The sequence below is a fragment of the Primulina tabacum genome, chromosome 16 (genome assembly GCF_025594145.1).
Source record: "Primulina tabacum isolate GXHZ01 chromosome 16, ASM2559414v2, whole genome shotgun sequence".
NCBI classification, from domain to species: Eukaryota; Viridiplantae; Streptophyta; class Magnoliopsida; order Lamiales; family Gesneriaceae; genus Primulina; species Primulina tabacum.
This window is the reverse complement of record NC_134565.1, coordinates 32,632,431-32,693,378: the sequence shown is the minus strand read 5'-3', so window position 1 is coordinate 32,693,378 and position 60,948 is coordinate 32,632,431. Positions and strand designations below refer to the sequence as shown.

Sequence of the window (60,948 nt, the reverse complement as noted above, 5' to 3'; positions counted from 1 at the left end):
AAAGTGAGCCGGGGTGAGTCAAAATTTGACCAAACTCATCACATTCCCAACCTGTTGTGAATTTCGCGTAACTCCGAAAACAATCGAAATTTGTGTTAAATCCCATCCATTACAACCCTAACAACCGTATTCAGTGAATTAAGTTATTGGGTCGGGTCACTTCTTTTACTCAATCATCTGCGCCTAAAATGGCTCACATTCTAGGCCCGCTTATATGGTGGGCTTTTAATTCAGAGGCATTTAAACTGAATGGGCTTCAAAATATTTGGGTTTTAAATCAAACCCAGCCCATGCTTGACCTAGTAAAATCCTTTCTCAATCAGTATATCTCGGAATACCTTCCTACATTCTCTGTAAAAGTCGGGAAGAAGACGACTCGAAAAAATGGTGAAACCGAAATCTCAGTCGAAGAAGCCGCGAAAACGTGGGGTGGACTTCAAAGTAATATTCAATCTTTGTTTAGCTTTTGAAGTTCTAGTTCTTTGTTAAAAAAATTCTGTTTGGAGCATTGTGGTTGTTGAATTCTAATATTTATCATATTATTGCAGAAAATCAAGCGAAAAATTGGTAGGAAATTGCCGCCTCCGAATAACGCTACAAATACTGAAATAAAATCGAAATCCATTGTTCTTCCTGAGCAAAGTATAGCATCGGACAAGACCGGTTTAGCAGTCAGCAAGAAGGGGTTGACACTTAAAGAGCTCCTTCAGCAGACAAGCCATCACAATTCCAAAGTCCGAAAAGGTGGGTCTTTAATGTCTGAATTTGTGATTACTTTTGTTAGCAATGCAGTGGAATTAATTGTTAAATTTATTGGCGTGAAGAATATTAGAGCAATAAATTATTGATTGATCTGCCTATAAAAACTCGAGATATTGGGCCAAGCTTATCGAAATGATGTCAAATGTAGTTGGTCGATTATATTCGGCACCTTTGTTGTATAATGCCGTGCCAACTAGCATGACTATGATTTGGATGTTAATTTGGTATAGGTTCCCAATGTTTAGTTTACACAAGCAGGATGTGTGAAAACACTGAACTAATTGTGGTTCGCCACCTAAGACGACAACCATTGTTTACAAAATATCCTTTGGTTAGCGTGGTTCTATTCCCAGGGGGCTGAGGGTAGTGGGGTAGCAGGAAAATTTCAACTTTTGTATAGTTCTTTTGAAAAATTAAGTTTCATGAGGCTCTATTGGGTCGACCTGCCGCCCATCAATGAGATTTTGTTAATGAGTTGTTAAGGAATAGGGATCTTGCAAATGCATGCGTGTAAAATAGTTGTGGATATAAATATATAAAATCTTAATCAAGAAATTATATATTGACTGTATATTTGATGTGCGATCGAGCAACAGTTACTTATATTGACCAGCTATTTTTTTAAAAAAATTATTTAGGGAACCTTAACATTTGGAACTAGATAATTAGATTGTCTTATGAATTTTGAACTTGGTTTGGATGTTTTTGCACGTTGATATGACACTGTTACATAAAAACATAATAATGCCATAAATTTGTAGTGTTGTGTGAGTGTGTCTTATAAATGTAGATGAATGCATGCATAGAGCAGTTAGGTTTCAGGAGGAGCAGAATTGATCTCACTGAACCTTTTACTTGATTCCTAGAGAGGTTGGGTTTTATGGTTTATGCCCTCTAGTCTCAACAGAGGGATGGTTTCTTGAATGATCAAAAGGACTGAAGGACCTCATGTAGGGTTATTGCGATGATGCATTGCTTTGGTTTTTCTTCGTTCTCTTGCTATTTTAACATTGCGAAGCTGGTTAATTGAATCGGGTAAACCGTTGATTTAATAATGTTCTTTTGGTAGTTGATAAGGATGTGTCGTGTCCTGTATGATGTCTTGCTTCTCATTGTTGTACGATAAATTGTAATGGGAAGTGTTTATCCTTTCTTTAGATGCATTACTAGGATTAAGGAATATTTTGCTCACACACCCAGCTGAGCTGAAGCTGCATAAACTCGCTGTTATAGAGAAAATGCGAGAACGCATTGGTGATCACGATAAGTTGGTTCGCGAAAACCTGTATCAACTTTTTAAGTCAGTAATTTTCCCTGGATGCAAAGAGGTAACTGGAAATGCTAACTTTTCTTCCCACTTTCAAGAGCCAGAAGTTTAGTTGTTATAATGAAGTCTTGTTAGTTATGTATACACTCCTTATAATTGACAAATGAAAGCATCTCATAATACGTAATGATTTTGTAATGTTCATTGTGGAGAACTTGGATTGGTTTAAAGTGGAAAGGTAAAATTACAATTATTTTTCACTTGATTCTCTTTTTTCTTTTACAGGATAACCAAGGTCCAATTGTTTCCTTGATGATGCCGTATATTTTTAATGCCATGACGCATTTAGCAATTGAAGTGCGATTGATGGCTTTTAAATTTTTTGACCTCACTGTCGAGCACTACCCTTCTTCATTTTCCTTGTATGCTGAAAAGGTATGCTCAGTTTCTCCTTCAATATATAGATGCTTGTTGCTTTTATCTTTATTGTATGTGATGCAAATTATAATTCTATTGGGAGATGTTATTTACACTCCGAAATTGGTAAAACACTCAATCTTACTTATTAATTGAATTAACTGACAACATTATCCTTTATAATTTTCAGAAGATAAATACACTTTAATATGTTAATTTAAGAGTAAAATAGTTTTTCAAAACACGTGTTCACATTCCATTCAATTATTTCCAAATTACAAATATAAATATGAAGGTGGTAAATTTTTTCAATGAGAATTATACATGAAAAATATTTTTTAATACCAATTAAATGAATTATTTAAAAATTAAATGTTGTTATACCAAATAACATAGCTCTTGATCAATTTCACATCGAAATAATAGTAATGCTAATATTTTCTTAATTATGCCACATAGAAATGAAGAAAAAAATTATACCTTGTTATTTAGAAATAATTACTTTTTTTAAAAAATATTATCAAAATCTTATGAATTTCTAATATTTAGATAAACTATAATATTATTCAAAGGTATTGGAGTATGTAGTCCATCAATAATTTATTACCAAGGTAAAAATAGTGAAAATAATTTTAAATTTTTAGAATCGGTTGTTTATTGCATAAATAGTTAAATCCAATTAATTTAAATAACTAGATCAACAAATTAAAGTATGAATAACAAAGTATTTTTCTCAAACTTTTGATTTATCTAGCATAGGTTTAAGGGGAATAAATAAGAATCAAGATACATGGATAAAAAATCTTTAAAAATTTTCAATTTATCAAAACATAAAAACCAAACTATTAATTTAAATTGTTTCAATCGATTATTATTATTGTTATATATAAGAAAAAAATTCTGATTAACTTTTGAAATATATTTAATAACAGTTAATACGAAAGATATTTTATTATGGGTTTTGAAAATCAACTAAATTTTATATAAAAATTTAATGCAGGGGTAATATTGTCAATTGACCAAAAAGGTAAGATGGAGTGTTGATTAAAGTGTTAATAACACTTCCCAATTCCGTAAATTTTAATAGTTTGAAGCTCAATAAAACTAGTGCCTGAATTTATTTGCATATTTTGATAGCAGATAAGAACAGCCGTGACGTGATTGGGTTGATTCATCTGTTGTAGCCACATATATTAGCCATTGAAATGAGAAAGTTTATATCCTTGCTTCTCAAGTGTTGTAATATCATTATTTTTCCTTCTTGACGTAATGAATTTTTTTGCTTATGTCCCAACAACTTGCAGCCAATGCAATTCTGTTTTAGCTATTATTTATCTTCCTTTTGGTCATATTGTGTACTCGTATTGTTTCTCGAAGTTTTCTCATCCTTTTTATTGATCCATCTGCAGATTCTCTGTAATTATGAAGATATATTACGTAAGAATCAATTTTTAGATGATAAGGGAAAGTTAAAGAGCTTGCTGTCTGGATTGGCTCGCTGCTTATCGCTGTTGCCATGTGATGGAAGAGATCAATCACCATTTGATAATGTACTCTTTGGTATTTTTTATTTGGCGAAAAGATGTAATGGCGCTGCATGCTCAGTTTTGCATGAATTCTTATTATTTTATGTGTGTTAGGATGGCTGTGAGCTTCTTTAAGTGGAACCTGCACCTAGATATTTGACCTTCTCAGTTTTTTTTTGGGGGTGGGGGTGGATGTCTTCACAAAGTTACATCAAATGCCATTAGTGTACTACATAGGTGTTGAAGAATTATACAAGGGAAAATGTGGGTTCGTTGCGGACCTTTTTAGGATGTCTTCTCATTTTACCATTGTTATTCATGAAGGAGTCTATTACTTAGCCTGAGCTGATGAATTTCATGGTACCATGATGCATTAAGCTATCTTCAAAGCAATCTGTTTTACAAAGTTCTGTATTTGTCCCCTGCTGTCCAAAGATCTTCCTCGGTCTGTGCTGTGTATTTAATGCTAAATTTGTGTTTTACAGGATGTCCCTTCTCATAACATTTTTCATGCATTTGAGTCTGAAGCTACTCATGAGATTATCAGTGAGTGCGAAAATCTTTTTCAGTTCTAAATAGTGCATTATTTTATCGCATGTTGGTCGCGTGCCAAGCTTTGTGCATGACTACTTCCCCGTTCGTCTTCTTCAATTGCAATGCATTTGACATTTGTTTTTGTATATATCATTCATGTGGTGTGTAGATTCATGAGACCTTTTCCCTCTATTTTTTTAGTTATGCATGTTGATTGCCTTCACTATCTATACTTTATCTATACTATATTATTAAGTTTAAGATCATTAGAGTAACTAACTATTGATATCATAGTCTGTTTTAATAATTACATATATTAATTAAATGTTAAAACTTTAATGCAAGCCACATATTTTCAGTGGATAGAGTCTTTGTTTAGACATCAAGTTGTAGGTTCAATTTCTACTTGGTTTTATTTTATTTCTTTCTTTTTTCTATTTAGTTTTTAGTTCATATATCAAAATTACAGTGTAGTTTCTCACTATTTCTTATAATTACATTTTGATTCTCATTTAAATATAAACCAAATGAATTATAAAAAATATTGTACAAGCACGCAATGCGTGCGGTAGTGCACTAGTTTCCATGATTTATTTCTATTATTAGTTTGTGTTGATGCTTTTATTTTAACCTTAGTAGATAGAATTTTCCTTAAAGTCAATCATTAGATGCAATTTTGGCTGATTAAAACTCACAATTGCAATCGTCAAGCATATTTCCAGCAACGAGGTGACATTATCAAGAAAACGCACACACACTTGCAATCATCAAGCTTGACCATTCTTCACTTGCATTTCATGTTTTGCAGGGCTTGCTGACATTATGAAGAAACTGAAGGATCTGTTGCCGATCTTAGTTTCTTGTTTCCTCGATTTCGTGCCATTGGTGCACAACATTACACAGTTAGATGTGCAATCATGTGATTGCATGCAATTTATTCTTCAAAACATAGATCTCATAGCCAGGTTTATGACTTGTGGGGGTTATCGAAGTGAATCAGATCAAAATGGTTTTCTACCTTATCATAAGCCTGATAAGATAGCACATGATGATGGACATTTATTCCCTAGAGCGATGAAGAAGTTGTGGGATGTTTTTCCTCTCAACTTAGTTGATCATCTCTCTGGAAAGGTGTGTATGTAATTGTGCGACTATTTTGTTGGCACCTAAAAATTTGTTGATCAAAACATAGATCTAATAGCCAGGTCTATTTTAAACGTGTTCCACTTGACTCTTGAGTTTTTGTCGGCACCTCAAAATTTGTTTGAGCAAATCATTTTTATGAAGACACTTTCTTGGACTCCATCTACAATTCAAATAACTGTCCATGGGCTCAAAATTGTTGCAACAAACCTGATGTTGTGCTGAAGCTGTCCAATGTTATTTGTTTCCTTTTGTTGAATCATCTGCATAGAAACTGTAATGGTTATTTCGAAATGTGCTACTTTTTTATGGATCTAGCTCATGGTTATGTTACTTGCCTCTCTCTCTCTCACTCTTTTTTTGGACCTCATTCATCAATCTCTTCTTGTTTTTAGGAAATTTTGAGTTTAGACCTCTCATTTTTCTTTCTTTTTTGCATTGCAGGATGATGATCGAATCTTAATGCTAAATACGTTAATTATCCAAATATTTTTGCAATTAAGTGACTGGAACTACTCCCCCCCTTCTTTAGTGGAGAAGTTTTTGGAATTTTTTGAGAGCTCACTGCCGACAAAGGTTTGTTCTGGGACTTCCATTTTTTCAGTGCTTACATAGAATGGTATTGAGATTTTCAGTGGATTCTTTTCAACTGATCAAGGGCCAAATAGCATTGATTACCAACAAATTTGTTTGCTTCTTTGTGTGATATTCTTTCATTTTTTTCCGTTCCTTTTTGTGGGTTAAAACTATGATCCTATACCTAGTATTATAATTTACTACCAACAGGTTTGCTTATTTCTGCGATATTCTTTCATTTTTTTCCATTTCTTTTTGTGGAAGACTATGATTTTATATCCAGTAGTAGTATTTATTGTTCTTTATCCTTAGAAATTATCTTAACCTATCGATTGAAGTTCTTTTAAGTAACACTTTTTTCTCAAATGGGGAAACATCTATTGCTTGTCAAATTAATACACATACTTGCAGATACAAGTGGGCAAGGTGCTTCAGGGGAAACACTTGCTTGCACTCATACCATACATTCCAAAACTAACCAAGCGAATTTCTGGTGAATGGAGATCTCGCATTCTTCAGGTCTGATTTAGTATTGAAGTATTTTATAACTTACTGGTTATTTATTAATGTAATTATTAATTTGGTACTCGATTCCGGGGATGATTGATATCAATGATGCAGGCTTTTACTGCCTTTTTCCAGAACTGCAATCCAGAGTCTTCGATGAAATTAGCTTGCCTTTCTGCAATTGAAGAAATGTTGGCTCTTGTAAGATATCTTCCGGCGTTATTAGGTTCAGAAGTTATGGACCGAATATACATTTTAAAAATAACTAGATTGCATTATGGACCGAGCATACATTTTTAAAAATAACTAGATTGCACTTATACTATGGACATGGTGGATAAGCATAACGTACAACCTTTGAAGCTGAAGTTGACAATCATTTGTGTTCTGGTATTGGGTTTTAATATCTATGCATGATACTGACGTGCAAAGCTTTTCTGGATGGTAGTAACTTAAGGACATTATTGATGATGATTGATGACTTGTTAATGCTCCTGGATCAAAGTGACACAAGATCAGATATTTGCTTGCAATGTATCTACCAGTCATTTTTTGTGGCCTCCGACAATTTTAACATGTAACTTTATATCGATGAATAAGCATTAGCCAAGTATTGTTTGCATAATGTGAATAGGAAATGTTTTACACTGCCTTCAGTTATTGTGTTATCTGTTTGAACTTATATGCTGATGAATGTTCACATCTTATTTTCAATCTTGAAAATGTCATCTTCTGGAAGTTGGGCTGCTATAAGTAATCCTGCTATATTTTTGTGACTGAGAATGTTAGAACCATTGTGTTAGTGGCTTACTAAACGTGTTCCGTATTACTTATATTGTTTGACTTCTAAGAGAGAAATTCGGGAGATGGGGGCAAACACTATCAATGATCTGTGTTCCATAAAATTTATTTTCGACATTAGTCTGATTTAGTGTCCTATTTTCTACCAGATATTTCCTTGACCAATTAGTAGTGTGCTACGCATATAGACAACATTCCTATTACACATGAATGAATTATTTTGCTGTATCTATGCTGATACAGTGGTAGACCTCATGCTGTTGAATTTGATTTCTATTCGTATTGTTCTTCGCTATAATTTTTAGCCCAAATTTTTTGTGCAGCAAGAAGAGAGCTGGCTGTACCCAGATGCAACTGATCCTACGTTGTTGGAATATCTGATATCCTGGATAAGGGATCTTCCATCATTGCTAATTTTATTGGGTGATAAAAACCCATTATGCTCAAAGGTAATTTGTGCTCACCATATAGAAATTGTCTGTAATTTCCTACCAGGAAGATACATTGGCATTGCAAAATCCTTGTTTGATTGTTGTTATCTCCAGGCTGTCTTGCGCCTCCAACTTAGCCTTGGACAAAAAGCTCCAGTGAACTCTCTTATCTCTCGGGAAATCGACAATATTCAGTTTGGTCTTGGAGGTTTTTACTGCAGACAAGTCGAGAAAGGTGAGGACTGTTGGTTGTTCTTTTCTTCTTAATTTACGTTTTCCACATATTAAATGTGATTCTTGTTTTGCAGACATATGCTATGGTCCGTTTGTAAGGCTCAGTGCAGAAATTCAAGAACTTGCCATTTGTTGCCTTCGGTTTTTCTCTTTCATCGACTCCCTGCTTCTGCATTCACTAGTTTCTTGTTGCTTGTGTGAGTATTAATGAGCCAGCCTAAGATCTTTATAGTTGTTTGCGGTTGAAATTCAGCTATTTTTGTGTTTTCTTTATGACCATCTTCATGGATCAATCTCTTTAAATTACAGTTGATGTGATCTATGTTCATCTTCTATGTTGAAATTTATTGGATCTCTTTTGTGCATGTACTTTTGTGAACGTAAACTTATTCATGGATTTTCATGTCACTCTACTTCAGATGATGATCTTGAGCCATATATACTTTTTCGCATTTTAGAAGTTCTGGACTGTGCCTTCAGAGATGGACATATCCAGATTGCGGAATACGCAAGTTTCCATATTACTTTACTCTCAAGGTTCCAAGTTTATCCAGGTAATTTTTAATTGATCTCAGTTGCATCTTACTTGTGGTTGTACTTGTATCATTTCCATTTGGACGACATTATTGATTTTTAAAGTTTTGGCTTATTTGAATATGCTATTTTGATTTCAATCTCGGGTTGTGGCCATGCATGCTTGTTGTAGGTCCTGTAGTTTATTTATCCAACCTTTTCTTGCAGTATATCATAGTGTTTTGTCATTTGTTGTTCTCAGAAGTAATTGCTTTTACTTTACTTTTCTGTTGTAGTTACTTTAGATTTTTTCCTTGCAATTTATTACTGAATGGTTTGGCTTGTTATGCAGAAAAAATTTGTCCTGCCGTGAACTATGATGGGAAGTCAAACCGCAAGACGTTTAATTCTGTCACCAGTATTGTCTGCAAATATTTGGCACAGATTGGTGATGATTATCTTGTTTTCCAGATGCTGGAGAAGATAATCGTTGATCAAATCGTATGTTCTGTAATCATCCACTTGAATTCAAATACTTCTTTTGTCGGTGATTTTTTTGGGACATGTTAATAAGATGGCTTACTGCTTCTGAAAGATCTCAATCACTTGTCTCTTCTTGATGTACATCGAATTTGTCATTTAAATATCATTGTTATGCGATGTCAATTCATTAAACTTTTACTTAATTAACTATGCTTCAGTGTGGTGAAATATCGATGGACAGCAAGTGCGCTTTTCTCAGGTTGCTCATCTCCCTTGATTCCAAACCGACAAGACTTTCTGACCTGAGCATCACCAAGATTAGCAATGTCCTTCCGCAATATTTAATTGATATCTCACTTGTGAGTAATTTTCCTGTAATTTGTTTGATTGATTTGTGTGTGTGTGCGTGTGCGTGCTTGCTATCTTACATGAAATGTTTTACCAGTACTCAATTAATCAACAAGGTAAGATTGTAAGAGTTCCCAAAACAGTTCTATATTGAATACAATATCATTCTGGTTGATGACTTGATGCCACCAAGTCCTGGTCAGATTCCAATGCCAGGGTCACTAAGACGTTTAGACATAACATATGGTGATGGGTGACTTTCAATAGACTAGTAGAGGTGTAATGCAAAAGTTCCAACAACGGCAGTTATCCTTTAGGATCGTGTTTTGTTTGAATTAGAGAATTCAATATTTATTGGTGTATTCGATTAAAGCTGGCTACCTTGTTGTTGTTTGGCACTCTGTCGCATATTGTTTCCACAATTTTGTCATTTGTTGACCTTATGGACAACTTGATACACTTCTATCTCATTTCAATTCAATCTTAACTGGATAGAAAGTTCCACTTTTGTTGAAGGATTGTATCTGAATATATTGATCTCTATAATATTCCTGTCCTTTTTTGTATTGGGTATATAATATGCACTCATCAACCCCGAATGCAAAAAGAATAAAAACAATTTTGGCTTGAGGCACCTGAACTGTAACCCACATTCCTACGACTAAACAAAAAAAGAAGAAAATTTGACCATAGTTGAGCTTAAAAAACCTGCCTTATTTTTTCCATATCTATTGTCAGAATTTTTTTGGTTTTTAATTTACTGGTGTCATTCCTGCTGATGCAGATTTTTGAGGATGATGACCATAAGGCGACTTCTGCCATAATTGTGAAACGAAGACAATATTATCTGTTACCTTCCTTTTATCTGTTTCATAGTAGTAAAAAACTTGCAAATCTTGGTCTAGAAGTTATGGCTTCTTGGGTTTCTGAGGTTAGCTCAGTGTTTAGTACTCTTCTTTTTCATTCCTCCATCGACCGTTCGACTAGGGTATGTGCCATTACCTCTGTACTTCGTCATATGTACAAAGATGGCAAGATGAGGCAAATTCTGTTGTCATGCAATGTGCAAATAGAGACCATGTTACAGAATCTGCTAACTTTACTGGTATGCATTAGCTTTATTTTACCTCTTGAAACTTTGATTTTAACATAAAACTAAAATGAACATTGCTGGTCAACAGCTCAGGGGCTTTTATCAAATGACAAGCATAATATTGTATTCTAGTGTTGTACACAAATAATGCATTATGTAATTTTGGCACCATCACCACCGCCATATTCCTTTTCTACAGTCGTCGGAGAAAACAAACTTGATGTTAGAGGAGAAATTCAAAATTCAAAGTGCATATGATCGTTTGAAAGCTATCAGTGGCAATGATGTGGCAGGATGCTCATAACTTCGGAGCACGCTCAAGTAAAGTAAGTCTTCTGGCTCAAGTAAAGTAAGTCTTCTGGCTCATCTTTGCTTGTGTAATGGATTTGAACATTTAGTCTGAAAAATGTTTCAATGGCACATACCCTTGGGGATTCTATTCAGCTATCTTCAAAACTTTTTAAAATTTTTGTCTTGATTTCACTTGAAATGAAACATTGAAAATGCAATGAAATTCTTCATTTTTATGCTTTCCTCTGTCACTCTTCTCGACCATATCTGAATCCATTTGTGGAGGACATGTGTCAGGGAATATTAATTCGGCAAGTGTATTGGCTCGTCTGTTTAGTTACATCACCGTTTTAGGGGAAAGGGCTCTCTAATTGCCCAACCTTTTACCCAACATCTGTTCCATTTCTGAACAGTGAAGTTTGAAGCCTGCTTTCTAAGATGCAGAATGATAGATTTCATTAGTCGGTCAGCTTCCAACCAAGTTTCCAATCTTACATCGAACCATTTTGTGGGTCAGGTTTTGTTTGTCATACACCCGAAATGAAGGACAATGGGGAGAAAACTGGCAGATGGCTCCATCGCAAACGTTGAGGTGCGTCATGGCAAATCTATGAGCATAGGTACTTAATAGGCATCTTCAAGTTTGTCGTGAAATTATGAGAATAGGTATTTACAGATTTTGATAAACTTCACGCCTTTTGTAAAGCTTCGTTGATTTTATAATTTTATCTTGTGAGAGAATCTCCCAATTTGTGATAGATGAAAATCATCTATTAGCACGGTAGTCAAATTCTGCCTGGTCAGCATGACGTTTCACCTCGCTTAGTAGGTGATGGCCTTAGTTTCTTTCTTACTTGTTTTTGAAGCTGTTTTAAATGTGCAAATCTTGTCTGTTTGCTTTTCTTCTGTTAGAACATTTTCCTGTTCCAGCAATTCTTGATTTTGTACTTGCAGAATGACTTAATAACATGGAGTTGACACTATCCAGATAATTTGTAGTGGATGCCTTCGTTGATCAACAATCTGCTCCAGCTGTCGGGCCTTACCGCTGTTCTAATGACGAAGTATATGCTTGCTTGGCTGCAAACTGTCTATCTGCAGTTTTTTTGTAGCTTTTGCAGAAGACGTGGCCCATTATTCTTGAGTTGGAAAATGAAGCAGAAGCAACCAAAGACATCAGATGTAGCCATGAAAAGTGTGAGGAGGGTGCGTACCTAGGTTTAGGAGCATTCCATCTCTACTAGGAAATCAAAAAGCAGATAAAAATGATTGTTTGCATAAAAACAATGCTTAATATATCCGTGTGTGTGATTACTTCTGTCCTTGCAAATAGCAATATCTTTTAAATCTCTCTGATACTTGATTTTGTGCCCACTAGGAAGCAAATTTATGGTCTTCATAGATTCCAACTTTCGATTTATTTGGTTTGTTCACATATATTATATTTTTGTACAACAAACCAATACATATCATGATAAAAATAAGGAAAAACTATTAATTAAAATGATAATTATACAGATGTACTACGTGAGGCCGTTCTTGAGCATCTTACACCCTGTGTCGGACTCGTAACTCCCATACAAACAAAGGAACATAAATGTGAATAAAATGCATTTGCCCTCTCTGACGCCTTCTGTGGGAGTACCATCAATGGATTACATAGGTTTGAGTGATGCACTTGGTATGGTATGTGCATGAATCACTTTGGCACTTAGTTCATACTTACTCCTGTGTTAATAATTTATAAACATACGTATAATTGCAGAGATTCAGTTTTTTTTTTTTTTTTTTTTGTTGTATATTAAGAGTTATTGCACCAAAACAAAACAAAAGACAAGAAAAGAATAGATAAAAAAAATCATAATATGTAGGAATATCAAATTAAATGCTAATTTTGACTGATTTCATGAAAATCCTTTTATTCTACTTTTGCATTATTGAAGCTTATTTATCTTAGTATTAGAAAAGGAAATATGAAGCGTTTGGTTTAAAGAAAGTTAGTAGCCTGATTTATGATATTCTTGGTTAATGACATGTTAGTATAAGAGTAGTGGCAAAAACGGTCCCACGTGTCATATTTTGTGAGACGGGTCTCTTATTTGGGTCATCCATGAAAAAATATTATTTTTTATGATGATTTTTTCTTTAAAATGATCTTCGAAATTTTTTTTATTGATGAATAAATAAGTCTTTTAATTAGACACCCATTTAAATGAATGTTTGTCAAATTTGTCAATTTAAATACCAATAAATCTATATCATGATAAAATACTTAATTTATTGGATAAGATATAATTAAATTAGATAAATCAAAAGGTTATTTTTTAAGTCATAGAACACATATTTGTGTATTTAATTTATATTTGTAATATAATTTCACACATACTACACTACATGATGATTTAATTTTAGGATATTCTCCAATTTCATTTAAATTTCTTAGTCTATACAAATGTAGTATCAGTCTAAATTTTGATTATATTGTGTTAGTATTTTAATATATTGAATTAGTTTTTATTTCTAAATAATAAAATTTATATGAATTATAATACAATATATAGATAAATATATGGTTGAAGATTTAACATCACTGCCACACAGTCATTTATATTTTAAATAAATAAAAATCAGTTAATATTATTAATTCTTAAAATATTTTATATTTTTGTAATCATTACACAATCAAAATATTTGAGTTGGGTGAGATTAAAAATTGAACTAGACCCCATAAATTTTTGATTTTCCAGATATTCAAACAAAGGAAAGGAATTCTTATTTAGGGAATTATTCTATTCTAAATCTTTGGGAAATATTCAGAAATCGTGAAAAGTACGTCGTCGAGACTGAGTGAAAAGCGTTGGAAATAGGGGCATTATCGTCCAGAAATAATGAGAGAATCGCTACGAGAAAGCGCATTTTTCCAAAATCGTGTTTGTTACGATTTTAGTACCAAAAAGACAAAACCTTACTGTATAGAAACTTTTGCTTGGACTACAAGTAATTGCGCTGTTGAAACCACTCAGTAAACCCCACGCAATCTGCGTTTTTACTTTTTTTTATCCCAAAGATACCCCCTTAGCCAATATTTAATTCCTATAATACCCCTAAAGACACACGCTATATAAGGCATTCGTCTCTCCTTCTCTGGTTGATCAAAATATTGGGCAGAAGTCGACGCCATGGTGGAAGGCAGCGGCGAGCCGGCGTTCCCGGTGGTGTTCTTCGATGGCGAGAAGGAGATGAAAATAGGAAGTGTGAAAATAAACCCTGCTTTACAGTACAAGCCGTTTCAACTCATGATGAGCCAAAAGATCGGGATATCGCCGAATCAAATTTCTATTTACCTAGTCGACACGAGAAAAATTCCGGAGCTGCCATTCACAGAGTGTCGCCGGAGAATCCCAATCACCGGAAAGGTAAACTTCGGGTTGATATGTCGGCAGAAGGATTGTCGTTTCCTGGTCGTCTTGAAGAGGTCGCGGAAGTCGAGGAACCGAAGGGAGAGAATGACAAACGGTGTTGAATTCTCCGATTTCATCCTTGATCGGATCGAGTTTTCTTCACCACCTCCGCCGCCTAAAAGTCTAATCCTGTTGAAGCGGAACCAGCCTTCACCATTTTATGACCATATTCCGCAGTCGGAGCTTGCGGACTTGAATGATCAGTTGCAGAGATTCAGGTTTCAGAGAGAGAATTATCAGTTAGCATCGGGGAAAGGAGAAGTGAAACCGCCGAACTTTGGTTCAGGTCATGGTATGTACCTAAACCCGAACACGAATCTGAATCTGGATATGAATTCACTCCCAGGAATTGATGATTACACGAAAAACGACGAGGAGAAACTATTCTGCGAAGACTGCGTGAATGCGGGGAAGACGCCGTCGTTTCATCCTTGCGTCAGAGACGCGGTAATTTCTCGTTTCTCCACGCGGTTGGGCCCGATTAATCGGCCCATTAAACACCATCCTCTTTGATTACCCATTGGGTTTTTTTTTACCATAACATCAGAAAATGGTCGGAAATCTTCTTCTGCTGTGGATGGGATGCAACCACCATAGACTTCTTACGATGATATTGACTGTATAGGCACTTTTAATTGACTAATTTGCCCTTGGGTTTGACACCTTGTGGTTGGTGTTTGTTTACATGTTGGCAGTCTTGTTATTGGTTAGGTGACAATTTGAATCGGACCCCAAAGCCCTTGGGTTTGACACCTTCTAGGTTTTTTTTTTAAATTCTGGGTTCTAACCTTTTTGGGCCTTAACTCAGGATTCACCAAAGCCCAATATATATGCTGGCTTAATCCAGTGTCATGGTGGCCGTGGCTCATTAAGTTGACCCAGCCCAGATGTCTGTTGCTTTGTCCAGATCAATTTTTTTGGGTATATTTGGATTATCACGTGGATTCTCTACATAATTTTTTTTTTTACTTTTATGTTTTTTAGTATATTAATTCATTTCATTAAGTTAGTCAATTATTACAGGATATAAATTATCCTCGCCAAAACAAAATTCCACAACCATACCCCTAATTTATAATATAAACCAAACTAATTACAAAAAGCTTGAGTAAAATCCAATTTTTTTTAAAAAACAAATAAAAAATTGTATAAATACAAGCATGTATCGAACACTAGTATAAACAGACATTAGAATATAAACATTTGGAGTTGGGACGATATTTGTTTCTCTTCACGCAAGCATTTGAAATTTGTTAAATTCCAGATAACGTTAAAAATAATCTGTCAACGTGCAACTTCTTCACATCGACATGGTGAGACCAAGAAACAATCCTATCAGAAACAAACTAAAAACCCTATAGTCAACACGAAAAATATGAGTTCCACTGAAGTCCAAAGACGAAAGAAGAATATTAATATGATATTCAGTCAAAGCATGGGATCATCTCCAGTGCCTTCTCGATTCAAAGAATCTTCAGGATCATGCACCACGAATCCTAGTGAAACAAAACAGTCAGCATCGTGAGTGAAACATGCGTTCAATTGTGGATGCTACAAAAAGAATGAAGACTTGCAGGCGTCTCTGGCAGTATTCGTCTCTGAAACAAGTTTTCATCTCTATGGGGATGTACACAGAAGACCATGTCCTGGATTGTGTTCCAGAGGATACATAGTGGTGTCTCTTACATATTTTTTATGTTCAACTGCAGCTTTTCTCAAGCTTGACACCGATGCAAATGAAGATTTTCCTTTGAGTTTCTTGGCGGTGATGGAACATGCAGCTAATGGATCTGAAGAAGCCGCTCCAAGCCTCCTATCAACGAGAAGGCACTAATGTGTGAGTTGAAATCCAATATTTCATAAAAGAAATATTGGATTTTACAAGGTCATGGCACGTGTGCAGCTTTGTAGGAGAAAAACGAAGCTTAAAAGCGATAGGTTAAACCTCTGCAATCCGCTTCATGACAAAACTATTCTGTTTCACATGAAAATTGAGAAATACGAGTTTCATTTTGATCTATTTTTGTAAATGGGGGTAAACTGGTTTGTTTGGAAATTGGAGAAAAATGGAAAAAGCACAAATTTACATTCAACCTCCTCAGCCAAGATAGTTGGCCGTGGCTCCAACCACTTGTAGCACCCCCAATGCTAGGGAATTTGTCAGTAATAAAAAAAGATTTTCTTGGTATGTTGAATCATCTAATTGTAGAATGAGAGAAAAATATCAAGAATCTACATTGTCTATTTTAGGTAGTGATGTAATCATTTTATAGCTTAGTCGAAATATCATACAGAGATCAAATGGCAGATGAAGAATTAAATAGACAGTCCACAAAATTTAATTTAAACTGATGATTACCTCGACAATTTATCAGATGCAATCCGAGCAGCAGAAATTAAACTGCGGCTTGGTACCCACTTCACAACACGATTGGGATCTGCCCGCATTGGAGAATGGATTTTGATAAGCTTATAACACACATAAGAGAAAATATTAGACAGAAAATTTGATCATATTAAGAAAGGTATCTCTAACTGATTTAATTAACAAAGATAATAGGAATTACACAAAGAAACATAAGATAATCACTCGCAACATTTCAACAACAGAGGGCGAGGCAAACTTTGTGATAAAACAATGCGTATTATCTTCCTATGATTTATCGTGTTTAGGCAGTCCGCATTTTGCAGATTTACAATGAATATGCAGGGCAAGGCAATATCATCATGTAAGCCTAAATCATTTATACAACTGCAGCATTGCAAGTTTTCAGTTTTGAGCTTACTCTGAGGCATTCCATCATTTGATAGTAGGCTCTACCATGCAGAGGAGTATGGCCTTGTCTAGACTCTGAGAAATATCTGGTCCTGAGATTATATCGAGGCTCCACAATAAGAAATATTATACAAAACAAAAAATAAAATGCATTCAGAAACTTCTTGCAATGGCTGCTTACCATTCTTTGTAACCAGGATCGACGGTGAAACCATACATATCAACAGTGTCACATATGGAAAGAGCGAATTCAAGAGCCTTCAGTCCAGTACCTTTTGCAGCTGATCCAAATGACGATCCCAGCATGAGATATACAGGATTGAATATTGGAATTTCCTAAAAGTAGAAAGATAAGTATTTAAAAATTGGAATTTTCATAGAGCAGATAGGATCAAACTTAATTTACTAGAGTGAATGGGCAAGTGCAAACACCTGGATCATGTTGTTCATAATATCATGAATTGTTGTTTTAACAATCAAGACTTCCTTTCCTTTATCTGTAAATTTGAAATTGTCAACTTCCACGTGAGAATAATGTTCAAGACCAGTGAATCATGTTCATAGTTCATACCATACAACTCTGCAACTTTATCAAGAGCTTTTGCAGAGCCCCTATTGAGAAGGCGGAACGTACTTTTTGTACCCACGTTTTCTGAAAAGTTCTGCATAAAGCACGAGGCAACGGTGAGAACATGTGGATATCATAAGCGGAAGATAAATAAAAATAGAATGACAACCTGAATAGGTGCTCCATTTTCTCTCAAAACCGCGTCATAACTATCTATTTCTTTGCCAAATTTAGTTTTCAAAAGATCACCAGAGTTACCGATAACAGCACATCGACCAAATTGCCTTGGCACATAAGGTGGTCCATCTGGGAGCACTAGAGCAAGTTTCTCCATGCACAGAGTTTTATTCTCACATCGGTTCCTGCAGCAAAAAAAAAAAAAAATCGAACTTGGTAGGTGGAGGGATAGAGTGCATATGGACACTTACAATTAATAATCACCTTAAAAGTAGCATTCACATGCACAAGTGCTCAGTGCACCAGATATTAACTCGCCATATTAAACCATTAGGATTGAGACAATAAGAAATATAGAAGTATAGTTGGAAAGCAAACAATATCAGCCCTTGGGCATCAAATGTTCTTCAAATAAAGCCAGTTGAATACCATCCCATCACCGATAATGTTACAGGACTATATGGATATAGTAACTTAACAATGGGTATTTCAAGAAGTCATTGTTCAAAAAGTGGTATAGCAGCTAAATATGTAACAATAAGCATACCTTTTCACAAAAAGAAATATTGCTTGTTTTAAAGAAAAGTATTAGGAGGACGAAAAGTAGTAAGCATCTTTCGGCATCAGAAATGTAGTGAATAAAACAGTATTAATTGATTGGCATAAACCCTTCGAGATGATACTGCAAGAGAAACTTATGTTTTGGCCTACAATGATAAACAATAAACTTGATGAACTACATGGGATCACGTCTGCAACAAGATACCAAGGACACCACTTGGAGGGGTCAACCGAATCATTGTTCTATTATCAACCGAAAACATCGATGCATATGATTTGAAATGCATTTTATGCTCCACTTCTGAACCTCTGCTCCTCTTACTCGATGCTTATTATAACGGGTATTTGTACACATAATGGGTTAGCACCTTGAAAAATAGTACTTACAGAAGTACACCCTTGTTGATCCTTTGCCAGGCGTATTCCTCCCATCCATTTGGCAAAGCATCAATGAATTCTCGAGTCAGTACCGTGGTACTATTCCTCACCTGAGCAAGTCCTCACTAAATAACAAATCAACTGTAGCAGATAAATAATATTCTAAAAGAAACAGATATAAAGAGCTTCAAAATGCAGACAACATTCAATGAAAAATTTAAAGGAAGTTTATTAGACTTATGACAACACAAACAAATCCGTTAACCAATTGAAACAGGCTTTACTCTGTAAGATTGTACACAAATTTGCAGATAGAACACTGACCTGTTCCCATGTAGCTACTGCTTCACATAGATCAAAATCAAATGACAGTCCTTCAAGTTCACCGGTTTTGGGATCTTTCTGTTCAGAAGTTTAACATATGGACTTTTGTGAGAAAGCTGATAACATATATAAATATGATGAAATTACCCTTTACTAGACAATTATTAGAAAATATAACTCTGTTAAAATCATCTCTCTCCAAATCCTAGAGGGCAGGCCTAGTAAAATCAGGAAGGCCGTCATGTATTGATTATACAAAAGAAAACATCATGACTGCTGGGGATAATTTTAATCAAGCTAGGAAATGTACCCATTTGGGAATTGTATCACTGGGAAACTTCATAGAAATCTCACAAAGGTCCTTGCCGCTTGACGCTTGTAAACCTAATCCATTGGCATTCTGCATCACGTAGAATGTATTTTACAACACATAAAAGCTGAAGCAATACAACTAATATATAATCATGAAGCTCTTAGTGTGAAATAGATACACATTATATAAGATAAAATCTCAGTCAAATTATGGGGTTGTACCATTGATGCACTGACCATACCAATTAAAAGAAGTAAACAGTTAAGAGTCTTTATAAACCCATACTTTCTGCTATCTCTAAAATCAAACATAAACTTCAATCATACGACGAAAATGGCAGACCATTTCTCTTTTTTGACATGAAAAACCACAATGAGAGCTAACTAAGAAAGAGAAGTTTGCATAAGATGGCTGAACAAGCAGAAACACTTTGAAGGATGAGTGTGTTTCGGTTTTGGAGTAGCCTGCTTGAGTTTACAACCAAGCACTCGCTTTACTACTGTAAGACTCTCTGGCCATCAAGAGTAATCCATCAAACTGCATCAGTGGCAGTGTGGCACCAATGAGATCAACAACAAGACGTAGCAAAAACAAAGGCAAGTCAGTTTAAATACTCACTCCGTCGCAAATATAAAGGCCACATTTCCTTTTTCATCCGTCTCAAATATATAGTCCAATATCTATATCCAGTAATATTTTCTGTATTCTTTTACCAAATACCAATCTACCCTTATTCATTAAATACATTAGTTACTTCTAATAAGTTTTTATTTCATATTAAAATACTCATTAAATAAAGATAAAATACTTATTTTTCCATTAATTTTCTTGATATGTGTGAAAACATATATAAGCCTATGGGGTGAGGGAGTATCATTTTTTCTCACCTCGAATTCAAGATCCTAATTTCACATAAACACATGGAAACAAATCAGTTTTAAAAATTAAGACAAAATTCCAAAAAAATCAGTTCCACATTTTCCTATCATATTAAGATAAAGAACAGAAGAAATTTGGGACAAACCAAGACTCCATGCTCATTCAAATTTCCTAAATTTCTACATGCATATACAATTATAATAAATTAATTAAAGGTTGATGATTTAGAAAATAATGGTGCTTGGAGGATGGATATCGAAGAATTCATTAAACACAGGTCTCCAATAAAAGAAAGAATGTGCACAAGCTTTAAACAACAAGAGATTGAGCCCTCTCATAAGAATTACTTGAATGTATGACCATATGACCTCCTGTGGTTGTGTCAGTCGAGTTTGGTAAAACAAATCACTGCTGTCCAGTTTCAAACGCAAAGATCTGATCAGCACAAAAGATCAGAATATCCTACAAACATTAACACTCATTATCCAATCACTGGGACAAAAAGTGATACTTCGTGATTGGCCTAAGACATTGAATAACACTACTTGAACTAAACCTAGTGGATCCATAAACACAGGTTTTTTTTATTTATTGATTGCTTGTTCCGGGGTTCGACGATGGGAAAGAGTACCTGTCTACCTGATAAAACTCAAAAAAAGCCAACCAAGTCAAGCACCAAAAGTCAAAATTAACGACGAAGATTTTTGGGAGAGGAGCTTATGCTGAAGTTGGAAAGTTAAATGGGAGGATACAATTGGAGCAATTTTAGGAGAAAATTGATGTAAAAAGCTCAGAGCTCTCACCCCAATAGTCCATCTCCGACCATTACAAATACCAAACTCAATTCATAAGGCAAGCACCATAAACCTTTTACTTTGTAAAATCTTCTGTACTTCTTGACTTCTCGTTTATTTTAGAATCTCCACCCCACTGTCCAAGTTCATCGTCGGAGGTCACAAGAGGGATATCCCCAATGATTGGAAGGAGTTAATGTATGCAGGTCTTACCGATCTTTCCAATTACTTGAAAGCTTAAGCGAGCATTCGACCAGTTTGATTTCACACTAATGTGATGCTCACATCTCTCACTGTATTAGTTCATCCAACCACTACAATTACCCGATCAATTAAAGATATACGAAGTCCTTACCTTTCATTGTCCAAATTCTCTACACTTTCAAACCTTTTCATTTGCAGATCTCATTGTCTAACACTAAGGAATTTCCACCATTCTGTTTTGGATGGCATTCCTCCTCCCTTCACTATGTTCAGATCTTTATGGGAGCTAACAATATTTAACAGCTGTTTATTCAATCGAAAGGTAATTTACACAACGCCTTCGGCATATTGTCCATTTAATTACAATTTTAATCAAGCATTTAAAAATTAATCAAACAATGAATGAGAAAAATGTAAAAACCCAATCATCGAAGTGTGAAGACAACGAGAAATGAAGAGAAAACTCACCACACACTTTTTGAAATAACCCCGCAATGATCCCAATGCTTCCAGATCTTCTCTAGAAAGATGAAACGGCACCTCTGCGCATGAATCATCGACACAAAACCACATTTACTCCAGACGAAAAAGGAAAAATCAGTGAAATGATTGATTTATGTACAAAGTCATACCTGGATCGGGAAAACCAATGAGGCTGATGAAAATGGCCGCGAGACCAGATGCCAAAGCAACAAGAAAAACGAGTCGTAACAACCTCATCTAAAACTGAATTTAGGCAGAAAAAACAACCGACAACAGTTAATTATCTGATTAAAAATAAAATTTCTACATATATTTTTTGGATCTACGAAGAAGTAGAGCAGTAGCGATGAACTGAAAATCGAGTTCAGCAGGAGGAAGCGAGGCGAGGCGAGGCGATTATTTTTACCAAAAACACACATGTTTTCTTGTATAATAATATCTATTGCGCATAGGGTATAATATTATTAATATTATCAATAGATAATAATAATTTTTGTCTAAAGAATCATGTTCTTGTTTTATTAATATTTTTAAAATAGAAATGAGAGTGAGACAAAGACTTTATTCTCGAGGTTTCGCTTCAAACCCGAAAAAACAAAGATCGATGTAAATACGAGGATATAGATGATATTCGGAGATGAAAATAACAAACACGTCTTCGTCTTATTTCGTCCTATTATCCTCCCTAATCACACACCAGACATTTTCTTCTCTAAAATTTTGTCGCCTGCAATTGGTTTAAACTTTTTTTAACGAATTATGAACTTTTTTTTTTTGAAATAATGAATTATGAACTTGGTTCGTAGTTTAAACTTCTTTTAAAAAATAAGCACTTTTATATATAAACAAAAGGGTTTGGTGCAAATGATTTTTATATATAATATAAACAGACAATTAATTTTTTTTAGTACATGTGTATTTTATATATTAATAGGATAATTGTAAAGAATTTTGCTAAGTGTCTAAAACGAACACACCAAAAAATATTTAATTTCCCCCAAACAACCAAATTTACTTTCCTTTCGGTTCTTTTCTTTCCAAATTCTAAATGAGAGTATCTGTCCATTTTAAATTAAATGCGAGCCTACCGTTGCGCTGGCTGAACAAATCTATATAAATATACTTTATTATTATTATTATTATTATTATTATTATTATATATTATGTATACCTGATTTCATCTGATCTATAGTAAATAGTACACCCAAAATCCCAACCCCCAATCTACTTCACACGTAGTACTCTCCCACCGAACAGTGCTCCACCGACGAAGCCGCCATGTCGGACAAGGTCTGCAGCCACCACAAAAACAAGCGGCGCAATTCCCTGTTCCGGTGCTGCGCCTGCCTCCTCGTCTCCATCTTCCTCATCTTGCTCATAGTCCTACTCACCTGGGCCATCCTCAAGCCCAAGAAACCCCGATTCACCCTCCAAGACGCTACCATCTTCACACTCAACGTCTCCGCTCCCAACGTCATCTCCACCTCCGTGCAAGTCACCATCAATTCCCACAACCCCAACTCCAGGATAGGCATCTACTACGACAAGATGTACGTCTACGCCACCTACAGCAATCAGCAGATCACCTTCTTCACCGTGATCCCGCCGGTCTACCAAGGCCACAAGGACGTCAACGTCTGGTCGCCGTTTGTCTACGGGAGCAATGTCCCTTTTGCTCCGTACAACGGAATCGCACTCTCCCAGGTACAGAGCAACGGCGCCCCCATCGAGATGACGATCAAAATCGACGGCCGCTTGAAATGGAAAGTCGGGTCCTTTACAACGGGCCGGTATCATATCCACGTGGCCTGCCCCGTGAGTATTCTGCTTGGAAATAGCAAAAGCACGGGAATCATCGTCGGCAATGGAGTTAAATATCAGATTTCACAGCGCTGTAGCGTCAGTGTTTGATGACGCACAATTTATATTTATGTATAATCATAAAAGTGGAAAATAAAATTTACAAATTTTATTATTTCTGGTGTTATCATATGATTTTCTTCGTATATTTTGCACAAGAATTTAAATTTGCCAAAGTATAAAATTTGTATGAATGAAGATTTTTTTGAAATGTTTTATAAATTTATTTGATTGGTTCTCCGGAGATGTGAGATAGGTTAATTTTATTATTATAATAATTTGTCTGGAAAGAAAATGGACAAGCCACGTGACAAACAAATTATATTGTATTATAATAAGTTTAAAAAATCCTCTATATTTAAGAATCATAATTTCCTTTTTTTAATTAAAACAATTGTACAGGTGAAATTGGAATGGATTGTATACACACACCCGACTTCTTCTCTTGGTTTTTGTAATTTGTGTTGCATTTTGTGGAACTTTTTACTTATTTTATTATTGTTATTCTTGACTTAACACTTCAGCACATACATGTACCTAAGATCCTTGTAAACTATTTAAAGTGTTATCGATCGTGATATATTACACTCGCCCATGCTATAATAATAATAATAATAATATAATAATAATTTTTAGACTGAAATGTTTAAAATTTTACAGCAAAAATTTGTGTGAAACTGTCTCACGGATCGTATTTTGTTAGACGGATATCTTATTTGGGTCATCCATGTAAAAGTATCATTTTTTATGCTAAGAGTATTACTTTTCATTGTGAATATAGGTAGGATTGACCTGTTTCATAGATAAAGATTCGTGAAATCGTCTCATAAGAGACCTACTCAGATTTTACATGTTATTATTACAGTCTAAGCTGCTGAAACTAGGCCATATTAGTGTGTGTATATATGTAATAATTTTTAAAATTTTTACATTTTATTATTATAGGTTCTAATGGTCAACACTGGACTAAAAAAACAACAATTTTTTTTTTTGTTTAGGTTCAAAATTTTAATTGTTGATTGACGGTCTAACCTTCGTTACTGGGTTTTCTCTTCACGAATAACATATTTCGTATGCTTTTATGAATATTTATTCAAATTCATATTACTAATTACGGTTTCATTTTTCATATTCTCTGCAAAATCCATAATTTCACCAAATTTTATGTTCGTGTTTTCCCTTCAATATTCATCGATCATTCATTTTTTAAAAATTTGTGCCTTTTTTTGTAATCGAAATGAATTCATGCTTACTATAGAGTTTATATTTGTTTTTATCAAATTTTGTTTTATTTGCGAAGTTACGTACATACCATTCTTCGACATTTTTGACATTTTCCATCGATTAACAAGTACTTTTGATCGTGTATAGCTCGTGTTCGAACCCTACGAAAAGTTATTTTTTGTTGCCGATCACCTAATGCCTTTTTTTAACTGTTTTATTAATTTAATATATTGTTGTCTACACTTAACTAATTTATTGTTCTCTACGTTAAACCAATATTTGACTTCGGCCTTGATTTTCATGTTTTTGGAGGATGACAATATTTTAAATAATAATAAACAGACATTGCTTGGCTTATTAGTTTTTCTTACTGTTGAGAGATTTGTGACCTCAAAGATATGGATCATCTCAAACTTGAAATTTAGTGTCATATAAATTATAAGTCATAAGGTTGTTAGTTGAAAACAATAATAATTTCTAACAAAAGTAACATACAAATATTTTTTTTTTGAAAATGAAATTAGACCTGAAAAGTACTCTATGATTTTCTATTCTAACAAAAAATTATCACACATATATCACAGTACAATAGGATCCAAGATCAATATTTATATTTTGAATTTTCCTTCTTTAATAAAAATTTTATTAGTGTTTTCAAAACATAAGTTTTAATATTCATTTTGTGTAGTAATGTGTGTTGGAATGTTTGAGCTTAATAAATAGAAATTAAGTAAAAGAAAAGAAAAAAAAAACTCGACCGAACAAAAACATTCAAATGTATGTCTTAAAAGCTTTTTGGAAGTTTTCCAAACAGTAAGAGAGGAGCTTAGACGCCTAAATGGTGGGGGCGTCTTGGCACCATTTTTGCCTTTGAAATATCTAGGGGAGTTGGGATTGGAGGCGGTTAAGCGCCCACCTCCCCAGTTGCCCTGGAATTTCCAAGACAATTGGGGGATGTCCGCAAAATGGCATCTAACAGCATTGATAGACAGAAAGTTGTGAGTTTTCATAATATATTGCATCCAAATGACGCTTCTTGACGTTTTTCATCAGAATTTTGGATGAATAGACATCTCTTAGATGAAATAAATGTCCATAATGATTGAAATTTATAAATACATAATCAAATACAACAAGAAGATACTTTTGATCATTCAATTTTTATGCACATTTGTATTCATTTTGCTTTCTCTTTTTTTTCTTTTTTAAATGAGAGTATACTCCATTTTCTGGTTACTATTTTTATAATTTACAGTGTTGTTATTGTAAAAAGAGTTGTTGTATTTTGAGAAAGAATTGTAACAACCGAAGCACCTAGATGTGGCAAAATTCTTCTTATAACAGTGTTCAACATTTATCTCATCTCAAATTCGTGCAGATTTTTCATTGATATTCTCGAATTTCAAGATACACCACAAACAACAATGTGTCATCGCATATATTGCATGAAGTTGTGTATCATGTCGAGGGGCATGTAGGGAACTGCTTCAATTAATAGAAGATGGTGGGTTCAAATTTCACATGCAACCTGCAAATACTCTTTCTTTTATTATTATAATTTGAATAAATTGTCTCCACTCCTCCATCATGAATCTTCCACGATTACACACACACACACACATATATATAGCATGAAACCCATGTTAACTAAATAAATGCACTCGACAAGCTCTATGTGGCAAGATCACCCGAAAAATGTTGATAAGAAAAATCAAGCTCCTAAATATTGATCAAACGTTCATCTATTCTACACATTTAAACACATCAATTGTGGCATCTTCCTCGATATTTTTGATACATAGTCTCCTCGTGCACGGTATATACAAAACTCAATTATAGTAATAAAATTAGACATATTTTAATATATTTAGATGGCATGGAGCCAGGATCTCACGATGTTTCTAATTTTTAAAGCTGTTATTTATATAAACAATAATATTGTTGAGTTAAAAATTTATCGAGGCACATGTTAATTGTTATCAATAGATTAATGTATCAGATTTAATTTTAGATGCACATGATGTTAGAGTAAATGTCCTATAAGTGAACTGTTGGCTAGAAAATTGATTGACTTAGTTGTAATAAACAATCTTTATTTTAATATAATTCATTATTTCATGGTTTGTTATTTCTTTATCTATATGCACATGTGATCAATATAGATAAAGACATTGCTAATATTTTAATACAAAGGAATCGTAATTCGATGTTGAAACTCATTTGTAAACACTGTATAATCTAAATTCGTTCCTAGTCGATTCAACCACCTAAAACATGGATAAAAATCGCTTGAGCTCGAGACTAGTGTCTGTGATGTTGTGTACCGCGTTTCTTGGTAAGGACATAAAGATGTCCAAACATGCAGATGTGCAGTCATATGATGAATATACTGAACTACCTTCCCTCGCACTTTCCAAGTGGTTATCATTTATCGAAAGGATAAGTCCGTGGTTATGATTGTACACCATTAGTCCTTACGACCCGCGACAACACTGGGGCTCTATATGATAGGGTTGTGCTTTGACTCGTTTACCTACCCTAGGAGGGTCATCAGGTGGTGAGACTGAGTACAGTTGCGACACATGTAGGAGCCAGTGCATTATAGTCGGGAATTCACCGCTCACCTACGGGTGTGGATATCCTATGTGATCTGATGAAATAATAGTGCATGAAATCTCTGGTCAGAGTATGAGATGTACATTAGAGAAGGAGTTCTCCAATTGTACATGTGATGCCACTATTTATTCTCAAAGATGTGTCACATAGTTATCGAATTATTATGCAACCCTCGATGAACCAATAGTTGCAGATTCGATCGGGATATATGAGATGAATGGACTATACTGTACGTTAATCATAATCGACTGGTTCTTGCAGGCACTATCAGTGATATCTAGGGAATCATGAGGCGATGCTACTAGACGCTCTTACCATGATTCGATGGATTTAATCAGAAATATGATTTCTGACATTCTCATGATCAGTTGTTGATACATATAATTTGGAAAATTAGGGTAAGCCAGAATAAAAGATTATGTCCTGAATCACAATGAGTTGTGAATCCACGGCTAGTTGTATCCCTGAACCATTGAGGGTCACACAAGCATTGTATCATTTGTTCATGTTGAGAGAATAAATTTAAAAAATTGAATTTATATTATGATATAGTAAATTCAAGGAGTTAAATTTTTGATAATTAAATTTTGAGAAAATAAATTCAAGGAGTTGAATTTATGATATAGTAAATTCAAGAAGTTGAATTTATGAATTTATAAAATTTAGAGAAAATAAATTCAAGGAGTTGAATTTATAAAATTTGAGAATTTAATTTATTAAACTCAAAAGTTGAGTTTATTAAATATTAAATTTTGGAGGTGATAGATTCAAATAGTTGAATTTATAATTTAATATTAATATCAAATGTTGAATTATAATTGATTTAAATTAAATGAAATGGGTGTATGTATTATGAGCTTGTAGGAGTACAAAACCAACATACAAATTATTAAGGTTCTTAATTGGACTTTAAAAGATTAATTAATTAATTAAACTAGTTGGACTAGAGTAATTAATTGATTAAGCCTATTAAGTATTTGATTTAATTAATGAGTCCTAAGCTTTTATATATATATATATATATATATATATATATATATATATATATATATTAGGTTTGAGGTTTTTTTTCCACTCATACTTTTTGAAAACCAGCCTCCACATGACATGATTTTCGAAAATACCTCTCCAATTTTGCTCTCAAATTTCGGCCTCCATCAAAGTTATTTTGGTTGAGCCGTATCTCATTTTTTAATCTCCAACGTTAAAAGTTCTCCCAAATATTCTAGTGCTATTTGGAAGAGGAATAAATCTTCTAGTGTGAACTTTATAGAAGGATTGAAGAAAGGAGTTCTTGAAAAAGTTCGTAGGGAATTCGACAAAAGCTATATCCGCCAATACAAGATTAGTTGGAGTCAGTGAATTAATTCACTAAAGGTATATTACTAAACATCCCATGTATGTTTAATTATTAAAACCATACGAGTGCTCAAATATATCTTGAATGTCAAGATCTAAAATTTTTTAAAACTCCCGCTACGTTTTGAGCACGAGAAAATCGAGATCCAACAAATGATGATTCGGACAACGATATCCTCTCTCGATTACCTACAATTTTATTGTAGAACATTTGAGATTTTTGTTTAATTTGATATCCTTAAGTATTTATTTCTCCGCAACTCGTGTATTGCAAATTCGAACCTAACTATTTTGGAGTTTTCATTTGTTTTTATTTTTTTTACGAGATTATCACGTTATCGATTGGTCTATAAACTTGTTGGAAAATTTTCGTTATCAAATTATATTTGAGTTTAAGTTAAAATCTGTGTTATAGGATATATATAAAAAAAACCCACTGCAACCAAATTTCAACTGGTCAAATACGGTGCAATTTGTATGGGCTGACTCCATCGAGACGATTCAGTAATTTAGCTGAATGCGGGTTGGAGGAAGCCGAGCGTCTCAGTTAGATTTGCTTGATCGTGATCGAGTAAAGACAAAAATTTGTGTGAAATGATCTCACAGGTCGTATTTTGTGAGACATATCGTCTCACAAGAGACCTACTCTCGAATAAATACTCAATTTTGGGAAGTACTAGAGCTCAAGCCTAAGTACTCTGGGAGAAAAAAAATTTGGCTTACCAAATGTTTTTTTTTTTGCACATAATTTTTTCATAACATCATATTTGATTGATAAATTGCTAGCCCAAAGGCAGAAAAAAGCCCATAAAAGCGGGCCACTGAATTATGGATCTGTACGATGGGCCCATAATTTCTGTCCCTGTTTTTCCCCAAGGATGTATATCTTCTCTTTATCTTTCTCTCTTTTTTTTATACTAGGTAAAGACACGTGCGACGCACGTGAAAATACATTTATATTATCAATAATTGTTGTTAAAGAAATGAGATCAGAAGAGATTAATTTAGAAAAAATTATATATTAATGATTTCATGCTATATTAGTAGATAAAAAATAAGTAATGCTACATGTGCAACCAAATTTGTACAATAATTCTTACAATTCAAAAAAATCAATACAGAAATTTCATTTATCAAAATCTCTTGATAAATTAAATATAAAATCTCATTAGATAATAACAAAATCTCACGATATAATTGTTGTAAATATCGCAGTACGATATATTGGTTGTACCTTTAGCATCATCCGTAGGAAATTCAATGTAATATAATTTGTACTACATGTATTATAAAATGAGTGCAAAAATATTTGTTTAAAAATTTTATGTGTTATAAATCTAAGGATATTCTTGAATAGAAGGATTTCAAATCCATGGATTTCAATACATTCAAATGTATTTTTGTTATTTAGAGAAGTAACATCATAAACTTCAAATCCACTCATTTCATGTTTATATAATAGTATTTCATGTTAATTATGATATTTTTCAAGTCCACCCAATAATAATGTTATTTGAAATTTATTCTACTTTATATAAATAATAATATGTAAATAAGTCATGTGTAGATTTAAGATTTTATATATTGTTTCATTGTTAACAATAAAATTATAATTCTAATCAATAAATTTGAAATCAATTTATCCAAGCGCAATCTAAATAAATTAATAATTGTTGAAAAACATATTAGTAATAAATATTATAATTTTGTATAAATTAGACATTGGAGAAAATATAATATAAAATTGATATCACAATAGTTATTAAAATTAAATTTGAGAGAAGAAAAAAATATAATACATAACGTTGACCACTTATTTTACCACGTGTTATTGATTTATGAAAAATAAAAATATAATATAGATAATATATTCTAAACCTTGAATTAAATTATTGCGCCAAATGTTTTCTTCTTTTATATTTTCAATTTATATTGCTTTTCACGATTTTTTTTTGTCATCAGTTTTTTCTTCTCTGTGAAAAACAATATTCTCGTCATCTTCATTAGCAAATCTTTTGTGAAGAAATGTATATTATTCTCTATTTGATGCCTCTACAAATCTACACAAATTAAGTGTTTTGTAGAAAAAAAAGTTTGTTTCATCAAGCAAATAAAATCAAAGAATTTTGTTATTTCAGTATTATACAAAATATTTATTTTTTGTAAAAAATATTTTAACTTAATCTACAAGCAAATAAAATCAATGAATTTTGGTTATTTTATCTTCTAGACAACTGACAAAATATGATTTAATTAATATTTTATTATATTTATCAAAAAATGTTCAACTCTTAATAATATAACATATTTATGCAATATGTTATTTAAATACAAAAAACCAAAATTACGATAACATATTTTTTTTATATTTCATACTATATTATTGGAAGTATTAAATTTGTATATATTAATTTTTTTCTGAGAAACTTCTTGCATATATAACTCATTCAAAAGATTATAGATTTACAAAATAAAACAAATCATATTCAATTTAATATTTTGTAAAAAATATATGTTCACTTCATCTACATGCAAATAAAAACTAATAAATTTGACCTTTCTTATTATCAATCATAACTCATAAGGAGAAATATTGAGCAATAATGAATAATTTTTGTAAAAATTTATTCATAATAATTTTAAAAATTTACCTCCAAAGATATGTCATTTCAGATTACATAAATCTATAATTGATTTACTTATATCCATCCTTTATAAAAATACATCTTCGTCAATTGCAAAATCATCAAATAAGTAATTGTTATAGTTTCTGATCTTTATAAAGACGAAAAATAGTTAAAATTAGTAAAACTGTATGTGTTCAATCATATATTGTTAAATTTTAATAATAAACTAAGGCTTTGAAAAATATTAGTTGGATTTTTTTATAAAGAAAGATAGATAGAATAAATACTCACGAAATATTTATAAGGTCATCTTTCTTCTATATCCAATAATGCTTTGTATCATTTTTGTAAAATGTAATTAACCGTCGAACCTTCTTCGTAACACCAACCCACATGATTTAATTATTTGGATTCATTATTTTAATTCGTCGTTTTAAATTAATTATTCTCAATTAATGCTAAATAGAGGATATTTAATATCATGTCCATACACAAATTATGTTTTTTGTGGAAAAAATTCACTATATTTATAACCAAATAAAACAAAAGAAATTTGGTATTTCAATATTGTACAAACTAATTTTTTTGGGAAAAAATTATTTTCGCTTCATCTATAAACAAATAAAACCCATGATTTTTTGTATTTCAATATTCTCAAATTAATATTTTGCGAAAAAAAATATGTTCAATTCATATACAAGAAAATAAAAACCAAAGAATTTTGGAGTTTCAATCTTCTTGGCAACTTTATCCTTGGCCCTTGCGCGCCTAGCATACATAGATTGATAATCTTGACATCATCATAATAATTGATTTTACAAAAACTTGCCTCACCAAATTAAAGATAAGCTTCTTGCATATATAAAAGCATTCAAAAGATTATAAAGCTACAAAATAAAATAAATCACATTCAAACAAATATTTTTGTGAAAATCATTTGTTCACTTCATCTACAAGTAAATAAAAACCAAATAACTTTGACTTTGTCTATGGAGAAGTAGTGAGTATTGCTAATGAATAATTTTTATAAAAATTTATTTATCGTAATTTTAAAAATTTACATTCAAAGATATATCTTTTAATGTTATAAAAACTATAACTGATTTGTCAATATATATCTCTTATAAAAATAATCATTCGCTAATTGCAAGAATCTCTCATAAAATAATTGTTATAGTTTCTAGCCTTTAAAAAGAGGAAAATATAGTTAAAATTAATACAAATATATTATTCAATCTTATATCGTTAAATTTTCATAATAAACCAAGGCTTTGAACAATATTAGTTGACTTTCTTTTTGATAAAGAAATATAGATAAAATAAATATCAATGAAATATTTATTAGGATTATCTATATTTATATATGATAATTCTTGTATCATTTTGTAAATGTAATTAAATATCGAACCTTCTTCATGACACCAACCTTGTTAAAACAAAAACAAAATTAGTTTAATTATTTGGCTTCATTAGTTTAATTCTTCATTTTAAAATAATTAATCTTAATGAACGTAAAATAAAATATATTTAACATCATATCGTTATACAAATTAAGTTTTTGTGGAAAAAATATTTTCACTTTATTTACAAGAAAATAAAACAAAAGAATTTTGTTATTTTAATCTTCTACAAATTAACTTTTTTGTGAAAAATCTACAAATTAAGTTTTTTTGTGAAAAAATTCTTTTTCACTTCATCTATAAGCAAATAAAACCAATATATTTTGGTATTTCAATCTTTTCAAATTAATATTTTTTGTGAAAAAAGTTTGTTCAATTCATCTACAAGAAAATAACAATCAAAGAATTTTAAAGTTTCAGCTTTTTTGTCAACTTGATCATTATCTAACATAAATATAGTTTGACAATTTTATCCTTATCATAATAATTGATTTGACAAAAACATCCTCACTAAATTTTTCCTATATGTACAAACTAAGGACAAAGTTGACAATACACAATAGAAAAAATTTGACATTGATTCACACTTTTATAATATGTATAGATGTATAGATACTACTAAAAAAATATGATTATCTTAAAAACAATTATTATGAAAAAGTATTAATTATTACTAGGTCATTTACTATGTATTTTTTTAATATAAAATTTTCAAATTTAGAAAAAATTGTAGATAGTTTATAATATAATATAGTAGTAAGTTTAAGAATCAGTAATTTATGACATAATGAATTGTACATATCAAATTTAGTTTTTAAAAACGCTAATGAGATCGTTTTGTGAGACAAATATTTAACATGACTCGTTCTATGAAAATATTATTTTTTATGCAATATATAATATGGAGTGTGTCAACTCGTCTCACGGATTTTGAGACAGTCTAGCTATAGGCTTACTCTTATTTTTATTACAAACATGAGACCATTAATCATATCAAATTTATATGATATGAATTAGGATTCCGAAAGGGATAATACAAATTTCTTAGTCTAGTTACATATCATTGCTTTTGATAAGAGTTGTTTTTGACAAAACATAACTAAATATATATTTTTAAAAATATGACTTCAAGAGCTATGGCAAATTAAGAGAGTGTTTGAAAGAGAATTTTAGAAGCATTCACTGGATTCTAGTTGGACGAAAGTGTTTTGGGGTGTGTGTGAAAACCAGCTTCTGCAAGATTGAGATTCTTTTTTCTGCTTATATATTTTTTGTTAATGATTTAAAGTTACAATTCGACATTTGAATTCTTAAATTTTTTTTATCATATTCCACGATTACTCTCGATTTTTATAAATATTTTGAAGTTTTTTTTAAATGTTAAGTTGTATTTATATATGAGTTTTTAAGAGTTTTGAATGAATTTCATAAAATTCAAAGTCATATTTTATTACAAGCATTTTATATTTTAAAAATCATTTTTTTTATAAATTAAATTTCCAGATTTGATTTTTTTAAACATATTTTGTGCATTTATACAAAAATTTTCATTTGTTTTTATTTTTATCAAATCATATAAAATTTTCAACCATTCATATTATAAAAAGATAAATTCATTTTGATACAATATATTCAAATTTTAATAATGATTATATAAATACATTGTCGATGATGTGAGTACCAAAATTTAGATAATTTTAAAAAACAAATGTTACGTAGGTTAATGATTTTTAGGGAAAAAAGCTTGGAAGTAATTTTTCTCCACGTATTAGGTGTGAATCATATCATATGTTCCCACCATGCAACTTCTTATATATACTAACAAAAAAAAAATTTATAATTTCAACAATTGTTGATTTTTTTTTTTCAAAAGGCAAAGGCATTTAAAGGTACAAAAAGTTGTGTGGATTAAAGTTATCTTTTTTTAATTATAATCCACGAGGTGCCAAAAAAGGGTATAACTTTGTGTTAAAAGGGCTGTCCACTTTCTACAATTGTTGCAAATTTTAATGAGTAATCATGGAGTATCTTCCTTCCTACTTTTGAGGGAAAATTAGATTCCAAATGTCTTTAAATATATTAATTATTTAAAAATGGAATTATTCTTAGTAGGTTCTAACAATTAATTAAGTTCCCATTTCCAATATTCTACAAGTTAAAAGTTTAGTTAACCAACACAAAGATCAAGTCTATAATAATACATAAATACCCATACTCAATATTTTATTTTTTCCCTTCATTTAGTTTCTTGTTCCCTAATTTTGGAGCTAACTTGTAATTCGAATTACAATTTAACATCAGGACGAGTATGTGTTTAATTTAATACTCATATCCGACCTAATACTCGTTTGGTTAGATTTATAACCGCCCCACGCGAGGTGAGTTCGGGTATCCATTCTATCTGGACCGGATGCCATACTAACAAAGAAGAATTGGCTAGATGAAGTAGTGTGTTTTTCCTTACTGGAAATTGTTAAGATATCCTTTACATTAATATCCATTAATCTCCTAATATACAAGCTGAGATTACCACTTTCTTCTAAAGCCAAACGTCGACAAATTCCCTGCTTATGCTTAAATGTTATATTTAAGGGTCGCAATGTAATAATCTTTTGGCGATTCTAAAGTAATATAATATATGCTCATCTTTTTTTAAGGTTTAAAGATAGATTCTTTATTCTTGTTTTCCCTCGATAAACATTTTGTTTTTTATAAAAAAAATTTAATAAAAAAACCCGTTTCTCATTTGAACTCGAAGTCTCGTTCATCAACTTTATTATGCTTTTTCTAGAGATAGGAATGCCGAGTTTCGAAAATCAAAGGAAAAAAAAAGTGATTCTTTTGCAAAAACATATCACAACGAAGCATAAAAAGTAGTGCTTTCTTTTGTTATTTCTTAGGGACGATTTTGGATTTTTTTAATAAATATTTTATTTATAATCGATCCATTGATTTTAATTTATCTAACCCTTCTAAAGTAAAAAAAGTGATTTCTCCTTTCCACAACGGACATTTAAATTATGGGATTTTCATTCTTTAACTTTTTCAATAATCACGTAACATTACAATGAATTTAATAAGGAAATTTATCAATGAGTAACCTCATCTAATAAAAATACAAATATCGTGGAAATCCGTAGAGATATTGGCTAATAATTTGCATTTGGATTGAAGGATTAGAACCCGAGTGAGTATTTAAAAGAATTGTTTAAAATGACTCTAGATATATATGAAATCTACTACAATAATTAAAAAAAATAACTAGTTAAATATTTAAAATACATTGTAGAATGAAATTATCCAAATAAATTAATGAATATGTTAACATTAATTTGAAATCCTCAACTTCAAATACATCAATCCAAATACACCATCTTTATAAAATTTATCTAACCAATGTTAATGCAAATTTTCTAAAGTGGAAATTCAACGAAAAACTTCTATTTTTCTGACCAGATATATAGAACAAACTGCTAGTTGAAACTTACAATAATTTACTATCTAAATGACATTTTTGCTTTCCCGGTCACCTCGTTAAAAAATAAAAGAGAAAGCAACTTATTTTCCACCTTTAACTTACTTTTTATTTTACGTATTTTTGTTTTAATCACTTTCTTCTAAACTAGCTAGACCCCTTTCTCGGATTCCCATTGCTTCCAGGAAAAGAGTTAAAGATCACTAGCCTTTATTTGATAACCAAATTAAATCTGAACTCCTATGCTCATTTTGGTGGTTGATTAGTACTCTTGATTGCAATTTCGGGAATTCATCATTTGTCTACGAGTGAAGATATACTATATGATCTGATGAGTTAATATTGCAAGAAATCTCTGGCCAGAGTAATACATGTGCATTTCGGAAAGTTGTTTTCTCATATGCACATACAATATCACTATTATTACTCAAGATATATCGCATCGTTGTTGAATTCATTTGCAACTCTTGATATATCAATGGTTACAGATTCGATCAAAATATATTAGTTGAAGAGGACCGTACTATACACTAAACCATAACTTAAGGTTCATGCATGCACAATCAGTGATACCTAGGGGATCATGGGTGATGCTACAAGACGTTCTTACCACGATCCGATGAGTGTAATCAGACTTGAGTTATGACATTCTTGATCAAGTTGTTGATGAAAATAATGAGACTAATTAGGGTAAGCCCTTATACAAACAAATGATATTCTGAATCACATGAAATTGTGAACCCACAACTAGGGGTGTCAATCGGGTGGGTTGGGTCGGGTTTCGGGTCAACCTGCGAAATTTTTTTTATTTTTTTTTTCAATCCGAACCCAACCCGAACCCGAAGTAACCCGAAAACCCCCAACCCGAACACAAACCCGTATAACCCGACTCAACCCGTCTAACCCGCCTAACCCGAACTTTTATTTATTTTTTTTAAAAAAAATTAATGAAAAAAATAAAAAATAATAATAATATTTTAATTTAAACACATAATAACAAAATTTTCGATTTAAATTTGAAAATTTAATCGTAGAAAATTAAAAGTATATTTACTAAATCAAATAAAAAATTGTTAAAAAAATAAAAATATGCAAAATAAATATTAAATGATGAAAATTTATCATATAAATATACAATAAATTTTGTTCAAGTATACAATATATAAAAATATAGGTAATATTTTCAAAAAAAAAAAGTTCGCGGGTCAACCCACGACCCAACCCGACCCAACCCGAAACCCGTCTAACATGGCATTAACCTGAATCAACCCAACCCGAACCCAACCCCAACCCGAAAAACCTCAACCCGAACCTGATTTTTTTCGTGTTGGGTCGTGTCGGGTTGACGGATCGTGTCGCATTTTGACACCCCTACCCACAACTAACTGTATCCATGAGACATTGAGAATTACACAAGTATTAGATTCTGTGTTCCCGTTGAGATAATCAAGTTCAAGGAGTTGAATTTGACAACTGTAGTTTAATGAAGATCAAACAGATTACTTATAAGTGAGTTTATAAGTAGATTCAATATATTGGAAGATCTGGAATATAGCTTAATAGCTGATTAACTGATGAGAGTGAAATTGTCTATTTTGGTAAAAGAGTTCACAAAATTGGCAGCTGCAAAAAATGAATCATTTGAAATTTTTATATTAGAAATTTTCAATTTTCATCACATGAACAAAATTTGTATTCTCGGTACATCAGCACTGTCTGATCGTCGATTGAGGTTATAATGAATTTACAATTAGTTATTTATTTAATTTAAAATTTATTAATTAAATAATAATGTTAATAATGGTGACTAATATATGTACATAATTCTCATGAAATATTATAGAGGAGTCTAGAATTGATTAAAAAATTAAATAATGGTCATTCAATTTTACATATGTCTATACATGTACATACGTGTATATGATATGATCAGGAAATCAAAACTTATAAATATTTCATTAAAGGTAATATGAAATAACACAAATTTTTACACAGATTTTGGTAGACAAAATTTTATCCATCAAAATTTCCTCCATTTCTCTCTCCTAAAAATTCGGCCATCCCATTTCCCAAGGAAAATTCATGGCTACTTCCACATCCACATTGCCACAAGATTTCTGGAACTCAGGTGATCTAGTGTCGATGCAATCCAAGACTTGTTTGATGTCCAGCGTTAAATATACAAAGTTAAACAGTTTTAAACATCTTATAAATGTTTTAAATCATACGTCACCTAATGACTGTTTCGAATATCAAAACTAAAATATTTTAAATTTATGTTACGTCTTTAATGTAATAAAACGATACACCAACAATATATACTTTAGACGACACAAAATTTAAGGAATGTTTTTGTCAGCATATATAGAAAATTTAAACCCTAATTTTTTTTATCATATGTTAGAAATTAAGAATTTCGAGTACAAGCTCTAGTAACTCGACTTGTACATGCATGACTGGAGCGCGAGTTTGAATTTGATTACTTGGTAGAAATTTTTTTAAATCTGAGTCAATCTCGATTAATATGATATTCAACTTTATCGAATCATCTGTTAATTTACTTTTAATTTACCTATGATTTGAGTAGGTAAACCATCAAGTGTGGGAGGCGCATGCATTAAACTGGATTTTCAAGGGTCAATATATATTTTCAGTGGGAACAATATATATAAAATTATATGATATATCTACAAGAAACCAAAATTTAATTTAACTAAGCATTTCACCTAAAAATTACTAGGAATATTTTTTTGTGTTCTTTCTACAAGAAAATTCAAGGGCTAGCTAACGTTCTTCTTCATAGTTTTCCAGTATCTTGAACACTACTCGCCTGTCAACACTTTTAAGAATCCCTAACTCATCAATCAAATGATCATCATCTTCGTCAAAATCATCAAATGAAATGTTCAAATCCAATGAAACACTGCGACTAATCTGACACTCTTCCTTTTTCTGCTTCGATGGAGAACAAACCCTTGACCTAGGGCTGAACTTGTCACAGCTGAACACGACAATGGCGTCACAGAGACAGACTTCTTCACCATTTTCATTTCTTATTCTTCCACTTTCGATAGCCCTTTTCACTGCCATTTGTGAGCAGTAATCTGCTTCCTCCAAATCTTCGATTAAGAAAACACGGTGTGGATTTGCTGACACTGCTTGAGCAAATCTCTCGATGTAGCTGCTGCAACTTTGCTCATCTCTCCCTCTTTTGTTTCGATAATCAACCTCCGTTGAATCTGATATTGTTAATGTGATAAAGCTGCTGATCCCTACTGATACAAAGTTTGAATAAGATCCGAACACGATTCTCGCCAATTCTTTGGATATTTTCTCTTTTGCCTCTGAATCATGGCCTAGGAAGAACAGCCAAGTTTCTTCTTTTATAATGTCAGTTTTACTGTTTCTTAGGCTGTCTTTTCTTCCTAACATCCCAGACCTGCATTGTAGAATAGTTCCAGCGATTTCAGGAATGATTTCTCTCTGCTGTGGGACCTTTTCCTCCAGTGCATTGCATATAATATTCAAATTTTCAGCGTTGAATTCTTTGAACTTTTGCACGTACTCCATACCTATGGTGTCGCTAGAGGAAGCTGATTTAAGGGTTGAACTAGGAATTGATGAAAATATATGTCTCAAGTGTCCAATCTCCAGTACGTGATTAAGATTCGAATGGTTTTGCTCAGGCAATATCGGGAAATTTAATTGGCTTTTGACTTGATTCAAATTAAGGTTCTGTTGATCAAATGAAAAGCAAAAGTGGGTGAAGAAAACGATGAAGGGAAGATTGTTAAGGTTCTTTCTGGTGATTTAGGATGTTTTTGTGATGAACTGTCAAATGAGTTCCATTTCTTGTAAAATTCTCTACTTGAATCACATTTCTGAATATAATCAAAAGCAAGGTAAAAAAGGCAAACAAATTAGTTTTCAAGATGTGATGATAAAAAAAGTAGCATTTGTTCCTAAATAAGAATCGTTACAGAAAAAGTTCGAAAATTTGAACACAAACTATTAGAGCTAATCTGACTAATTAAAGTTTCGTAAAAATGGAGATATAAATTCATGTAAAACCACAGGAAAAGTTAAGCTATATCCGGCTAAAAAGATGCACCAAAGATTTTATTAGTTTAAAGCAATGGTAAATTATATGAGATTATTACCTGATCATTGTTACCAAGTCTTTTGCATTCATTCTTAAGCCACTGAGGTAGGCTTGCGGACACGTCGTCGGATGTCACCTTTCCAGTTTCGGCTTCGAATTTTGTTGTATAATCTTTGCTGCTACTCATATTTTCTTCTCCATTTATGAGCAGAAGTTTACAGGATTCATTTTTACCTCTGCCAAGTCCAACTTCAATTTGTTCATCCCTGATTGAACACCAACCCATATTGAGTAACCCCCAAAAAATGTCCAAAACAGATATGCAAGTTTATATAACGTTCTTTAAATTTTTAATCAACCCTCTTCTCAATTTAAATTGTAAAAATGATGAATCTGGCAAGAAAACATGCAAATTAAGAAAAGATCATTATTTTTATACCTGTCAGAAAGTAAACTCGAGCCTAAATTGTTGGCAGGAATTGTAACAGGATGTAAACCCCAAATAGTTTCTAGTGAATTCGAGCCATTTCTGCACTTCATATAAGTTTGAAATGAAGCAATTCCCATTAACCAAAACCTTCCATTTATCTCTCCAATTCCGCAAACTAATCTCCCAAGCTCCATTATCATGTGCTCCAAAGAGCAGTAGTAGCTTCTTTGTTGCTCCAAATTGACCCTATAATCACTGATCCACTTGAGGTCTCCTAGGTATAAAACAACTCCAGTTGCAGCCTGACTTTTCAAAAGACAAGTTAATTCTCTCATTTTATGCTCAACTTCTTTTCTTTGAAGATTACAGAAAGAGTAAAATGGTGGGAGAGTTATAAATTTTGCTTCCCTCAGGGCCTCAGGAAGTTCACCTTTATCAACCGTATGCATCAGTCCTTTAACTGCATTTTCTATGTTAGAAATGAACTCTCCCACTATGACAAAACTCTTTCTCTTTGTGTTCGTTAGTAGTGTCTCGATTATCATATTCAAGTCTTCGTTTTGGTTTGATTCCAATGTTTTTTCTTCGTCTTGGCTTGCCAGAGGAGATGGAGGATGAAGGGTTAAAAAGGTGTTTTCTATCGACTTGTTCATGGTGGAACGAGGAGATGTAGAAGATGAGTTTTGAGACAGAAACTCCAAAGAAACAGATTTTTCGACAATGGTTTTCACTTGAGTACTCGAAAAACCAGCTTCCCTCATCACTCTACTAACACTTGGATCATCCAAAATAGAGATAATCAGCTGCTCGAGCTCGATTTTGACTGTTAGAACAGACTGCTGCTGATTTTCAATTGATCCACGTCGTTGGTGGGCTTGTGCCCGCTTGAAAGCTGCCACAAGGGCATTAGAAATCGAGGGGTACTGCGAATGATGATGGCCTAATACAGGGCTCGATGAAGAAGCTGGCAGCCGGTTAAGTGCCACGTTGAAGCAAAGCTCAAGGGCTTTGCACTGCAAAGGGTGCGAATGGGACTGTAAACAAGCAACTCGAAGCAATCCACCTGAAGCCGCGAGCATGGTGTTAGCGACATGTAGAGGCGTCACCTGTGCGTGGCCACGCCTCTTAGCAAGCGTCACAGCCTGTTTCACTATGCCTGCTGCCTCGGCAGTTAGCGCTTGCTGCACAGCACAGTTTCCGGTTCTCATTCTTGTCTGTTAATTTTACTATTCTTGGCTAAAATCTTGATCAATTTTTCAACAATAACAGCAACAAAAAGGAATCTGACAAGGGCTTAAAGCTAAGCGCACAAAATCTTGATAAGTTAACTAGAGCAAATATAATACAAAACTAGTACTCAAATCAAGATCCGAAAAAGATCAAAGAAAACCTAGTATATATATAGAAACAAACTTGCGAGCAAATTAAGACTTCTACAGAACAGAAATAAAATCATCAAGAAGTGAGAAAAAGAAGGGAATATATTAAATCAAGGGTTGTGTTCTTTTCTTGCAGACGAGGTAAATTTTGGGTTCCAAAGTGTATCATATTTTGCAGTGGAATGCATGTGTATTGAATAGATAACAGCAGTACTAAAGGCAACGCAGCTTTACTCTTGCTTCGTAGCCATCTTTTTAATTTTATCGATAAATTTATAAGACACTGCATAAAATTTGATCCAAAGATATGGAATGTGTTCATAGTGGGACTCTGCCTTTCATGCAACAAATGACATTTATTTTAAATAATATATTTTATTTGTATATATCACTGACTATGGTATGAACATAAATAATATATTTTATTTGTATATATATCACTGACAAAGGTATGAACATAGATATCAATCACATCCACCTCTAACTGTGCAAATGTACGTATCTTTATTATTCTGTATAATCTTTTTTCTTTTCCTTCTTTTGCAGTCACCTAAGTGGTCATGGTATAGTTTTTAACTGAAGAAAAAAAATAAATTTTTATTCATCTTCGATTACGCAAAAAAGTTACATGCAATATACATACAAATAAGCATCTGAGGGTGTCATTTGAACCCATTAACTATAGGTAATGATTATTAATTATCACATTAAAATTCAGGGAAAAAATTGGTAAATATTGTACCTCTGAAAGTTAAAAATAAAATAAAAATTGAAAGAAAGGATGTCAAAATTTTAAAAATAAGTACAAATTGATATAATTATTTCAGTCACAATTTATAATTTTTATAAAAAAATTTCTAGCTATATTTATATCTAGTATGCTCTTCAGTACAAAAGAAAAATACCACAAGTTAGAGAACAAAACATTCTTATATATTATTCATTACAAATACCATATATTAAATTACGCAGGAAATAAACTAAATTGATAGATTTTGTGTTTTTTGATTATTCAAAAAGAGTAATAAGACACATTAGAATAAAAGTAGTAATCCATATATGCATACGTTGTGCCAATTTTTTATATTCTGCATATAATTATATTCATTTGTGCAACATATTTATTATCTTTTGTGTGACGTCCGAGATGCCTGGTGTGAATATCAGCAATGTTCTTGGAATTTAATCATTAAATCAACCAAAAAAATAAACCTTAACAAATATTTTAAATCTGAAATAAAATTTATTCTACGAATTCATTATCTAAAACCCAATGACAAAGACCAAACTCAATGTTCAACTTATTCAAAATAAATATCGACACTATACAAATTATAAATAGTTATTTTCCTAGCCAAATCATCATCCGTATAATTTAGCCAGTTCTGGATCTTCTATTTCATTCTCATATGAAAACGAATGTAAACGATGTGCGATATAGTCGTCACTCGGTAATTGGAGAGAACATATCTTCAAGTTTAAAAACATCAAAATATTTTATATATTACTATATCATATTATTAAAATAATTCACAAATATATCTAAAACTTTTAAAAAACAATAAACATCAAATATATGGCTTAAATCCTCGTATTGGATCATAGTATATGTCTTAACTCTTCAGATTGGATCATGAATGTCTGTCTTAACTTCCCAGATTGAATCTTAAGTGTCTGGCTTAATCCCATATTGGATCATAATATATGGCTTAACTCCTCAAACTCTATCATAAATCTATATATATATATAAAAACAGAGCTCTTGCCAAAAATAGTAATTTCCCGCCAAATTGTCATTTCTAAAAAAAGAAATATTTATCATGAATATTGACAGATGTGTACTACAATAAATGATCACTTCAATTATTGTTTGCATTGATCATATCAATTCATTTAATTCAATTTTAAATTTAATTAATTTTTATATTAATTAAAATGTAATTTATGTATTAAATGTTTTTTATTTTTTCACTCAAATTAAAATTAAACTCTACTGAAAACGTAAATTATATTAAAAAAATTTCATTGATTATATCAATCAGCTTAATTAAAAACTGTATAAATAAATTTAAAATACAAATAATTGCAATGTTCAGTATCACTCATGAGGTAAATCATTCAAAAATAAATTTTTCTATTTTAAGTAATTTCTTGCCCAAATTACATAATAAAAAAAATACAATATTTAATTAGTTTATTTAATTTTTCTAAAAATAAAATTGGTTGAGTGTTAAAAGTTATCACTACAACAAGATTTTTCAATGAACATTAATGTACCATTTACTAACCATAAATTTTTGATCACAAATACATATTATTTCGTAATTACCTTAATTTGAAAGAATTAACTCATGGTAGTTTTCTTCCAAAACCATATGTATATTGTATATCTTGAAATGTCTTCTTAAAAATTCAAATAAAAGAGCACAATAAAATCAAAAGAGATATATTCAAAAGAGTTTCAAATGAACATTAAATTATTCTCAATAATCAGAAATGTTTGACACTCAATGCATGCAATTCGAGATTTTCATAATTTGAAATAGTTAATATATGATATAATTCTTTCAAAAGCATCTAATGCATAATTTTTGTCCCTTGGGATGTATTATTTGAATTTTAAATTATAAATAATGCAACATTGCATATTATATTAGAAACCAATTTTATTCTATTTATCTTACTAAATTTATCCACTCCAAAATTGAATTATGAAATAACTCCTCTTTTCAGCACCATAAATGAGTTGAATCCTTCCAAGATTTAATGTTCGTTTAAATTTAGATTTTTTTGTTTTTATGAACTACCTACATATGGAAACAACGAGAACAACGAGACATTAAGTTTGAAATATGTCTTTAATGATCGAGAACTAAAAAGTACTATTCTTCTATTTGTACAAAATTTTAATTATTACGTATTATTAATGTGATAATTTTTTCTTCTATATTACAAAGTTCACGGATACGTGATAGTATAAAATGTCCCTTAATGGAAATGATTAAACCAATTCTAAATAAAGCAAGCATCTTATTAGAAGACACCTTATAAAGTTTATTGACATTGTTTTGAAATACACATATTAAATGTTAATAAAATAATTTTTCTGATTTATACATAATTTACTTATGATCACATGTTTCATTTTTTTTTTCGGAATAATAGGCTGTTGTGTATATTATGAAGAGATTTTGTAAATAAAATCACAACCCATTTGGATAAAAATATTAACGAAACAATTATTGTTATCATTCAAATGTGTTAAACACGTGCCATGTCACAAAATTTTTGTGAATGTGGATTTAGATGAAATCACTAAATTTTTTAAAAAATATTTCTCATTAATTTTATTGAATATGATTTAAAAATATTTTTTTATCACATGTTAAAAAATAATAATATATACCTTCTCGAAAATTAAAGAATTGAATATGTATTAAGGTTGGTGGCCGATATCAATAGACTAAATAAGCATCATGTCATTGCCTTAGGCTAACACAATCTAAAATTTTGATATATGATAGTGATTATTAGCCAAAAAATTAATCTATAAGCGTTGTAATTAAGAAATTTTTTTAAAATTAGAGAAAATTTTTTTTTATTTTTATTATTTATAATTATATTATTTTTTTCAATTTAAATATCTATTCATTTTTAACTAATTTGTAATAATATCACCCCGTGCATCGCACGGGTTAAATACTAGTATCAGCAACATCGCACTTGACTTCCACATTCTCTCACAATTTTATTAATTTGAATGAAGATATATTTAAAAAAAACTATAATTGAGAAAAAAAACATGTGAAGTTTGAGATAATATAGAGATAAGTTGGAGAGAAAATGAGAAGAATGTGGAGATATATAATAAAGTTGAAATAAAATTTGATTTCATGTTGACACAACGAGATGATTATTATGAGGTGTTCAAATATTATATATAATAGGAAAGATATTCAAATTATTCCCAAACTTATTTTCTCTCTTTTTTTTTTTGTCTCATACACTTTTTCTCAAATTTTTCTCTCTAACATGACTTAATTAGTTTATCCAAAATTGGTCCAGTAAATTGTTCTTATTGCGATCTTATTCATCTCAGTTGCATTTCAGTTTTAGTTGAATAACAATTCCGATCATTGACACGACGCTTCATCAACACTCCGACAAAGAAATATATAGTTGCAAAAAGTAAATTTATTGCACTAATTAATTGGTTCAACTTACATGATCAATTTTCAAATTTTGTCGTCCCAGCAGACTCTAATTTTTACATATTTAAATTTTCAAAATAATTAAATCGATTTTGTTACGAATTAACTAGAGAGGGAGAATTAAAAAGAAGAAATGGACACATCACACAAAATACGAGGACCTGAAAAGTGAAGCAAGAAGTGGGGGCTGTCTGTTTGAAGGAATCGGGAACTGTGTTCCATTTTCTTCCCAACTCAAAACACAAAGAATAAAGCCTCACACCATGCGGTCTATACCTAGGTAGCTACTTTTACATGCATGCATACACACACATATACATATATATACTATGTATGTATGTATGTATAGAGAACCATATGCATGGAAAAATTATTTTTTTAGGAATCCTTTAATCTTATAAATCATTTCATAAATATTTTCATATAAAGTTGAGATACATAAACCAATCCACGACGATTACCTAACATATTTCTCTGATTGTTAAATCAGTTCACACATCAAATATGATATGAGTATCTAACCTAGACCAACAATGGTCACATAAACAATCCTAATCCGATGATAGTTATTTCGAAGATCGCTTCTCCGATGCGATTTTTATTTATTACGGATTCGAGATTTTTAAGTAGAGTTCTCTTTCAAGTCTATCAATTTTTCCTGTTCATAAGATCAAAATTATAAGTTCTTCGAATTCATATGTCGACCTAATTATTTTCATCATCGTTGCTTGTACTCATAAGCTGGGAGTTTTACATCGTTCAGAAATATTGGCCCTGTCTCTATATATTGCAAAAAGCCTACGAAAATGATGTAAAATACAATATAATGTAAAAGATATTCACAAGTTAACTAATTTGAACTAACCAATAGATTTATTTCTAATAATTTCCCCGATTTTATGTATTTATTTTAATATTTTTCAGAGTATACTTCGGAACTCTATGTATTATATAATATAATAAAATCATTCGATTTTTATTATAAGTATTTTAAGAGTAGATAATTACTTTGGCCCGCATGCACGTTACTATTGGTCTCATTCATTCCTCAGCGTGCCAATGCATGGAAAGTAGAGCGAAACGAATCACCATCCAATATCCACGTCTCTTTATCTGAGATTTCATTTTTTATAATATGCATCTTATATATAAATTTATGCATCTATATATTGTATGCATGCATGCATGTATTTCAAATGTATTAGAAAAGGGATATTATATATATATATATATATAATGCTTTTATGAGTACACTGGAAACCAGATATCTCCCTTTCTTTTCTTTTCTTTTCTTTTCCTTTCTTTATTTTTCTGTCATGTGTTTTTTGACCCTCTTTGTTTCAGACCTAATGGTTCATTGAATAAAAAGCAACGCGAAAGGGCAAATAATCTTTACATGCAGAAAATCTGAATCTAAAGTTACATGTAAGAATTAAGCGCCAATCATTAAAAGCTGTCTCCTATTATTTGTACAGAAAATTTAATTATAGAAACAATACAAATAAAACCAAGACTGTTTTTTCCATTCTAAAAAAAAAATGTTTAGTCCAAAAGACCCAACCTGCCAGATCTCATAAGACATGATAGGACCCTTTTTTAATTTCTGTTTTATATATATTCTAACTCCATTTATTCGAGTGTGAAGGGATTTATCACGCAAAAAAAAAAAATAAATAAATAAATAAACATGGGTTCCTTCTTGGAACAAATTTTTTCCACAAAAATGGTGCTGAATTTCAAGCGTATATCTTCATAGAGAGTGTAATATTTCAGTCAAAAAGCTTACTTCTCCCTTCTTTGGTAGCCTAAAAAGACATACAAACCAATTGTATAAATATACGAACTGTGCATGGGAATATTGAGTATATATATTAGATTAATGTTGTTAATTGAATTGGATTCTTTTGGGCTTCTATCCAACCATCATTCTAGGTGGTACAATAAAAAATAAAAGGAGGCCAGGGTAATATATCTTTTCCCCTTTTTGACTAATTAATTAACTAATATCTACAAAATTATCATTAAATGGAGAAATTATAGATAATTAATCAGATAATATAGGATTAGGATGGTATTAATTTACTTTTCTTTTGGTTAAAGTAAAGCAATAAAACATAAAGAACCTTTAAAAGTAATGTGTGGCATTATCTATCTACTCAAAAGGGCTGCCGTTTTATGCTTTTTGAGTTTCAAATTAAATAGGCATCTTTTGCTTGCTCTACGCGGCCATGTGATTAAAAGCATTACTGGTACATATAATTTATGTGTGTTTCCGTGTAGCTATACATTATTGTACATTCAAAAAAATAAGGCAAAAACTTGTGTGAGACGGTCTTATGAGTCGTATTTTGTGAGATGAATATCTTATTTGGATCATCCATGAAAAAATATTACTTTTTATACTAAGAGTATTATTTTTATTATGAATATCGATAGGATTGACCCGTCTCACAGATAAAAATTCGTGAATTTTCGTGTTCGGGTTTGGGTTCGAGTTCGAGCCGTTTATTAGCTATTTTTATAGTTTATTTGATTCAATATCCACGGTAGAAGGGGAAAGAAAAACTCGCGAGGCTGCTTACAAGATCTCAAACAATTCTATCAAAAGTCCCAGCTCATTAAAAACCGAATTAAATCAAACGACAAAGTTTCTCAAATTTCACCATGCATGTTTGATTTTTTTAGACGGGAGTACACAACCGCTACCCTTTGATGCGCCTAATCAACTCAGATCATGAGTTTTTCACACCGTTTTGTTATCCAAATATTATTCTAGTTATATTTTAAAGTATCAAACTCGAGCAGAATTCAAACGTACGTGTTCGAATGTGTTCTTGCAGAGTCTAAAATTTATTGATTTAGCAGGTCTTGAGTAACCCATAAAATCAATATATATAATTTGTTGTCTATTTCCTCGAAACTAAGTATTTTTTTGAGTTGAGATCTTCGAATATAAATATATATAAACAGTTTTTTTTTTTTTTTTTTAATTTTTTGTTAGGATTCAGTTTGTTCGTAGTATCCTAGAAAACGTGACTGATTTTTTGAATCAACTTGCGAATATGTAATTTAACATGTCAAATTGATCTATGAAGTACGTCTAGAAATTTAATTATATCGATACATATAAATTGTAATTTAGATTATTTAGCAAATAAATATCACTTTTAACTTGAAATTTTATATTTTATTGGTGACAACTGACATGAGACCTTGCTAAAGTGGTCTTTGTGTCAATCGACTTTATTATACAGAAGTAGACTTAATAATATATATAATTTTTTAAATATACACACACACACACACACATTAAAGTTATGAGGGAAAAGTTGATCGAATTTTGATATGACAGCCTTCTTAATTAATGCAAAGGAGGGAAATGGAATTACGTACGACGCACTTCTTGGTCATAAAGTTGTCATTAATTTAATTATTTTTTCCATGTAATGGCCAAATTTATCTTAACTTCACCAAACTTAAAAGTCCATTATATATCATCGCATAATTAATATAGAATAATTTTTTTAACGAATAAACATCATGACAAAAACTTGTGTGAGTTGGTCTCACATGTCGTATTTTGTGAGACATATCTCTTAGTTGGGTCATTATGCTAAGATTATTACTTTTTATTGTGAATATCAGTAGGGTTGACTCGTTTCATAGATAAAGGTTCGTGAGACTGTCTCACAAGAGACCTACTCAAACATCATATATTAATCAATAAGGTATTTAATTTCTTATCTATATTTTTCAATATCTGCATATTAAATTCAGATATGTTAAATTATAAATTTATTATCAACATATTTTTTGGTTTATATTAAATAATTTCCAACCAAACGCCACGTATATTAAAAAATCATACCAATTATTACAAGCCCCTTATAATTTAGTGCATAAAGTTGTTGCTTTTTTTGGCCTTATAATTGGCCCAATACATATGAAATTTCTGGACCAAAATGATTCATATTCCAAATTATATCTCTGATTGTTTAGATAATTGGACTGAAAATCCTTGTTGACTTGGGCCCATTTGAAGACATGGGCTAAACAGCACGGATTTTCTATTGGACCTGAACAAGAATTGATGGGCCGAGCCACGACATAATGACCGAAACAACCTCGAATGCAACATTAAATTACATATTTTTGTCTCAAGATTTATCTCCTATAGTTTGTCCCTAACTTTCCGTCAAATTCCATATCAATCTACGTCGTCTCTCGATCTCGACGGCGTACAACGGCGGCGGCGGAGAATCGGTTCGGAGATATCAGGTTCTACTTGTATCATTATACCTGTTTTGTTTCAATTGTTTAACTTCACAACCCTAATTCCCAATCATGAATCGCTTGGGAAATGTTACTTGGCCGTTATCAGTAGGTTCACTGGTTCGCTGACCACCAGCGATACTTATCAATGGTTATGAATTCATTGTTCTATCTTTTTCTGAAATTTTACAAGTTTTATTTTTTCCTATCTTGTGTTTAGCTAGCTACTGCGATCCAAGGGTGAATACAGGATTTACTGTTTTTTTTTGCTGCCGTGCTTCATGAAATTGGAGTAGAATGTCGAAATATTCTGGCAAAGGAGCCTCCATGAACGCGGTTGTTTACGTTTCTAATTTGCCCTCGGGGACGGATGAGAATATGTTGGCGGAGCACTTTGGTACAATTGGCTTGCTTAAGGTATCCTTTTGATCTACTATTGTTTACATTACAGGACCTCGCATGCAAAGTACTTCATTAAGTTCGAAATTTTATTGTTATTTTTAAATATGTTAACGCTGAGATGTGTTGGTAAAAAATAGTGTTTTTTTTTGTTTTGTTGCTTAAAGAGAATCAAGGGAAAATTAAGACCCATGCAACATTTTCTGAATTTTAATTTTTCCTTTTTAAGAATATATCCTGAAAGACTTTCTCCGACAAAACACCAACTTTGTGGTTACTTGATATTAGTATTCCTGAAAAATGTATGTGCTCTTGTCTGTACTTGTGATTGTCCATGTGCTTATGATTCATAATATGATCTCAATCTTTGGGTTTCTTTGGCTGTAATCTTGCTCTATAGAAAGACAAACGAAGTGGGCGTCCCAAGATATGGTTGTACCATGATAAAGTTACGAATGAGCCCAAAGGTGATGCCACAGTCACGTATGAGGATCCGCATGCAGCCGCAGCTGCTGTTGAATGGTTTAACAACAAAGATTTCCATGGAGCTGTAATTGGAGTTTTTCTGGCAGAGTCGAAGAACAAAGATGACCTTGGGAATCAAGCTGGTGATTCAGTTCAGGTTAGCGATCCCAATGAGCTTGAGGAAGCGGCTAAGGATTTGAATGACGGGGTTGGAAGAGGCAGAGGTAAAGCGTGGCAGCAAGATGGAGATTGGCTATGTACAAATACAAGGTCTGTGATGTGATTATTGGTGAGCGGCTCTTTCTTGCTCTTTTAAGCCTGTGATCTTTCACATTTCAGTTAAAAACTGGTTGTACAACTAGATTCTTATATTTTTGGTGGAAGCAGTTGTGGCAATGTGAACTTTGCATTTCGAGGTGCGTGCAACCGCTGTGGAACTGCACGCCCTGCTGGAGCGTCCTCCGCTGGTGCCACTGGAGGTGGTCGAGGTAGGGGCCGAGATGGGCATGAATTAGGAGGCCAGAATCATGCAGTTGGTGGTACTGGAGGAGGGCTTTTTGGTCCAAATGACTGGCCTTGCCCCATGTAATACATCTTTTGCCTTTTATCATGTTTAAATATAAATACTCGTGTATCTTCATTTACTGTTCTTGTAGTGGTTTATTTTGTTTGATACTGAAGAATTAGAATTTCTCCCGATGTCAGATGAACTATAGCATATTGTAATCTTGAGTAGGGAATGACAATCAATACAGCTTGCTTTGTCTTTTGAGTTTGACCAACGTATTATTCAACCATGCTTTAAATTGGTTATTGGAAGTTGAGGTTGAGTGTAGATTTGTCCTTCCGTATCTCTATAATTTATAGCGAAGAACATCTGGGTTCTTCATTACATATAAGAATCTTGAATCTCACATTTCTTAGTTTAGTCCGACTACGTGAATTGAGAGTGACAAAATACTCCCCGAAAATTTGATTCAAAACCCTCGTCTTTGCTGTATATTTGGTGACTAAAAATGGGGCTTGTGGTGCAGTTGAGAAATGTTGGATGGAGAGAAAAGAATGCACAAGAAAAACTAATCGAAGACTTTCTTTATATCTGGCTTATATCATTTTTGCCACTGGAGCAACCAAAATTTCTCAATATTGGCAGGATTTTCTCGTTTCTGGATGTGCCGATAATTACTTGTGCATTTTAACCCCATAGTGACCAGTTAATATGTTAGGATTATCTTTACACATTCTTATAGTTAGGTCACTGGAAACAAACTTAGTGGAAACCCAATCGTACTAGCTATTGGATCTTTTATTTGTATTTCTGAAGAACGGTGAAATACTTTCAGTATAATAATTTTTTATGAGGATTATTGACGAACTTAAATCAGGAGGGTTAGAAAGGTTGTGATGGCTGTTGGTTATTCCTTTTTCTTTTTATTTTTTTTCAATATTTAGCCTTTGCTTTTTATTCGAAATTAATATAGATGGCAGTTTTTGTTGTTGTTGAGAATGAATCAAGTGTTAGATTTGGACTGCAATGGATTATTGCCTGCAAGATTTGGCTAATTTTAATTAATTTCGACTCTCGCAGTATGATGGTTCTTTCTATGATTTTTGTGTTGGCATGCATGTTACTTCGGACTCTGAAATTATTAACTTTGTGCCTGTTTTCCTCAGGTGTGGAAACATTAATTGGGCAAAGCGCCTAAAATGTAACATCTGCAACACTAACAAACCTGGACATAACGAGGGGGGTGTGAGGTATATGGATGATGTTTTTAGCCTTTTTGTTGTCTGCTTTTTGTTCCTCTGTAATTTTATACCACTATATGGGTAGCCTGATATTGAAGCACTGTGTTTTTTACTTGTAAACTATGTGAAATTTCTCGTTGAGTGATCTTGTTACAGAGAGATGAATACATAATTGATTACTTGTATTGCTGTTTTTTCCTCTCTCAAATTATCATCATGTGTAAAATCTTTTGAGTTGGAGAGGAATGTATAGGTGGATGGGTTTGTCCCTTCTTCCTCACGTATTAGCAGAATGCTGATCTTGATAATATATTATGATTCACTTCTAGAGGTGGGCGTGGCGGAGGATACAAAGAACTAGATGAAGAAGAAATAGAAGAGACCAAACGGCGCCGACGAGAGGCCGAAGAGGTAGTGTAAATTCTCTCCTAGAAATGCAGGTGTATGCAAGCCAAGGCTATTAATCAGATTGATTTCCATGATATCAGGATGATGGTGAGATGTACGATGAATTTGGAAATCTTAAAAAGAAGTTCCGTTCTAAAACACAACAAACTGAAAATGCTCTAGGAGTTCCTGGTGTTGGACGTGCTGGATGGGAGGTTGAAGAACTAGGTATTTTATGATTCTGTGAATTGTGTTCCCTCATGATGGAATCTGAATACATATTTTTCAGTGCGCAATGTTACATTTTGGGAGACAAATGGATTTGACCAAATCTTGTGGATGTTTACTCTGCCATTTGCGCTGTGCAAAGCACGCAATTTGATTTACTTTGCTAAGTTAGGTCATAGGTGGATGTTTTTGTTGGCATCTTATTTTTCATTTTAATATACTTTAAGTAGTTCAATGATTAGAGACCTATGAACGAAATATTTGAAACAATGTATAATGGGAAAGGAATAAAGAGATAATTATATTTAACCAAGCAAAACAGCCTAGGGTAGCAAATTACTTGCGGTGGAGGCCATTTGACTTACTGTCAACCTATTTAGATTTCAATGTGTCTAGTTGCTTCTTTATAATGATTTCATATGTTGGGAATATTTGTTTGGGAATGACATTTTTCTGAATGGAGAGCATCTGGCTTGGTTTGATGTTTTTTCCGACTAATAAATTTGGATGTCTGATTATTCCCAGCCCTTTTAAGAAGATATCGGTTTCAACTGTTGACCAAAATTAGGAAAGGTTTATGTCAATTCTTTTGAAGGGGAACCTCTCTGAAGGATTATCTTTCTATTTATCTAATTGTGACGGGGATATCCAAACATGTTGCCTCGTGATTTGTTCTTCTTATCAAATACTTCTTCATCCAATCATTTTTATACTCTGAGATGAATGTAGTCCCAAGTTTCTAAGCCGTAGGATTTCAGTTTTTGGCCTTGATAAGGAATTGTCTGAACACAAGAGATCATTACGTTTCATGTTCAGGTGATTTTCTCTTTTACAGATCATCACCCATTGGAGTGCGCCAGAATGTGAACAACTGCTTTACATTTGATTCTTTTGGTCAAGGCGAACTTGAATTTGCCCAAAAAAGCGGCAAAACTTAAATTTTACCTTTAAAATGCCTGGTACTCTAGTTGGTTCACTTAAAACTACTTAAATTTACTCTTGTAGTTATTTTCGTAGTTCAAGGTTCTAAAATTCGCTAGGCGCAATGCTGGACAGATTTCACGGTATCAACATAGTCGGGTGTCAGATCAGCGCTTAGGCCGCCTAGGCGAGGACTAGGCGTCATTAGGCAGATTGCACGATATCAACATAATAGATGAAGTTTGGTGTATTGGGTCAAACAAACAAATTACATTTCTTGTCGGACTGATTTAAGGCCTACAAAAAATTATTTTTCATTTTTAATTGGGCCTTTAATTTAAATTAAAAACCCAAAAAAATTTCAAAAAAAAAAGCCCATGCAAAAAATTATTGTTGGCCGCCTTAGTCTGCCTAGGCTGGCGGACTAGCACTTTTTCGGCGCGGTCGGCCGGCGCCTAGGTCGATTTTTAGAATCCTGTCTTAGTCCATCAATTTGTTATGTTCTTAGATGTTTAAAATGGTTGGTTAATATTATTATAAAGGAATGTTTGCATCATATTTCCACTTTTCTTCAATCTGTCGTATCAGCGTGGGCAAAGCTTACTACTACAAACACCTTCCTTCCAAGCAACTTAGAGACCAAAATGCTGGTGATCATCCAAACAATCTATACATAAACTGCATCATTGCAAGTGACGGTGATGTTATTGTTATGGTTACAATCTTAGTGTGTTTATTTATTACTGCATGTCTACTGAGAATTGACGGGAAAATTTATGCGACTTTTTGGCTCAAACTGATTTTTGATTGGAAGGGAAATTGGTGGTCCTTAGAAAATGGTATTAAGGTTAGAGTTATTTTACACATTTTTTATCTGACAGTGAGGGTAGATGTACAATGCTGTGATTATCTACCAAGGAATGGTGTTTAGTAGTCAACATAAGGCGAACTCGTTTTCCAAAAAGCACTTGTTCAGTAGTGAACTTGGTCAAATGAAGAGAGCATTATAGCTGCAAAGGCTTTTGATTTGTGTTTCGTGAAGTTACATCATCGGTTTATCCTACGTTTTGACGATGTTACGTTATTGACAGGTGCTGCTGAAAGGGATAAGAAAGAAAGAAGCAGAGAGCGGGGGCGAGACGAGGAGAGGGTTCGGCATAGAAGTAGAGAACGAGACAGGCCAAGAGAAAGGGATCGAGGCGGAGAATATGGGCGGGAACGTGAGCGTGATAGGGACCGCAGCAGCAGGTATCGTAATTGAGTTTTTTAGTATTTAAGAGTAATCCTTTTATCAGAACGATGGTTGTTGATTCGAACATGAATGTAGCTTTATGTTAGACCAACTAAGCTACCATTATTACGACTCAAAAAAGGTACCCCTTGAAAGTTTGATCTTCGCGCTAGATCTTTTGAACAAAATTGTAATGGTGGTGAATGACATAGCTAATAATGTGGCCTTTTAGTTTGACATTACCTATCGTCTTGATGGTAACTTTTCTCGATATTTTGTTTTTAATTGAATGTCGCCGTTGAGAATTGTTATTAAATGGTTATTCAAAAATCGGAAATTTTATCAAAGCTTTCAAACAAGTTTTGTCAGTGAGACTCTTTTCACATAAGTTGTCAAATATCCTCTATTGAATTTTCACCATCAGTATAATATCTATAAAATATTGATGCCCAAACAATATTTTATGAATTGTGATGAAGTATTTCCCAAGATACGAATTCTTGGTTTGCAAACTCGTGCTAACCAGATATTTTCAAATTGCTGAAAGAGGCACATTTTCCGTATTGACAACAACCAAAGAATTCTATAGATACATAGTTAAATGGGAGGAAAAAAAAATCAATGACCTCTCCAACTGGAAAATTACACCAATGGTCGGGACTTTGAATAAATTCTCGACCTAAAGCGCAGCAAAGTATTCCTCGCTGAGAATAGGATCCGGCTTCATGGATTTCTTCCCTGGCTTCCATCCGGCAGGGCATACTTCGTCCGGGTTCTCTTGCACATATTGCAAAGCCTGCACAATAAACATACTAATATAACTTTGATCGACAAAGTACATGGGGGTAGAAGCTGGCTGCAACATATCGATCGGATATTTATCCTGTAAACATGAATCTTATCATGTTTTATGAATTCTTTTTAAATCACAAAGCAGCGGGAGATTTAATACCATATTCATTTTGTTCGTATATTTTACATCACCTGAAGAGTTCTCAACGTTTCATCGACATTTCGGCCAATTGCAAGGTTGTTGATAGTAGAATGTTGAATAACCCCTTCCTTGTCATTAATAAAAAGTCCTCTTAATGCGATCCCCTGAAATGGTAAAACAAGTTATCAGGATATCTTGAATCATTGCCCTTTTCTTCTCGTTCATCCTAAGAAAATGGTAAGATCATGATACTAAAATGGATAGCTCAATCAACGATTCTCACCATTAGACGTTAATCTATGAACTTACTATGGATTCAGCGCCTCACATTCAAACGTTTACCAGTTATTATTATCTAAGAGTCTTCTGGTTCTATGATAAACATCAAATTTAACTATCCCGTGATACCCTTATTTTTATGAGGAAGAAATCGTAAAATAAAACTCATCCAACCTGATTACATATGGTTAAAATTAAGGGTTTTTTTTTATAAATAATTTAAAAATAAAAATTTATTTAAAAAATAATTCAAAAATTAAAAATTTTCACAAATACTTTAATCCGTGTTTACGAAGCATAAACTCTAGTGATGAGGTGGGATTTTTTCATAAATAATTTAAAATTAAAAATTTATTTCAAAATTAAGTCAAAATTTTTTTTTTTGCACAAATATTTAATCCACCCGCACGTGCCGTGCTTGACAAATGTTTGAATAGTCTCTGCCGGCTGAAAATTAAACATAGTCCATTATCAACGATGATTAATGACTCAATTTAATTTCTCAAAGCTCTAAATCTCTTACAAAGGTAAATGAATCAATTTGATTATAAACTCATTATTGAAGCTCAGATTACATACAAAAGCCAAAGTGTGTTATACACTCCTAAAAAATCTATAAATAGGGAGATGACTTCTTTATTCAAGGTATACTCTCATTAATTTATGATTAAACTCTTTAGCTTTCAGAGAACATCTTTAAATTATTTTATGATTTTAGCGTCAGAGTGTTTACGTCAGGTAAACTCTGACGCCTCTGATGTTTGTTTGTAATGCAGGTGATAACTTACACAATTTTCTTTATACTGGCAACTTGGATCCGTTTACCAACTAGTTGGAGTACAATCCGTTTACGAGCTAGTTGGAGTACAAATACTTGGATCCATTATGAACCTACGTAATATAGTCCGGGTAATTATATTTTTTTGGCAGCAACAATTACTAATTATGACCCGAAAAAGTGTGTGGGAAAATTAATGAAACGAAACTTTCCAAGAGAAATTAATGGAACAAACGTGACTTGGAGAAGTAGCTGAGCAAGAATGTAAAGTTAGAAAAAATAAATAATATATTACGTTGCAATCATCGAAGAATCGTGACTATTTCACGTGATATTTGGTACCAGGTGTGTGGCGGAGTAAGCAGGCGCTGGCCACCATGCTTACACCGTCCCTATCACGTGGATTGGCCGGCACCGCCCCTTCTGCTCCACCTATATCAGCTAAATCTGGTTTTGACCCCTTTTTTTCCCAGAAAAAGTCATACGAATATTATCCATTTTTCATACCAATCAAATCAATAAAAGAAAAAAAATGCCAATCACGCACGGTTGTATGCATAGATTCCATGTGAGTTTTGGATAGCACCGATTTATTAAAACGGTCGAATTCTCAATATGATCAATCTAGCCATTTTGCTATGTTAATACCACGAGCATTCATAATATAAATATAGTAAAATTATGTTGCTCACCAAGTGACAATATAAATGAGTTTGTGAGACTGTCTCACAAATCTTTATTCGTGATACAGGTAATTATACCCATATTTACGATAAAAAGTAATACTTTTGACATAAAAATCAATATTTTTTTCACGAGTAACTCAAATAGAATATATGTCTCACAAAATTAATCAGTGAGATCATTTCACATGAGTTTTTATGTTTTCAATATATATTTTTTGTGCAGTGAAGTTTGAACTATGTTACACAAGAATCTTTGTAGTATTATTTTATGCATAACACATTTAATCACATGTCAATTGTATATATTAATTCGATTGTTCTAAAGATTTAATAAATATTAAAAATGAGTTATATATATATACACACACAAGGAGGACGCAGTGGACCAATAGAAAATACCATGGCATACATGAGAGGAAAAAAGGCAACAAAACATAACTTTTAATCACTTCACACAAAATTTAAGACATTTTCTTCCATAGAGAATGATTGTGATGTTCATCCCTCGGAAGTCTCGATTAAAAGATGAAAAATGACAACCACGATAATGATGAAATTATGACGAAAATCACAGCAAATCTTGACACAAAACATAGTGAATGTATTGGTTCTTTCCATAAATATACTAGAGAAGTCATCAATGACATAAATATTTTGAGTAGTCTCTTGTGAGACGGTCTCACGAATCTTTATCCGTGAGACGGGTCAACCATATCGATATTCACAATAAAAAGTAATACTCTTAGCATAAAAAGTAATACTCTTTCATGGATGACCCAAATAAGATATCTGTCTCACAAAATATGACCCATGAGATCGTCTCACATAAGTTTTTGTCAAACATTTTTTAGTATGAGAGATACATATAATTTCAAAACCTCGTAAAAAAAAAAAGAACACCGTCCTTGTTACACTGTAAATATAAAGAAACAAATATACTAGGGGGTAAGATGAAAGGAAACAAATTATATCATGTCATCAAAAATAGAAAATCTTTAAATTTGGCATATAATTTTTGAAGTAAAATTGTAAATTTTATCGTTCAAGATACTTTAAACATATGCATATTAAAATTTTATATTATTTTGAATCTTAACCTACCTTTCACTATAATTAGTAATCTTAATAATAATTCTAAAAAAAAAAATAATAGTGTGTGTGTGTGTGTGATTGTGATTGGTTATTATGTGAGGCAAGCTAAAAGATAGAAGTGGTACATGATTAGGAAAGAACCAAACGAATGCCCTATAAATGAGGAAACCTCGGAATAAATTTGGCAGGCAGGGCGGGCATACATGGCAAGCACCTAATTGATCCTTTTTTTTTCAAAAAAAAATTAATTAATATTAGCAAAATTTTGATTAGATAGACATGAAACCTTACGGGAATAAATATCTCAATGGAACGTGTGGCATATAAACTAAGAGATGGTGTTTTGCGAAATGATCTTATGAATTTTTATTTTTGAGACGAGTCAATCCTATCAATATTCACAATAAAAAGTAATATTTTTAGCAAAAAAATAATATTTTTTCATGAATGACCCAAATAAGATATCTGTCTCACAAAATACGACCCGTGAGACCGTCTCACACAAGTTTTTACTATAAATTAGGCACTAAATTATATATATTATATATCCACTAATCTTTTTGTGATATTTTGTTGGTCTTCACGTCAATGTTTGACAAGTAAATCTCGTACCTATATGGTTAAGATGAGTGACGGAGTCAAGGAGAGGCGGATAGATGCGATCGTCCATCCTCAATTTTCTAATTTCATTGACTAAAGGATTTTAAATAATTATATTTTTTTCATTTTCATCGTAATATTTGTTCTTGTCTCCTCTAAACTAATTTTTTTTTTAAAATTACTCGCCAATTTCAATTTTCTGATTCCGTCTCTGATCCGGATCGTCATGCTATGTATAGTAGGAAATATATATATATATATATATATATATATATATATATGTATATATATATATTACACGAAATACATCGGGATAATTGGATCTGATCTACGACCCTAAAGCAAACATGGAAAAAATCGGTTTGGACAATGATAATATATAGGGACTAATTGTATGACA

At 32.3% G+C, this 60,948-nt stretch overlaps 5 protein-coding genes across 24 annotated transcripts; 3 read left to right on the top strand and 2 right to left on the bottom strand.

The window, feature by feature from the left end:
* The first annotated feature begins 307 nt into the window (after positions 1-307).
* LOC142528767 (uncharacterized) lies at positions 308-12,346 on the top strand. Of its 19 annotated transcripts, none has more exons than XR_012815739.1 (20): positions 308-441; positions 549-744; positions 1,921-2,090; positions 2,315-2,464; positions 3,856-3,996; positions 4,458-4,518; positions 5,315-5,637; positions 6,094-6,225; positions 6,637-6,744; positions 6,847-6,933; positions 7,857-7,982; positions 8,079-8,199; positions 8,273-8,395; positions 8,618-8,752; positions 9,064-9,212; positions 9,413-9,553; positions 10,327-10,647; positions 10,835-10,961; positions 11,444-11,518; positions 11,915-12,346. XR_012815739.1 is itself a non-coding variant. In XM_075633925.1 (19 exons), exons 1-18 carry the CDS (start codon positions 385-387, stop codon positions 10,937-10,939), a joined length of 2,646 nt encoding a protein of 881 aa, XP_075490040.1. In that variant the 5' UTR covers positions 308-384; the 3' UTR covers positions 10,940-10,961; positions 11,915-12,346. The 19 variants fall into 19 exon arrangements, 4 of the variants coding, with proteins under 4 accessions (XP_075490040.1, XP_075490037.1, XP_075490036.1 ...); XR_012815741.1 differs by having other exon boundaries at positions 11,881-12,346; XR_012815733.1 differs by having other exon boundaries at positions 11,444-11,546.
* A 3,282-nt stretch (positions 12,347-15,628) lies between these two features.
* LOC142529046 (sialyltransferase-like protein 2) lies at positions 15,629-22,258 on the bottom strand. The gene is made up of 12 exons (XM_075634415.1): positions 21,994-22,258; positions 21,830-21,903; positions 19,482-19,571; positions 19,172-19,249; positions 18,857-18,957; positions 17,901-18,093; positions 17,735-17,825; positions 17,596-17,660; positions 17,345-17,499; positions 17,174-17,255; positions 16,747-16,856; positions 15,629-16,200 (listed from the first exon to the last, which is right to left on the bottom strand). The coding sequence occupies exons 1-12, from the start codon at positions 22,079-22,081 to the stop codon at positions 16,005-16,007; spliced, it is 1,323 nt and encodes a 440-aa protein (XP_075490530.1). The 5' UTR covers positions 22,082-22,258; the 3' UTR covers positions 15,629-16,004.
* A 757-nt stretch (positions 22,259-23,015) lies between these two features.
* On the top strand, positions 23,016-23,819 carry LOC142529004 (NDR1/HIN1-like protein 1). The gene has a single exon (XM_075634350.1). The coding sequence runs from the start codon at positions 23,123-23,125 to the stop codon at positions 23,753-23,755; it is 633 nt and encodes a 210-aa protein (XP_075490465.1). The 5' UTR covers positions 23,016-23,122; the 3' UTR covers positions 23,756-23,819.
* A 15,237-nt stretch (positions 23,820-39,056) lies between these two features.
* Positions 39,057-42,628, bottom strand: LOC142529714 (protein SMAX1-LIKE 3-like). Its single transcript, XM_075635327.1, is given in 4 exon segments — positions 39,057-40,163; positions 40,166-40,286; positions 40,566-40,773; positions 40,947-42,628. Coding segments are annotated over 4 exon segments (2,502 nt in total). The 5' UTR covers positions 42,146-42,628; the 3' UTR covers positions 39,057-39,189.
* An 8,055-nt stretch (positions 42,629-50,683) lies between these two features.
* Positions 50,684-56,421, top strand: LOC142529127 (transcription initiation factor TFIID subunit 15-like). 2 transcript variants are annotated; one of them, XM_075634530.1, is made up of 8 exons: positions 50,684-50,805; positions 51,020-51,216; positions 51,599-51,933; positions 52,051-52,248; positions 53,338-53,421; positions 53,742-53,823; positions 53,901-54,027; positions 56,040-56,421. In XM_075634530.1, exons 2-8 carry the CDS (start codon positions 51,097-51,099, stop codon positions 56,207-56,209), a joined length of 1,116 nt encoding a protein of 371 aa, XP_075490645.1. In that variant the 5' UTR covers positions 50,684-50,805; positions 51,020-51,096; the 3' UTR covers positions 56,210-56,421. The 2 variants fall into 2 exon arrangements, with proteins under 2 accessions (XP_075490645.1, XP_075490647.1); XM_075634532.1 differs by having other exon boundaries at positions 50,689-50,805; positions 51,024-51,216.
* The last annotated feature ends 4,527 nt before the right edge of the window (positions 56,422-60,948 follow it).

Bases quoted from the DNA above. Each gene is read 5' to 3' on its own strand.
- LOC142529127 (XM_075634530.1), top strand. From the start codon at position 51,097: ATGTCGAAATATTCTGGCAAAGGAGCCTCCATGAACGCGGTTGTTTAC. The intron at 53,824-53,900 runs GTAGTGTAAATT...CCATGATATCAG, and splicing joins GCCGACGAGAGGCCGAAGAG to GATGATGGTGAGATGTACGA. The intron at 54,028-56,039 runs GTATTTTATGAT...CGTTATTGACAG, and splicing joins ATGGGAGGTTGAAGAACTAG to GTGCTGCTGAAAGGGATAAG.
- LOC142529046 (XM_075634415.1), bottom strand. From the start codon at position 22,081: ATGAGGTTGTTACGACTCGTTTTTCTTGTTGCTTTGGCATCTGGTCTC. The intron at 18,958-19,171 runs GTCAGTGTTCTA...GGACTTGCTCAG, and splicing joins CAGTAGCTACATGGGAACAG to GTGAGGAATAGTACCACGGT. The intron at 17,826-17,900 runs GTTGTCATTCTA...TGCTTTATGCAG, and splicing joins AAAATGGAGCACCTATTCAG to AACTTTTCAGAAAACGTGGG.
- LOC142528767 (XM_075633925.1), top strand. From the start codon at position 385: ATGGTGAAACCGAAATCTCAGTCGAAGAAGCCGCGAAAACGTGGGGTG. The intron at 2,465-3,855 runs GTATGCTCAGTT...ATCCATCTGCAG, and splicing joins TTTCCTTGTATGCTGAAAAG to ATTCTCTGTAATTATGAAGA. The intron at 4,519-5,314 runs GTGAGTGCGAAA...CATGTTTTGCAG, and splicing joins AGCTACTCATGAGATTATCA to GGCTTGCTGACATTATGAAG.
- LOC142529004 (XM_075634350.1), top strand. From the start codon at position 23,123: ATGTCGGACAAGGTCTGCAGCCACCACAAAAACAAGCGGCGCAATTCC.